General features: G+C 36.7%; 1 pseudogene; it reads right to left on the bottom strand.

Annotated features, from left to right (window-relative positions):
• Window positions 1–16,044: 16,044 nt before the first annotated feature.
• Window positions 16,045–16,446, bottom strand: LOC143671834 (nuclear nucleic acid-binding protein C1D pseudogene; annotated as a pseudogene).
• Between the last annotated feature and the right edge of the window lie 55,643 nt (window positions 16,447–72,089).

The raw sequence follows: 72,089 nt of genomic DNA on the forward strand, positions 1-72,089 counted from the left end.
ATAGAAAAAAAAAACACAACTTGTGTCCTTATCACACAAAATCCATATCCCCACACAAAATCCAAATGTGACAAAGAAACTTAAAATTTTAGAAGAAACATAAGTGAACATTTATAAATTTTTTGTGTTGAGAAAACATTTCTATAAGTTTGGTCCACAAACTGAAGGTATAAAGAAAATGTGAGCACCTAGACAATAGAAAAATGAAAAATTTTGGTAACACAAATGTGTTGGTTTGAATCTGTTATGTACTCAAAAAAAATTCATGTTCTTCTAATCCAACCTTGTGGATGAAGAACTATCGTGGGTGGAACTATCTGATTAGGTTGTTTTCATGCAGATGTGAACCATCCAGTTGTGGGTGGGATCTTTGGATTAGGTGGTTTTCATGAAGATATGGACTACCAATTCAAGATGGGTCCTAGTCATTTTACTGGAGCACTCTATGAAGAGAATGAAAGGTAGAAAACAGAGAGAGAACTCAGAGCTGACACACAGAGCAGAGAGATGAAACCAACTGACAGATGTTTGGAGAAAGAACATGTCTTGGGAGATGCTAATCTAGAGATGAAATTCAAAACTTACCCAGAGAAGCCAAGAGAGGTAAGATGCTTAGAGAAATAAAACCTCACAGAAGAGTCCAGGAGGACCCATAGGAGGTGAGAGAGCCATTTTGAAAGCAATCCGAGAGAAATGGGCCAGCAGATGTTACCATGTGCCTTCCCATATGACGAAGAAACCCTGGACAACATTGGCCATTCTTGAGTGAAGGTATCTTCTTTTTGATGCCTTAATTTGGACATTTTCATGGCCTTAGAACTGTAAATTTGTAACCTAATACATCCTCTTTGCAAAAGCTTATCCATTTCTTGCATAATGCATTCTGGAAGCATTAGTAAACAAACAGCAGAAGTCACTTGAATTTTCTTTTAATGGCAGTCTGGAATATATGATTTGGAAATCGGTAAGAAAGAAATATTCTTATATAAATAATATAAGCTCATTTTAGTAAAGTTGCAGTCAAAGAAATAAAAGTGTTTAATGAAAATGAGGAATATCTTAAGCCACACTTGAGAACATAGAAAGGGGTATTAGAACAATGATGTTCAATTTCTCACCTATCTATTGTTGTCAAGAGTACAAGATAGCAGGCAAGCTCATAAGTTATATGTGGGTGGCTTAACTCGCAAAAGGAACTGCAGTACTGATGTATACCATGAAAACCCTCAAAATAAGAAAAACTTTTGAGCAAAAATGTAATTTAGCATTATATCCTAAAGAAATAAAGATGAAAGCTAAGATTTATGCATAAGGATATTATGCAATGTTGTTCAAAATAATGAAAATTTTGGAATAACAACATAAGTGGTGAATTAAATATAAAATATCCATAGAATAGAATATTATGCATTTATTAAAATGTACATTGTAGAAATAAATTAAATGACATGCTATACATTCATTTATAACATAGTAATGAGGAAAAGAATACAAAATAAGATGCACAATGTGTTCCTAATTATAGCAGAATGTGCATAAATCTATAAAATAATTGAGGGATCATATTATTAAAGTCTCAGCTGTTTCTTCTGGGTACAAATACACTGGGGTATTTAATTTTTTTTCCTTATTAAGGTCGATTTTCCAAGTTTTTACAATGTGTTTATGTCACTTTACAAACCTGTAAAAAGAATATAAAGTAATTAAATACATTTTATGAAATGCTTATCTTTAATATCCTCCAAAATGTTTTGAAGAGACCTATTTACAAAATAATCTTTGCAGCATCATTGTTCATTCTAGCCATTCCTAAATTATATCATATCAGTCTTAATCCTGTCTTTCCATCTGGTGTCATAGGTACTCCAGCCCTTCTCCCTCAACCATGCTCACATTCAGCTTCATTCAATGCACTTATATTAATGTGTTACCATCAGATAGTATTATACTATCTATTTCTGAATTTTTGCAATCAGTCCTTCTCCCCAGTCTATATTAATTCAGCACTGAATGTCCAATATCTACCCTCTTTCTATCTCCTGATAACCTGTGTTCTTAACTTTGACTCTCAAAGTTCACTCATTAATGATAGTTAATATTAGTGAGACATGAGACCATACAGCATTTTTCCTATTGCTTCTGGATAATGTCACTCAGCATAATGTCCTAAAGTTCATCCACATTTTTACATGCCTCATGACTTTATTCTGTCTTACAGTTGCATAATATTCCATCATATGTATATACCACAGCTTTTTTAACCACTCATACATTGATGGACATTTGGGTTGTTTCCATCTCTTGGCAACTGTAAACAATGTTGCTATAAATATTTGTGTGAAAATGTCTGTTTGTGCTTTTGTCTTCAGTTCCTCTGAACATATACCCAATAATGGGATAGCAAGATGATATGGCAATTCTATTCTTAGCTTCCTGAGGAACTTCTAAGCTGCTTTCCAGAGAGATTGTACCATTTTATATTCCCATCAACATTAGATAAGGTGCCTTTTTCCTCCACATCCTTTCCAGCACTTGTCACTTTCTTTTTTTTTGATAATGGCTATTGTAGTGGGTGGGACATGATATCTTATTGTGGTTCTGCTTTGCACTTCCCCAATAGCTAGTGAGGTTGAACATCATTCCATATGCCTTTTAGCCATTTGTAGTTCCTACTCTGAAAAGTGTCTGTTCATGTCTTTTGCCCAAGTTTAAATTAGGTTTGCCCAAGTTTAAATTAGGTTGTTTATCTTTTTGTTGTTGAGCTGTAGAATCTCTTTATAGTTCATGGATATTAAACTCTTTCTGTAGGCTGCCTTTTTACTTTCCTGACAAAGTTTTTTGATGCATAAAAGTGCTTAATTTTTTCATTGTTCTTGTTTTGGGTGTAAGATCTATGTCCTTGGGTCTTAAGTGAATCTCTTGTAAACAGCATATAGATGAATCCTGTTTCTTTTCTAATCCATTCTTCCAATCTATGTCTTTTGATTGGGGAGTTTAATCTATTAACTTTTTTTTTTTTTTTTTTTTTTTTTTTTTTTTTTAAAGGAAAGACAGAAGGAAGGAAGGAAGGAAGAAAGGGAAACATAGACAGATAGAAGGAAGGAAGGAAGGAAGAAAGGGAAACATCTTTAAAATTTCTTGTTTTATGTATTTGTTTTTCCGTTTTTTGTTACATGGGCTGGGCCGGGAATCGAACCGAGGTCCTCCGGCATAGCAGGCAAGCACTTTGCCCGCTGAGCCACACGGCCCGCCTAATCTATTAACTTTTAATATTAATTAGGATAAAGATGTACAACCTTCAACCATTTTTCCTATTAGATCTTATCTGTCATATCTTATTTTTCCTTTTAACCCTATTAGTTACCTTTCTTGCTGATTTTCATTTTTACACATCCAACCTCTCTCTACTATCTTTTCATGTCCACTAGTAATGCTTGATTTATCATTTCTTGTAGAGCTGTTCTCTTCTTCATGAACCATCTTAGTGTCTGTAAATATTTTTAAATCTCCTTCATTTTTCAAGGACAGTTTTGTGGAATATAGAATTATTGGCTGCCAGTTTTTCTACTTTCAGTGTCAAATATATCATTTCACTGCCTTCTTGCCTCCCTGGTTTCTTCTGAGAGATCCACACTTAGTCTTTTTGAGCATCCATTGTATGTAATAGATTGTTTTTTCTTGCTGCCTTAAGAATTCTCTCTTGTCTTTGGATTTGATAATCTGATTAGTAAGTGTTTTGATGTAGGTCTAATGAGACTTATTCTGTTTGGGTGTGCACCACTTCTTAGACCTTGGTTTTATGTTTTCATCAGAGTTGGGAAATTTTCCATGTTTATTTCCTCATTATTCTTTCTGTCTCTTTTACCTTCTCTTCTCCTTCTTGGACACCCATAACAGATACATCCATGTGTTTCAGATTGATCCCTGAGATCCTTCTCCAATGTTTTCATTTTTTTCTCAATTTTTAATCTTTGTATAGAATTCTAGATGTCCTGTCTTCTAATTCATTGATCCTTTCTTCTGTCTCTTCAAATCTGTTGTTGTATATCTCTATTTTGTTGTTCACCACTTCTATTGTACCTTTCATTCCATAAGTTCTCCTATTTTTTAAGCCTTTGAGTTCTTCCATATGAACACATTATGTCTTGTTTATATCCTTCATGTCTTTTTCCATATGTTCATTCAACTCTTAATTATTTAAAAGACCTGTGATAACATCACTAGTTAGTTGTTTCAATTCCTGTATTTCAGTTTTAGGTGTTAGTTTGTTCCTTTGTTTAGCCACAACTCTACTTTTGTGATATTAATCAAGATTTTGGTGTTAAAGTGTCTGATTTTCTTTATTCTAGAGGTCATTTTATGTCTTTTGCTTAAGGTTTAATTGGTTTTAGCTCTCTATCTGTTCAGCTATCTCACCAACTGGTTGTCTGAATATTTTCTGCAGTCTCCCCAACAAAACCAGGTGCCCACAGCAGTTTCCTCAAGAATGGTTATAGACAATGGTCACCAGAGTAAAGTCTCTGTGAGTAAAACAAGTCTGCTGTTTCACAGTGGTACTGTTTTTCACTGTCCTGCCAGACATGGGTTTATTTTAGGGCCCTGCTTCAACAGTTGTATCATATATGGTTCTCAGCCAAAACAGGGTGGTTTCCCATGCAGGGGGGTTAGCCATGCTCCAATCAGCCTGAAACAATTTTTGGGTAGGTTTCTTCAATTCTCTTGTACTTTCTGCTCTGCTCAGCTGATTGCACTGTGCAATAATTAAATATCCCTCAGAGCACTGGTTGTATCTCTCCAGTTCTGGCTGGAAAAGTTGGTTTCCTGTTCCCTCTCTTTGCCAGCCAAGATCTGGCACAATATGGATCTGTGTCCCCTGCTTTACTTGTGTCCAAGTTCAGCTCCATCTGTTTCAGTCCTTAGCCTTCCCTTCTGACTAAAAGTGCCATTTCTCATAAGGGTGGGGTGAGGGCTTTAAGTCTCAGAGCTTGAAACTCAGCTTCTCTCCATGTTTTATCAAGCTCTCTGTCTCACTGACATGGAGCTTGAAATGCCCTTTTTTGTCTCCCAGGTCTCCAAATGGTGATAATGTCCCACTGCTATGAGAGAATATATATTCTACGTCTCCATTGGAAGGGGTCCCTTCTGCTATTATCTGCTTGTTCCACACAATAAAACCAAGTGAGGAGTGGGGAGAGGACTGGCCAGTAAAAGGTGGAAATTTCCTGCCTGATATTCCTCTACAGCTTCAATTTGGGATTTGTAGTGGGACCATCAAGTCCATATCCTCCTCCAGAATTCTGAATATTTCAGAATTGTTCTTTCTTTTAATGCTGAATCTCCTAGGAGAGATTTTGAGTAGCTGTTTACATTACCATGTTGATGACATCACCTCTCACCCTCTATTTTGAAGGATGGTTTTGCTGGATATAGAATTCTTGGTTAACATATCTTTTCTACCTTTAGCACATTACATTTGTCATACCTATGCTTTCTGGCATCCATGATTATGGAGGAGAAATCAGATATTAAAGTTATTGAAAATTCCTAGTACATGATGAGTTATTTCTTGCCTGTTTCAATAACCTCTATTTGATTTTGAACTTGGGTAATTTGACTATAATGTTTTGTGCTGTGTATCTGTGAGTTTATGTTATTTGGAATTTGTTGCACTTCTTTGTGAGAAGACATGCATTCTTTTCATAAGATTTGGGATATTTTTGACCAATATATCTTGAAATATTATTTCTGGCCATTTATCTCCTTTCCCTGTGGATCTTTCTTTATATATTTATTGGTTTCCTTGATGGTGTAATACAGTTCTCTTATCTTCTGTTCATTTTACTTCATTGTTTTCTCTTCCAACTTAATAATCTCAATTGACCCTTCTTTATGTGTGATAAGCTTTTTATCTGCCTAATAAAATCTGATTTTGAACTCCTCTAGTAAATTTTTCTTTTCAGTTATTTTACTTTATAGCTCCAGAATTTCTATTTGATTCAATTTTATAATTTCTATCTCTTCATTGATTTTCTCTACTCTATGATCATTCTCCCGGTTTTCTTTAGTTCTTTGTCCAGGGTTCCAAATGATTTTAAAGAATATTTAAAAACAGTTGATATAAGGTCTTGCCTAGTAATTCTGATGCTTATACCTCCTCAGGGATGGTTATCATTTATCTTTTCCTGTGAATTGGCTGTTCTGTTTATTCTTTGCATGCCTCAGAATATTTTGTTGAAAATTAGATGTTTTGAATATTATAATGTGGTGGTTCTGGAGATAAGACTCTCTTTCTTTTTCAGTATTTCCTTTTGTGGATTGTTGTTCATAAGTGGTGTTTGCTTATTTAGTGATTTTTTCCTAAACTATTTTGTAAAGTCTGTATTATTTGTCAATGTGACCCCTCACATCAGTGTTTCATTGGCTTAATAAATAGTCAACTAGGTTTAGATAGAATTTCCTTAAACTCTTGGAACCAAAAGAAAAAGGAAACATAAATAAAAGAAGAAAAGAAATAAAATATTCTTCAAATTTGCATACTGGTTCTGTTCTGGGGCATAAAAACAATGCTTAAGCTAGGCCTTTGACACTCTGTGCTAGCTTTCACTTCTTGCGTGTGTGTAGAGTATGGTGGCTAGACATAGGTGGAAACTTAAGGTATTTACATGTCTTTTTTTACTTATGTCTAGGCTTACATATGCTCATGGGCTTCTCATGTCTCCAGTATACTTGGAAGCATGTATGTTTTTGTATGCTATATGATGAGGGTCACATTTCATTCTTTCCCATGTGGCTATCCCATTATTGCAGTATGATTGTGGTATTTTTCTTTTTTGGGGAAGTGCATGCACCTGGAATTGAACCCGGGTCTCCTGCTTGGCAGGTGTACATGAAAGTTTGAAGGGCTGTTATTCCTCCATGAAACTAATTTCCAATACTCTTTTCTTCCCAGGATTTTCCTGTCTATTGTTTGCCTCAACTGTCTTGCTGGCCTCAGGCTACTTTACCCAATATTTCTGCTTTTAGAAGTTTTCAGCAAAGCCCTCTGGGTAGATTGCCTCAGACTTAGGGATGCTCCGAATTGGGTAAAACAAAGGAAAGACCTCCCATTTTGTCCTTCAGAGATCTGCCTGAGGGGTCAAAGCCCACATCCACAGTTCTTTAAGATGAGTTCTATATTGTTCCCTCTGGCAGCAGTTTCCTGTATCTGGAATGTGAGCCATCATTCTTGTGGCTGCTGCTGTTTTTGGAGTGTTGAGGATTGTAAATAGACAGTTCATAACACTGCTTACTGTTAAGGAGCAGCTTTTCTTTCACTCAGACTTCCTCTGGTTGTTGCATGTTGTTGACTAAATTCCAAAATTCTGTAAAAGTTGATTCTGACAGCTTTTCTGTCAGATCATTGGTTGCTTCTGTGGAGATATGGAGCCCTGGATTACTTACTCTGCCATTTTTGGTGATACAGCATGAAGTGCAACATTTTTTAATGGATATGTCTCAGCCTTGGCCATACTGAGTCAATTACAGATATTACTTTCAGGGAATAATTAAATATATTTGTAACATATTGTATTGGCTTGCAAGCTGATAGAATGTGATATACCAGAACTGGTATGGCTTTTAAAAGGAGGAATTTAATAAGTTCCAAGTTTACAGTTTAAAGGCAATGAAAACACCCAAATTAAGACACAAACAAGAAGTTACCTTAATTCAAGTAAAGTTCATGGGTTAGGAACACCTTTGTCAGCTGGGTAGTCACATGGTTGGCATCTGCCTCTCCAGGTTCTGGCTTGCTTAACATCTCATGGTGACTTCTGCTGGGCTCCAAGCATTTCCAAATATCTCTGTCTCTGTTCTCTACATGTACACATCTGTGTCAGCTCTGTTATGAAGTTTCTGTTGGTGCTAAGGCTTCTGTAATTTCTGTAGGATGTGTCAGCTTTGAACTGTCTCCAAAATATTTTCCTCTTTTAAAGGATTCTAGTAAGCCAATCAATACCCACCTCGAATAGGTGGAATTACATCTCCAGGTAACCAAAATTAATACCCACAATGGGTGTGTCACATCACCCTGGAGAAAATCTAATTAAAAGATTCCAATTTACAGTACTGAATAGAGATTAATAGAAAAGGTTGCTCCCACAAGATTGGATCAGAATTAAAACATGGCAATTCTGGGATACATAATAGATTCAAACCAGCACACATGTTAAAGTAAAATACAATTAGTAGTAATATAAAATAATATGATATATCTTACAAAACATATGTATATATTTGTGTGTTTTTAAATCTTTTCTATTGAAGTACAATGTCTACACATAAAACGCATATACCATTAATGTATGGCTTCAACAATTTTTAGATACTGATCACTCTGTTATCACCATAACCGTAAATAAGATATAAAACTTTCTCAGAAACTTACCTTGTCATTCCCAAGCATTACCCCTACCAGAGGCAAACACTCTTATTTATTACCACCCATTAAAGATAACTACTATAACAATTTCTATCCTTGAGCACTTGTTCTTTCATACAGCATTGTGTCTGTGAGAATCTAAAAGAATATGAAGCAGCAATTTGTTCTTTTCCATTGTGCATTTCACTGTACAAAATATTCCACAAATTATCCATTCCACTCTGGAAAGACATTTTTGTTTTTGAACTTACATTATTTTTTGAATTGCATTATTACATTATTACAAGTAATGCTGCCATGAATAGTCTTATTATTTTTCAGTGCATAAATGCTTTCATTTACATATGGAGTGTACCTAGAAGAAGAAATGTTGGGTTACTGAATATGCATATGTTTGATTTTATAGGTAAGTTAAATGTTTTTTAAACTGGTGCACTAGGAAAGAGTTATCATGACCAAAATCTGGTATTTTGAGTTTTTCATTACCTTATATGTTCGCTTCATTATTTGTTGGTATGTAATATTATTTCAACATGTTTTTTTAAATTTTTTAATTGAAATAGTTTCAAATTTATAGGACAGTTACAAAATTAATACAAATCATATACAGAGAATTTGAATATACATCTATACCCCTAGTTTCCCCAAAATATGAAGCGAACATATAAGGTAATGAAAAACTCAAAATGCCAGATTTTGGTCATGATAACTCTTTCCTAGTGCAGCAGTTTAAAAAACATTTAACTTACCCATAAAACCAAACATATGCATTTACAAATGTAAATTGTTGACACTTGTGTCATGTCATTCTATCAATCTGTCTGTGTATGGCTGTCTATCTATTTGTCAATCCATTTTCTGGATATGTGAATACATACTATATATATCCTGCTTGCTGAACATATAATACTGCTATATGTATTTCATAATAGCAAGGAAAATTTATATAGCCACCTTAAGAGTAGCTATCAAGTTAAAATTATGTAATATTGATATAATCTTACATTTATTTATAAATAAATTTTCCCACTTATTCATATCTCCCAATACTTAAAGCCTTTATCTCTTCTTTTGCTAATCTCATCCAGAATCATGTATTTCATTTAATTAGTATTGTCTCTTTAGTTGATCTTTCTTTAAATCTAGTTGTGGGAACATACATGCAACTTAAAATTTCCTACCTCAGTGACTCCCAAATATACCATTCAATGAGATTAATCACATTCAAAATGTTGTGTTACTCTCACATCCTTCCATTATTAAAGCTTTCTAATCCTTCCAAACAGAAATCCTACATTCATTTTTCATTACATCTGTATTAAACCTGTCCCTGTGCATGGCAACACACACTGTACTTTCTTTCTCTATGAGATTACATATTCTTTTTTTCCTTTGGGCTAACGGCTTAAGTTAAACATTCTACATCTATAACAATCTCCTTTGTTTTATTACCAACTTAACTTCAGCAGTATAGACAAACTATGTTCTTATACCCTTCATCCTCCCCATGTTTATGTAGTTTTCATCACAAATTGCATGTTTGTACATTATGAACTCAAAACACTGATTTATCATTATATCTTGTGCATTTTTCTTTTAGATACTGTAGAAAGCAAAAAGAGGAAGTTTAAATCCAAAATACAAAAATATTAGCATTGTTATGTACCCTATGCCATTACTTTCATTGGAGATCTGCATTTCCTCATGTAGCCTTGATCTTTTGTCTATTTTCCTTCCTTTTCAATCTGGAGAACTTTCTTTAGCATCTCTTGTAGGGTAGTGTACTGATGATGAAATCCATAAGCTTTGTTTATCTGGGAATATTTTAACCTCTCCCTCATTTAAAAAAATATGGTGAAATATAACATATGAACAAAAAGGCAATAAATTTCCAGGTACTTTTTTTTAACTCTTTAATTGTATAATATAGCATATGTAAAAAGCAAAGACAGAAAAAACAAATAGTTCTCAAAGCACTCTTCAACAAGTAGTTAGAGTTCAGAAGCTAGAGTTTGTCATGAACTGATCCCATGGTACCATCATCTCAGATTTCTCCTTCTAGCTGCTCTAGAGCATAGGAGGACAGAAGGAATAAATATGTTTTTATCATCTAAATCAACTTTTATTTTCTTTTCTTGTAAAAATAACATATATATATGTTATTATATAAAAAAATAATACATATATACACACACACACACACACACACATTTGAAAAGCAATACATTTCAAAGCACAGTACAGCATTAGTTATAGAACAGATGTCAGAGTTTGGTATGGGTTACAATTCCACAGTTCTAGGGTTTTACTTCTAGCCATGCTAAGATTCTAGAGACTAAAAGAAATATCAATTTAATGATTCAGAAATCATATTTGTTTGTTAAACCCTACCTCCTCCATACAACTCCATCATCACCTTGGTCTTTCCACCCCACTCTTTAGGGATACTTGGGCTATGGTCACTACAACTTTTTCATATTTGAAGGGGCAGTCAATAGTATGGGGTAGGGAGATGGAATTAGTTGATGTTCTAGGGAGGCTGAACCCTCTAGGTTTAGGATTTATCTGGTCCCAGGACCCATCTGGAGGTTGTAGATTTCTGGAACATTACCCTAGTGCATGGAACCTTTGTAGAATCTTATATATTCCCCTAGGTGTTCCTTAGGATTGGGTAAAATGGTTTTGGTTGGAATTTGGCAATTTATGATAGGTAGTAATGTCTAACTGAAGCTTTCATAAGAGTGACCTCCAGAGTAGCATCTTGACTTATTTGAACTCCCTTAGCCACTGATACTGTATTAGTTATACTTCTTTCCCCACTTTTGGTCAAGATGGCATTATTGATCCCATGGTGCCAGGCCTGGAGTCATCCCTGGGAGTCATCTCCCACACCACCAGGGAGATTTCTACCCCTGGATTTCATGTTACACATAAGGGGGAGGTCAATGATTTCACTTACAAAGTTGGGCTTAGAAAGAATAAGGCCACATCTAAGCACCAAAAGAGGTCCTCCAGAAGTAATTTTTAGGCATACCTATAAGTAGGATAAGCTTCTTCCCTACATACTTTATAAGAGTAAGCCTCAAGATCAAGGGCTTGGTTTATTGATTTGGAGTCCCTAATATTTGACACAGTATCAGGGGACTCCCTGATGTTAATGTTTAATAATTTCATATTCTCTGATTCCTCAAGGGACTTTGCCAATACTTTTTGATTATCTGCTTAATATATTCTAGGATGTATCCAGGCATTACATTAAGCTATACAGGATTAAAGGCTCTCATTCTTATTCTGGGCCCCCTGTGTTTCAGTTGTTCAAATGAGCTATATAGACAGGTTGACTTAGATTATGCACTACAGAAAATTTTTGTTATGGAAAAAATAAACCTTTCTTCCTTTGGTCTCAAAGAGCAAGTGTGGTTCTAAAATACAGACAATGTCTCCTTTACCCTTGTGTTCTGAATTACCTTAATCCCAACCTGATTGGCTTCATTCTTATCTCCAAATACCAGATTATAGACATGTCCAAGTACTTTTTAACAAATAGATATAGATCAGACTTTAAAGTTTTTTATGGGTTTCAGTTCCATGATTTTTCATTTTTTCCTTCTAGCTGTGCCAAGATGCTGGAGACCAACAGAAATGTCAATATAATGATTCAGCAGGCATACTCATTTGTTAAATCCTATCTTCTCTGTTATAATTCCTCCTTTTCTTTAAATAAAACAGTTAAATAAAAGCAATACATTTCAAAGTACATCACATCAATTAGTTGTAGAACAGATTTTGGAATTTGATATGGGTTACAATTCCACAGTTTTAGGGTTTTATTTTTTGCTGCTTTAAAGTACTAGAGGGTAAAATAAATACCAGTGTAGTGATTCAGCACTCATACTCCTTTGTTAAACCTGAACTTCTCTGTATAACTCCATCATCACCTTTGATCTTTCTCCCAGTCTTTAGGAGTATCTGGGCTATGCTCATTCTAATGTTTTCATGTTGGATGGGGCTGTCAGTAATATGGGAGGAGGGATGGAACTAGCTGATGTTCTGGAAAGGCTAGCCCCTCTACATTTCAGGACTTATCTGGTCCAGGGATCCATTGGGATGTTGTAGGTTTTGGAAAGTTACCCTAATGCATGGAAACTTTGTAGACTTGTATAATGCCATAGGTATTCTTTACAATTGGCAGGAATAGTTTGGGTTGGGGTTTGACAAGTTATGATAGATAACAATGTCTAACTGAAACAAGTGTAAGAGGGACCTCTAGAGTAGCCTCTTGACTCTATTTGAACTTTCTCAGCCACTGATACCTTATTTGTTACACCTCCTTTCCCTCTTTTGGTCAGGATGGCATTGTTGACCTCACAGTGCCAGAACCAGGTCCATCCCTGGGGGTCATCTCCCATGCTACCAGGGAGACTTTCATCCCTGAATGTTATGTGCCACACAGTGGGTTGGGCAATGGTTTTATTTGCAGAGTTGGGCTTAGAGAGAGGGAGGCCACATCTGAGCAACAAAAGAGGTCCTCTGGAGGTGACTCTTAGGCATCCCTACAGGTAGGCTAAGGTGCTCTGCTATATACATAAGCTTCACAAGAGCAATCCTCAAGATCAATTGTTTGGCCTCTTGGTTAAGGTGCCCCTAATGTTTGACACAGTATCCAGGGTTTCCCCACTAGTAAAGTATAATAGTTCTATCATTTCTCTCCCATCCCTCAAGGGACTTTGCCAATACCTTTTATCTGTTTAATATACTCTGCTCTTCCTTATTTTGAAAGAGAATTTTTCTGTATATAGTATTCTTAGTTGGCAAATTTTCACTTTTAGCACTCACTTTAAATATGCCATCCAACTGCCTTCATACCATCATGGATTCTGATGAGAAATTGATGATTAATCTTATTGAGGCTCCCTTCTATATGAAATGTTGTTTCTCTCTTGGGACATTTAGAATTTTTTTCTTTATCTTTGACATTTGACAGTTTGATTATAATATGTTGCAGCATGGGTTTCTTAATGTTTTTCTTGTTTGGAGTTTTTTTGAGAATCTTTAATGTGGTCATGTCTTCTGTTATATTTAGGAAGTTTACAGCCATTATATATTTGAATATTCTCTCTGACTCTTTTTTGTCTTCATTCTCCTTCTAGAACTCCCACAATGCATATGTCAGTATGCTCCATGGTGTCCTTCTGGTTCCTCAGGCTCTTTCCACTTTTCTTCATTCTTTCTTGTTTCTACTCAAACTGAATGATTTCAATTTTCTTACCTTCAAGTTCTCTGATTCATTCTTCTTCCAGCTCCAAGCTGTTTTTGAATATCTCTAGGAAAACTTTAATTTCTGTTACTGTGATTTTCATCTCTGTTCATTTCCTTTTTGTAATTAACATCTTTCTATTGATATTTTCTTTTTTATTTTTCTCTAATAAAGGGATCTATTCAGTTAAAAATTTAGCAGTTTGGGAAGGGACAGAGCTATGCCCACTGGGCTTCTGGGTTTTCCCTGAGGCATGTCCTTTCTTCATCTCTAAACATTGGGTCTGAGCTGGCTCGGAACTCCTCTCTTCTGACTCTTCATTTTAAACCCCATTCATTGCCAAAGGCACTCCCCTTAGCTGACCACAGATGTAATCAGCTGTAGTTGAAATTCACATGCTGATGATTTAAGTACACAGCAACAGAAAATGTGGGCACTTTTACCTGGCCAAGTTGACACATGAAACTAAATACTACACAATACATATCACATATCTTCCTCTGTGTGTGTGTATGTATGGATAAAGAAATATATCTATGTATTTAAAAAAAGAAATAGAATAGCAAAATGGCTTTAGTTTAAAGAGTCAGGAAACATGTTATTTGAGAGCTCAAAGGGCACCAAATGAAACAATATCAGCCAAATGCAGAACAAAATGGTCTACATGATGTCTACAATAATAGCACAAAATCAGAAGTGATTCCTTGTTATGATTTCTTTTTTTTTAATTTTAATTAAAAAAACTCTTTGGGTAAAGTCCAAGATGAGTGGTACAGTAGCAAACTGTATAACAAACTTTTATTCTTTTTGCAATAATATTTTTCAACATAGACTCTTGAAAGATAACATTCACATAGCCAGAAAATGACGGTCTTCTTTTCTAGTTCCCCTAATCATCTTATTCAAATCATATCACTAAGAATTTCCTGGATACTTGTCTTTGAATTACTGTATCAGTATAAACTTTAAGTTCAAACCCTGCCTAGGTCTACGTTCATTTTAGCAGAAGCATCTTGAAATGTTGAATTATTATCTTCAATTTATTTTAGTCATTTATTGTAGCTGCCAAACTGAAATGATATACTTTACAGGCAACACTAAACTGAAAGGCAAATGATAAAAAAAATCTCTTAAATGTTTCATTTATAAAGCTTATTTTTTCCATCGTCAAATTTTGTATACTGTTTGAAATATATCATTTTTCAAAATTAATATCTTGCATGCAGCTATTCTGCCATGATACATTTGCTAAACTTGAAGGTTTATAAAGGGGAAAAAGTAAAAATTAGTATCTTCTTTCAAGCTTTTATGAATGGATGATTAACACAGGGCAAAATTGTTTTTGGTTTCTGGCCTTTTGGAAGCAAGAAGAGGGTTGAAGTTAAACCTCAGTTGCCAACAGGTTGTCACTATAGATATTCTTTTTCTGGATAGAGTTATTTATCCTCCTGGCTATATTAAAAATTATGCGATAAAATAAACACTTTAAAAAGGCCCATCAAGTGAGAAGCAGCTGCTATAAGAAGCAGTCTATTATAGTTAGCTCACTCTGATAGGAAAACTAATCAGCAAACCAAAACATCCAAAGCATTTTCTTGAAATACTGATAGCAAGCTATAAAATAGAAAATTAATCAATAGAACAAATCTACAACCTTCTATCATAAAATTTTATACACTTTCCCACAACATAATTGTTAATGACAACTATAAAATGCTAATATGTAAAATAAAATATTGTTTATATTTCCAAGACTGAAAGATTTAGACAAGAAAATAGTGAAAAAGAAAATATTTCTATTAGTAATATACATTCAGGTCACATTTATATAAAACAGGTTCTACTAAGGTAGTTGCATAAAAAAGCCACTGAATATAACAAGTTTACTGATTATGCAGTCTTAGTAATGAAGGATGTAAAGAAGATGCCAGTCCTTCTTTTTCTTCCCTTTATATACCAAACTTAGCCAGGCTGCATGGCACTCAGAAACTGCAAATCTGTCTTAATGACATTTTTGTAAACCCAGAATTTCTGATAATGTAGTACAAAAATTATAATTCAACTGTATCATAAACTGAATGACTCCTAAAGCATCCTTTTCTCCAATGACATCTTTAAGAAAACAATATCTACATTCAACAGACTGTCCGTTTTCAAAACATTTCCTACATTTCTAGTCCATTTTAAAAGCCTTATTTCAAAATAATAACAATCCATTTCTAATAGCTAAGTGGGACACGTTTTTAATCTGTTGGGTCTAAAAGTCAATCAGCTTGACATGACCTTTCAATTCTGGAAATGCAGTAAACCATAATTTAAGCTTCAATTTTTCTCTGAACACAATCTACTTTATCAAAATGAGTTCCCATCATGCACCTCTGTCCAACTTCCCAGCTTTTTCCTTGTCCGTTATTTCTTTGACTCTATTCATATATACTCTGATTCTTTCCAATTTCTGCTTTACTGGATGTTCCTTAGGATTAACTCCTTGAGTTGCCAAATAAACCCAAGACATTGAATTTAATGTGTATGCAGAAAGTAAATCCACTTTTGCTTGTTGTAGTGGGTCCAACTTCTGTAACAACTCATTTCTAGAAACAGACATCATGGTCTTGAGCATCTCATCCGTAGAACCAAAGGAATTTTCAAATGTTGATGAAAACTCATGAATTTCTACTGGATAGTCTTCCTTAATTTCTTCACTGCCATTATGGCCATCTTGGACTCCAGTCTCCCTGAAAGCAATAAGCAATATTTTTTTTTTGTTCATCTATCATTTTCCTGACTTCATTTAGTTCATTGTCTATGATATCTTTTACCTCCTTGAATAAATTTAGGACCTTCTTTTTTTTTGCATGGGCAGGCACTGGGAATTGAACCAGGGTCTCTGGCATGGCAGGTGAGAATTCTGCCACTGAGCACAGTAAGACCTTCTTTTAAAAGTCATTGCCTGGTATGCCCTAGGTCTGTTCATCCTCTTTGATAGTTTCTAGTATTTTAATCTTAAGCTTTGCCTGTGACATTGCTGCCATTGCTCCCTGTTACCTTTTGTGGTAACCGGATATTTTGATATTTTAACATGTAATTACTGGAATTTATACTGTGTGGTATCTGTTCCTTAAGTTTGTATCCAGATAGTGGTATGACAAAGCTTTCTTTGAATACCAGGGGCTAACAAAAAAAAACATGGAAAAAGAAAACACCTTTTCCAGTCTTTGCAGATTGATCTGCATGACTCTCCTTCAGAGCTGATCCATAAAATTTGTTTAGAAAATAGCTTGAGGCCAAATGTAGGGGACTTCTTGATCCTTTCTGGGCATGAATCTTGCCTTGAGTGTGTATGTATGGCCCTAGGGATTTGTCAATATATGCAGATATAAATGTCCCTTTTCCCCCAGGGGAAAGTTTCTTCATGCTCCAGGACACTACAATGTATGTTCTGCAACTAACAATCCCCTACACAAGGCAACATCGTTTGACTGCTCATCCACAGTATTCTGTGGGAAAGCTCTATGGACTCCCTTCTATGTGCAGGGCAAGTTCTGGGATGGAGAGTCCTTTAAGTCCCTACCAGACAGATTGAGGCTGAAATACATTCTCCCAGTATATGTACATGGATCACTCTGCTCCTTCCAGAACCAGGACCATGGATCTACACTGGAACTTGTAGACTGGCCTAATGCCAAGCTGGTGAGGGGGTGATGGGGAGCTGTCAATGCACAATGAGATCCTACTGCTTTTATTCTTTAAATATTTATGTATTTTTTTGAGATATCTTCACACACCAAATAATCCTTTCAAAGTATACAATTAATGGCTCACAGTGTCATCACATAGTTGAATATTCATTCTATTTTTAGAACACTTGCATTACTCCAGAAAATAAAATTAAAAGAAAACCCCAAACATCCCATATCCTTTACCGCTCCCTCTTATGACCAATAGTATTGCAATCTACCCAATTTTAAGACTTACAATAGAGGTAGGTTAACTAAGATAGTGTAGAGTTCAAAAACACACTTGACAATACAATTTCGTGTAACCATCACTTAGTATTGTGCTATCCTTTTCTGGGAGATCCAAGTGTTTTTAAGTAGACTTTATCTTATTACTGCAGTACTTTAATTTTTTCTGGAGCTTTGAGAAAGATGCTTCTGCCACCTCTCGCTGATTTTTCAAAGCTTCTGGGAAAGAGCTATGAAGCATCTCACTCTGTCATCTTGATAAGGGTCATGTCTAATGTAAAAGCACTTTTAATTTTCTTTCATTGACAGCTCTCATTAAGGGGCATGTTTGCTGTCATCTTTTTGTAAATACACTTTCAACAGATTGTGGAATTTTTTTCTATTCCTAGATTGCAAGGATTTTTCCATGTGAAAATATTGATTTTAACTAACATCTTTCTATATTTGCATTAAAATCCTTTTCCTCATTAATTCTGTTAATGTGATTAGTTAATTACTTATTCTAATCTTCTCCTTGAAACCCTCCAATGATTTCCTATTGGCTGCAGAAATTTTAACAGGCTACATCTACCAGATTTTCTGAATTTGCTCTTATTGCATTTTTTCTCTAGAATAGCAAATTCATTTCTTCCCACACACAATTGAAAAATAAAAATAATTATCCATTATACTGGGTGTATGATACTACTCTATTGTGATTTTAATTTTCCCTTCCTTTGGAATTTATTATATGAACTGCTTTTTCTTATGCTTATTGGCTATTAGTATGTCTCCTTTTATGAATTGTCTGATCAAGTATTTTTCTCTTTTGTATTAGGTTATTCCCTATTCTCTGGTAAAGTGTATCTCATATTGGCATTACTTCTTTAATAGTATGGAAGAAGTCACCAATGAGACCACTTGGACTTTCAGTTGTATACCTGGGTAGATATTTTAACCATGGATTCAATTACTTTGATTGATATAATACTATACATATTTTGTGGATCTTATTGTTACTTGATAATTTTTATTTTCAGGATATAGTCAACTTTAAGTTCTCACATTTATTTACCAAATATTGTTCATTATTAATATTTTAACAGGTTTATTCAGATATTATTCACATGCTGTATGTTACAATTTTTTAATATCTTAGACTCAATAAAGATGCTTCATTTATATTATCAATTGTCATGGTTAGGGACAGGTGTCAACTTGGCCAAGTTATGGTACCTGTTCACCTGATTGGGCAAGCGCTGGCCTGTCTGTGCAATGAGGACATTTCATAGGATTAGGTCATGATCACGTCAGCTACATCCACAGCTGATTCCATTTGTAATCAGCCAAAGGGGAGTGTCTTCTGCAATTAGTGATGCTAAATCCAATCATGGGAAGCCTTTTAAGGAGGACTCAGAGGAGACAGGGTTCCATTCCTGCTTTGGCTGGTGAGCCTCTCCTGTGGAGTTCATCCAGGCCATCCATTGGAGTCATCGGCTTCGCAGCCTGCCCTGTGGATTTTGGACTCTGCGTTCCTATGGTCACGTGAGACACTTTCATAAATTTTATATTTGCAAGTGTTCCCTGTTGATTCTGTTTCTCTAGAGAACCCTAACTAATACATCTTGGTACCGGGAGTGGTTCTTAAGGAACAGAATCTTAAAAATGGGTTTTTATGAATGGTTTTCTACTCTGACTGGGCTCAGAGACACTAAGGACTCTGATTCCCGTAATCAGAATGACACTCCCAATCCATGGACTGAGTTGGCAAAGGAGATAGTCAAAATATCATCATTCGATTCTCCTAATGCTTCGCTTGTACGAAGCCAGACTCTGGGGGATAATGTTTTTGACACCTTTACAGAGTTTTGTAGAAATAAGAGTTATAGAGATGTTGGTTGGTTGTTGTTAGATACACTGTCTACATTAAAGGGTGAAAGGGATGGGCTTAAGGCTTCAAACAAGAAGCTTAAGTGCCGTCTGAAAGATGTAGAGGTTTCTATGAGTATCCTGAAGGAAAATTTTATTTCCTGTAGCCGTAGACTTGAGATCTCTGAAAATCAGACTCAGAATCTTATTGTTAGAGTAGCAACTTTACAACGTAAACTGAAATCTCAGTCTTGCATGGTGTCTGCCGTTAAAGTGAGGGCATTGATTGGAAAGGAGTGGGACCCTGAAAAATGGGATGGTGACATATGGATTGATAATGATGTTGGGGGTGAGGTTGAAACCCTAGACCATGCTGAGCCTTCTTTAGATAACCCTGTAATAGTCTGCCCTGAGGACATAGCCGCCCCACCTCCAGCCTGCCTTGAGGAATTGGCCACCCAACCTCCTCCTGAAGGGATTAGCCCTAGAGTTATTAATCCTGTTTCACCAGATGAAACTGCAAATGAAAGCCCTGAAGCAAATGGCTTGGAAGATATTTCTAATTCTTTTCATGACCCACCCCCACCACCCCTCATTTCTTCTAGACCTATAACTAGACTAAAGTCCCAACAGGCCCCTAAAGGTGAGGTACAAAGTATCACACATGAGGAGGTACGTTATACTCCAAAAGAACTGTGTGAGTTTTCCAATTTATATAGACAGAAATCAGGGGAATATGTGTGGCAATGGATTTTAAGAGTGTGGGATAATGGTGGGAGGAATATAAGGCTGGATCAGGCTGAATTTATTGATATGGGCCCACTAAGCAGAGATTCTGCATTCAATGTTATAGCTAGAGCAGTTAGAAAAGGTGTTAACAGCTTGTTTGGGTGGTTGGTTGAAACATGGATCAAAAGGTGGCCAACATTACCTGAGGTTGAAATGCCAGAACTGCCCTGGTATAATGTAGATGAGGGGATCCAGAGGCTTAGAGAGATTGGGATGTTAGAGTGGATTTATCATGCAAAGCCTGCTCTTACACCCCAGGAATGTCCAGAGGATGCACCTTTTACCAGAACAGTGAGAAATAATTTGTGAGACTAGCACCATCATCCCTCAAGAGCTCTGTGGTTGCACTTCTCTGTAGGTCAGATATTACTGTAGGAACTGCTGTCACTGAGCTGGAATCCTTAAACACAATGGGGATGACAGGATCCCGAGTTGGCAGAAGCCAGGTGGCAGCACTTAATCACCAAAGACAGGGTAGACGTGGGTATTATAATAGACAACAAACTCAAAGGAGGCATCAAAATTATATGACACGCAGAGATTTGTGGCATTGGCTAGTAAATCATGGGGTGCCTAGAAATACAATAGAAGGGAAGTCTACTAAATTATTGTTGGAGCTGTATAAACAAAAGAGTTCTAGGTCAAGGGAACAGAAGTCTAACCTGAATTACAAAAACACAGAGTCACGGCCCCTTAATCAATTTCCAGACTTGAAACAGTTTCCAGACCCTGAGCCCCTTGAATGAAGGGGAGGCCAGGTCCCTATGGGGGAGAAACCTGTTACACTGCCACAAATTTATACTGTTAACCTTCCTCTAAGTCTTCCCCAAGGAGACCGACGGCCTTTTACCAGGGTAACTGTGCATTGGGGAAAAGGAAATGATCAGATATTTCGGGGATTATTAGACACTGGTTCAGAAGTGACATTAATTCCAGGGGACCCAAAACGTCACTCTGGACCACCAGTCAGAGTGGGGGCTTATGGAGGCCAGGTGATCAATGGAGTTTTAGCTCAGGTCCGTCTCACAGTGGGTCCAGTGGGCCCCCGGACCCATCCTGTAGTTATTTCCCCAGTTCCGGAATGTATAATTGGCATAGACATACTGAGCAACTGGCAGAATCCCCACGTTGGTTCTCTAACTCGTGCAGTGAGGGCTATTATGGTGGGAAAGGCCAAGTGGAAGCCACTAGAACTGCCCCTACCAAGCAAAATAGTAAATCAAAAGCAATACCGTATTCCTGGAGGGATTGCAGAGATTACTGCCACTCTTAAGGACTTGAAAGATGCAGGGGTGGTGATTCCCACCACATCCCCATTCAACTCTCCTATTTGGCCTGTGCAGAAAACAGATGGGTCTTGGAGAATGACAGTGGATTATCGTAAACTCAACCAGGTGGTAACTCCAATTGCAGCTGCTGTTCCAGATGTAGTATCATTGCTTGAGCAAATCAATACATCCCCTGGTACCTGGTATGCAGCTATTGATCTGGCAAATGCTTTTTTCTCAATAGCTATTAGTAAGGACCACCAGAAACAGTTTGCTTTCAGCTGGCAAGGTCAGCAATATACTTTCACTGTCCTACCTCAGGGGTATATCAACTCTCCAGCCCTATGTCATAATCTTGTTCGCAGAGACCTTGATCGTTTCTCCCTCCCACAAGACATCACACTGGTCCATTATATTGATGATATCATGTTGATTGGACCTAGTGAGCAAGAAGTAGCAACTACTCTAGATTTACTGGTAAGGCATTTGCGTGTCAGAGGATGGGAGATAAATCCAACAAAAATACAGGGGCCTTCCACCTCAGTAAAATTTCTAGGTGTCCAGTGGTGTGGGGCATGTCGAGATATCCCTTCTAAGGTGAAGGATAAATTGCTGCATCTGGCCCCTCCCACAACCAAAAAAGAGGCACAACGCCTAGTTGGTCTTTTTGGATTTTGGCGACAACATATTCCTCATTTGGGTGTGCTACTCCGGCCCATTTATCGAGTGACCAGAAAAGCTGCTAATTTTGAGTGGGGACCTGAACAAGAGGAGGCTCTGCGACAGGTCCAGGCTGCTGTGCAAGCTGCTCTGCCACTTGGGCCATATGATCCAGCAGATCCAATGGTGCTGGAAGTGTCAGTGGCAAATAGAGATGCTGTCTGGAGCCTTTGGCAGGCCCCTATAGGAGAATCACAACAGACCCTTAGGATTTTGGAGCAAAGCCTTACCATCTGCTGCAGATAACTACTCTCCTTTTGAGAAACAGCTTTTGGCCTGCTACTGGGCCTTAGTAGAGACTGAACGCTTAACCATGGGCCACCAAGTTACCATGAGACCTGAGTTGCCTATCATGAGTTGGGTGTTGTCTGACCCACCAAGCCATAAAGTTGGGCGTGCACAGCAGCACTCTAGTGTAAAGTGGAAATGGTATATACGAGATAGAGCCAGAGCAGGTCCTGAAGGCACAAGTAAGTTACATGAAGAAGTGGCACAACTGCCCATGGTTTCCACTCCTGCTGCCACATTACCTTCTCTTTCCCAGACCAGAGCTATGGCCTCTTGGGGAGTTCCTTACAGTGAATTGACTGAGGAAGAGAAAACTCGGGCCTGGTTTACAGATGGTTCAGCACGATATGCAGGTACCACCCGAAAGTGGACAGCTGCAGCATTACAACCCCTTTCTGGGGTGTCCTTGAAGGACAGTGGTGAGGGGAAATCCTCCCAGTGGGCAGAACTTCGAGCAGTGCACCTGGTTGTTCATTTTGCTTGGAAGGAAAACTGGCCAGAGGTGCGTTTGTATACTGACTCATGGGCTGTTGCTAATGGTTTGGCTGGATGGTCAGGGACTTGGAAAGACCATAATTGGAAAATTGGTGACAAAGAGGTCTGGGGAAGAAGTATGTGGATAGACCTTTCTGAGTGGGCTAAAAACATGAAGATATTTGTGTCCCATGTGAATGCACACCAGAGGGTGACTTCAGCAGAGGAAGATTTTAATAATCAAGTGGATAAGATGACCCGTTCTATGGATACCAGTCAGCCTCTTTCCCCAGCAACTCCTGTTATTGCCCAATGGGCTCATGAACAAAGTGGTCATGGTGGTAGGGATGGAGGTTATGCATGGGCTCAGCAACATGGACTTCCACTCACCAAGGCTGACCTGGCTACAGCCACTGCTGAGTGCCCAATCTGCCAGCAGCAGAGACCCACACTCAGCCCCCGATATGGCACCATTCCCCGAGGTGACCAGCCAGCTACATGGTGGCAGGTTGATTACATTGGACCACTCCCTTCATGGAAGGGGCAGCGATTTGTTCTAACTGGAATAGACACATACTCTGGATATGGGTTTGCTTTCCCTGCACGCAATGCTTCTGCCAAAACTACTATCCGTGGGCTTACAGAATGCCTTATCCATCGTCATGGTATTCCACATAGCATTGCTTCGGATCAAGGAACACACTTCACAGCAAATGAAGTGCGGGAATGGGCACATGCTCATGGAATTCTCTGGTCTTACCATGTTCCCCATCATCCAGAAGCAGCTGGATTGATAGAACGGTGGAATGGCCTTTTGAAAACTCAATTACGGTGCCAACTAGGTGGCAAAAACTTGAAAGGCTGGGGTAATGTTCTCCAGGAAGCTGTGTATGCTCTGAATCAGCGTCCGCTGTATGGTGCTGTTTCTCCCATAGCCAGGATCCATGGGTCCAGGAACCAAGGGGTGGAAATGGGTGTGGTGCCACTCACTATTACTCCTAGTGATCCACTAGGAAACTTTTTGCTTCCTGTCCCTGCTACCCTGAGTTCTGCTGGTCTACAGGTTTTAGTTCCAAAACAGGGTGTGCTTTCTCCAGGAGAAAAAACAGTGATACCACTGAACTGGAAGTTAAGATTGCCACCTGGCCACTTTGGGCTACTTATGCCTCTGGATCAACACACCAAGAAGGGGATTACATTATTGTCTGGGGTAATTGACCCTGACTATCAGAAGGAAGTAGGACTGCAACTACATAATGGAGGTAAAGAAGAGTTTTCTTGGAATATAGGAGATCCCCTGGGGCGTCTATTAGTACTACCATGCCCTGTGATTAAAATCAATGGAAAACTGCAACAACACAATCCAGGCAGGACCACTAATGGCTCTGAGACTTCAGGAATGAAGGTTTGGGTCACCCCACCAGGCAAAGAACCACGGCCAGCTGAAGTGCTTGCTGAGGGGAAAGGGAACATGGAATGGGTAGTGGAAGAAGGTAGTGATAAATATGAACTTCGACCACGTGATCAGTTACAGAAACGAGGACTGTAATGCTGTTTTGTTTGTGTTATACTATTTAAGTTGTAAGATATCAAGTTTAAGAATGAATGTTGCCCAAGGATTTGCACGCTATTCTGGAGAGATTTAATGTGTTTCCAGTTATATGCAGGACAGTTGAGTATTGTCAGGTAAAAGAAAAAATGTGTGCTTATTTGTTTTCATTTGGAAATTAAGTATGGTCTAAGGTGATATATATATATATATATATATATATATGTGCCAAGTTGACAAGGGGTGGACTGTCATGGTTAGGGACAGGTGTCAACTTGGCCAAGTTGTGGTACCTGTTCATCTGATTGGGCAAGCACTGGCCTGTCTGTTGCAATGAGGACATTTCATAGGATTAGGTCATGATCACGTCAGCTACATCCACAGCTGATTCCATTTGTAATCAGCCAAAGGGGAGTGTCTTCTGCAATTAGTGATGCTAAATCCAATCATGGGAAGCCTTTTAAGGAGGACTCAGAGGAGACAGGTTGCATTCCTGCATTCCTGCTTTGGCTGGTGAGCCTCTCCTGTGGAGTTCATCCAGGCCATCCATTGGAGTCATCGGCTTCGCAGCCTGCCCTGTGGATTTTGGACTCTGCGTTCCTATGGTCACGTGAGACACTTTCATAAATTTTATATTTGCAAGTGTTCCCTGTTGATTCTGTTTCTCTAGAGAACCCTAACTAATACATCAATATTTCATCATTTTTATTTCATATCCATTATTGTTACAGTGATATCAATTTGTTGTTATAAACTGATTTTGCCTTTGTTAGAATTCTTCACTGTAATTTTTAAAATATTTCATTTACTATTGCTCTTATATTTACTATATTCTTTCTTGCGAGTACATTGGATTTAGTTTACTGCTCTTTTTCAAGCTTCCTCAAGTGTATACTGGTATTATTGATATTAATCTTTCCTTAATTTTTAGATATGCATTTAAGACCTTAGTTTCCTTTAATTTGCATATATTTACATCATAAAAATTTTGATGTTCAATTTCATAGCTATTAATTTTAAGAAATTTCAATTCCATTCAATTTGTTCTTAGTGCCATAAGTTACCTTGAAATTTATTATTTAATTTCTGAAAATTTTATGATTTTCTAATTACTTTTTCTTGTTTTAAATCTTGTCATAATTCCACTGTTTTCAAAGAACATACTCTTTCATTATTTCAGATTTGCTGAGGTTTTCTTTATGGTCCAGCATATGATTTATTTTGGTAAATATTGCTATGCAATGTAAAACAACATGTATTTTGCAGTTGTTGGGTGAAATATTCTAAACATGTCAATTAGGCCAATATGGTTAATTGTATTGTGCAAATTTTACATATTTTTAATGATTTTATATACTTAAAAGAATGATTAATTTAGTTGTTGCTTTATCCTGAATCCTCTTAAGTTAAAAAAAAGATATAATTAACTATTTAATGAATTAAAACCTTCTGAAAGCATGAATCCAAAAGGAAGCCCAACAGGTGGTATGAGCCAGATATTTTATGCCCTTTCCTGTTTCAATCTCAAACATTCTAAATATCAATTGAAAAAATATTCTCTAGAGTTTTTCAGTTTTATTCTGCCAGATCATATTTTTTCTGGCCTATTAGGGAGTATGGTCTCCTAAGAAGTACACAAGTAACTCATAGGTAGAAAACACAATGGCAGTATTTTGAATTTACTTGATGAGCTTGGTGAAGAGTACTCTATAAAAGTACTCTATAAAAGGCAAGATAACATTCTTCCCAAAATACCAAATGAGCAGTTGGGGTGAAAGACTTGGTGCCTTCCTCTTGGAGGAAGAGGGATTCCATATGGACCTTTGGATAGTGAACTGTCTTAAAGCTAATTGTGATGACTCAAACCTAGTCTTAATGACTTCCAGTGTACAAGTGAAAGTAGCACCACTGTGGTCCCACACTTTCCTGATCTCACCACATTCTTCCAGCATCCCTTAACCCCCTCTAACATGCCCCTGGCCAGCATCACCATCCAAGTGCAACACCTACATCCCTTATGATAGTCTGAAATAGCTCTTGTGCTACCCTGAGGAACTTCTGGGCAGATCTGAGCACCAGCAAGACTATCTATATCTCTGAAAACAATGGTCATGGAAAGACCATGGAGAAGAATCTAGGTGGAGGTGCAGTAAATTCAAGGTGGCCAGTGCTGCAGCTGGGAGAAAGCAGAGTAGAAGGGTCACTGTGGCCCTCCAGAGACACACACTCACATCAGCCAGTGATTGTTTAAAAAGAGAAAAAGCTAGTGATATGGATGGGAGGGGTGTCAGGAGCACAAAAACCCTGGGGTAATCACCCATATGGGATGTGGCCTGGTGGGGTGTGGGGAGAAGATCAGGCCCCACAGTGGCCCACGGGAATCTCCTCACCTGCCACCTGATGTTGAGACCTCTTCCTTCAGGATACGGTGTGTCACCCAGGGAGGGTCAGTTAGCAGCAGGGAAGGTAATGAGGACAAGGGCAAGGAGGAAGTCAAGGTAGAAATTGGGAAGGACCGGAGGTTGTGGGAATCTGGAAGTGGGGAGGCTCACCTGCCAGTGAAGAGGTCAAGCAACATGTTCTCCTACTGAGTGCCCATCATGATGGCTGCTGCTGGGTGCCACTGGCATGTGGCAGCTCAAGGTCCACTGGTCTGCTTGCCTAGCTGGCCCTCAGGTTCTACCTCCATGTGTACACAGGCCCTGATGATGGGCTCCCCTTGGTCTGTGTCCTGATGGCATCATCCCTGGCATCTCACTGTCCTCTTAATAAATTATTGTTCATTGCACTAAAATTATTGTGTGGCATGTTAAAAACCCCAAGAATATTTTTGTTATATATATATTCTCATATTATCCTTTTAGTGGCTTAACCTAGGGATTCCAATACACATATATGACTTCACATTTTACCTTAAAGCAGTTACTTTATAACTTTATAATTTACCAAGTAATGAAAGAGGATTGCAAGAGTTTCACTCAATTTATCCACTCCCATCTTTTGTCTCACTATTGTCATATTTCTTCTACATATGTTATAAAACACACATGTATTTACCCTTTCTGGTATTACATATTTCTTCCTTTTTTCTGTTCTTCCATCTGGGATAGTTTGTTACAGCCTGAAGAACTTTCCTTAATTTTTCATATAGAACACATTGGGTAGCAATGATTCCTTTCATATTTCATTTGTATACATATGTATTTAATTTTCATTTTTGAAGATTATTTTCAACAAATTTAGAGTTCTATTTTCATTGTTTGTAATTGTTCCAATGCAGCTTTTGATAGCTCAGATTGGCACAATGCTAAGTCTAAAGAGAACACTAGGCAAGGAGCTACACCTGAATTTTATTGGGACTTACCAATAGGAGAAGATTCTTCCTGATAGCAGCCAATTGGAAAATGGAAATTAATGCTCTGGAAAGGGGGCAGAGCAGTGCAAGGGCTTATAGGGGTTTAGGAAAAGGGTGTTGTGGTAGTTAGATTCAGTTGTCAACTTGGCCAGGTGAAGGCATCTAGTTTTGTTGCTGCTGACATGAGCCAATGGTATGTGAACCTCATCTGTTGCTAATTACATCTGCAGTTGGCTAGGATGCATGCCTGCTGCAATGAATTATGTTTGACTTAATTGGCTGGTGCTTAAATGAGAGAGTACAATGTAGCATAGCCCAAAGCAGCTGGGCATACCTCATCTCAGCACTCACAGCTCAGCCCAGGCCTTTGGATGCAGAAAGCAATCACCCTGGGGAAAGTTGTTGGAACCCAGAGGCCTGGAGAGAAGGCCAGCAGAGATTACCCTGAGCCTTCCCACATAAGAAAGAACCTCAGCTGAAAGTTAGCTGCCTTTACTCTGAAGAACTAACAAAATAAATCCCCTTTTATTAAAAGCCAATCCATCTCTGGTGTGTTGCATTCTGGCAACCAGCAAACTAGAACACGTGTGAAGACAACATTTTAGCAGGGTCTCATGACATAGGGATTTGGGTTTTATTATCAACAGTGATCAAGGGAAGGAAGTTTTAATTCTTTGTTTATAATACCATCTGCACATTATTCACCCTCCTCCCTGAAGAGATATGTGACTGTTCTGGTCTTGTAGGTGGTTATATGCAGTAACTTTTTCTCAATATGGGAGGGGTCCTTGGCCCTGGATCTCCATCATTGACCCCTACACAGCAGAATATATTGACCATAGGACAGATATTGTATTCCTATTCCACAACAACAGTACAAGAGAAAATAGAACACTAGGATTTCCCCACACAGACTTAGTAACCCCCAAAAGCGATGCTGCCTTGGCCAAGAAAGGCAATTAAACCATTTAGAGAAGGTTTTAAAGATTCTTTTCCAGATTTTCCAATGCACTGAATTCTGCGAGGATAGCTGGGCATTCCACACAGTCCGATTTGCAGGGGCACAGTCCAAGGAAGGCTTGTAATGTCTGACGATAAGTCTGTGGGTTTTATTGTTGGCATAAGTTATGCTGAAGCCCACTGTAGGAAGGTGTTTGCTAAGGTGCAATAGGAGAAAAAATATGTTTATGAGGAACAATAAGGGGTAATTCCTGCTGATCTAACAATGTACATGCTAGAGTTCCATCGATTGACAATAAGGTACCACGCACAGAAACATCATGGAGAGGTTGTAAATACAAGATGTTCTCCATCTATACATATTGAGAGTCCTCCATTACATCAGTTGTTAGTTTGGTCATGCGAACGGTCCAGATAGTCATGCACAAGTTTCCCATGAGTATAAGAGGTTCCGTAGTGGTGACAAAATGTTAACAGGCATTTTTTTTGCATTGGGTTACAATATTTTGGGTGACTCTTATTCCTCATGGGCTTAACATTCCCAACTAACATGACTTCCTAGGCCAAACTAAAGCCAAACTACCTCATTTTCCCTTGTTCTAAGGTTTGAAGCATAGGCAACAACAAATTATTATTATTAACCCTTTTAGGCTCTAAAATAGCTGACCCTTTAATTTGTATTCTCAGAGGCTTCATCTGTCCTACCATTAACATTTTAATAGGAGCTGGGGCTGCAGCCCCCGGTATTGCATTCAAATAAGTTATGGTCTGATAGAGTTTTTTTTTAACTCTACTATTGCAAGAATCTTTTACTTTCTTTTAGCTATTTCTTTAATAAACCATTCATTCTTTCAATAATGCCTGCACCTGTGGAATTATAGAGTAGATGGAATGTCCTGATCCATGGCTCAGGATTGGGCTATCTTCCCAGTGAAAGGAGTCCCCCAATCACTGTTTATCTATGTAGGCTCTCCAAGCAGAGCATTTATTTTCTCCAAACATTGGATGGTGACCCGTCAGCTATTCTTCCTACCGGTAAAGTTAACAATAATCTTGTAACTGTGTCCATAGCAGTAAAAGCATACCAAGAGCAGAAGGGGACTGATGTAATCCACCTGCTACCCAGTCATGGGGATGTATAATCAGTTGATGTGTCTCAAATGGTGTGGTAATCAATGTGGTCATTGCAGAGAACATGAAGGGCACTCTCTGGTGATATCCACTGGCTTCTGGCACATGATTGGCACCTGGAACTTTTGTCATTGGCAAGTGGCTGAGGCATCTTTCTGCACTTCTTGTCCCTAGAGAGAGATTTATGACTGTCCTTTGTTTCTCCTTCCAGGTTGCCATCCAGGTCATGAGGCCTTTGTAAACAACCCAGCTATAGGTACAGATAGAAGGTCTTCTGGCCCATGCAATATTGCTATCTATACTGCTCTTAACTCAGCCCACTGACTGCTTTGCATAGTGCCAGTCTCCCACCATAGTGTCAGTACTGGGTTTTACTGCCACACCTGTCCATGTGAGAGGCTGCCAACTAGCACTACATCAGTGTAACACTGTACCAAGTGGACTCAGGAGTGATACCCATGCCTTCTATAGTGGGATTTCAACAGCTATTTCAAGTGTAACAACTTTAGCTGTTGAATCTTCTATACAGGACACAAGTCCATTAATCTCATACATTTCTGCACTCAGACAGCTAGTGAAAATGTTATGTTGCAGCAGATAGGGTTTCCATTTGGTCAATGTGCTCAGTTGGCACTGTTACAGCATGGCTTAGAAGCCATGTCAGTTATCCTCTGAATAGGGATCACCATTTTCAAGGTGACTGGGCACCTTTGCATCAGTGCATTAATTATAGCACATAATCACTTTTTCAAGGGCTCTAGAGGTCTTCTCCTTTCCATAATTGTTACCAAAAGCCAAAGGCCATTCATTTAGAATGTTGCCTCTGGCACAGACCCAACTGAAAGCCAATACCAGTGCTGGCTGCATCCAATTCAGAGGGAGGGTCTGGATCTAATCCACCCCAAATTTGTGCCTTTTCTTTTACCCTTTCTTCTTTTTGAAAGCAGCCTACTGGAGGTCCTCCAATTTCCATGCATGACCTTTTCTAATTAGCATACTGTCATGGTCAGGTTTCTGTGTCAACTTGGCCAGGTGGTGGTGCTGGTATTCTGGTCAGGTAAGCACTGGCCTGTCTGTTATGAAGACATTTCATGGACTTAAATCATGACCATGTTGGCTGCACCCACAGCTGATTGCATTTGCAGTCATCTAAGGGGAGTGTGCCCTGCAATGAGCTGCACTTAATCTAATCACTGGAAGGCTAGTAGGGAGGATTCAGAAGAGACAATCACTCTTCCCACTAAAGCCAGGCAGCCTTTTCTGAACGTTCATTGAGGACCTTCATTGGAGTTGCCAGCTTGTGGCCTGCCTTACAGATCTTGGACTCTTACATCCTCACAGTTGTGTGAGACACTTTTATCAATTTTAAATTTACAGATATCTCTTGCTGATTCTTTTTCTCTAGAGAACCCTAGCTAATAACATATAAAATGTTTTATCATTTGGGGTAAGTGAGAAACCAAAGGTTTCCAATACTCCAACAGCCCCAAGAGAGCCATTAGTTGTTTTGCTGTATGTAGTATAGGACAATATTGTACATTTTCAGTTATTGTAGAAGGAAAACTTTCTGTCCTACCCAACCATACTACACGTAAGAACTTGACACAGCAGTCAAGGTGTTGCAGTTTGTTGTGATTAATTGTCCATCCCCAATTCTCAATGGGAGATAACAATGAGAACAATGAGGGTAAAACTTCTCTAAGTTCTGAAAAATAGTTACTTGTGAACATTACATCATCAACATAGTGAGATAATGTTACACTTTTCCGTTCAGCCAAATCTTTTGAAATGAGACTGTAACAGATGGTCAGGCTATATGAACAACCTTATGGGAGTATGGTGAAAGTCCTTTGTTCTCCTTCCCACGTGAAAGTAAAACAGATTGACTGATCTTATTTAAGGGAATGCTAAAGAAAGCATTAGTTAGATCTAAAACAAAATGATGATGACATAATTGAGTGCTAATTCCTTGTAGTAAAAAGGCAACCTTTTGAACAACTGCATATAAGAATGACATTAATTTAGCCTCCTCTAAACAGCACAATAATGTTCACTGCTTGTTCTGTCTTGGTAGCTATCCACGAGTCTCCTAGCCAGGGCCATGCTATGGCTGTTGCTATTTGGTGGTCTCCTGTCTTCTTATTCAAATTTAGTTGTCCTGCTGCCTGTTGCAAAACATTTAGCAACCCAACAGAGTTTTCCAGACATTCCCATACCCCTATAGTGGTCCCCATTAAGCTAGTAAGGTAATCATGCCTCCCCACATGGACTATAGAGGCCAATTTGGGATTTTCCCTATGTATCCTCCCTTCCCAAGACTCATGTACAGTACAGCTGGTGGCTCTTTCATTTTCTGAATGGCTCACCTAGGTTTTGAAAAGCTCAGGTTGGCACAGACTTAAGACCAAAGAACACAGTAAGCAGAGAGTTAGACATGCATTTTATTGGGACTTATGAACAGGAGAAGATTCTTCCCCATGATGACTGGTCAGGAAATGGAAGTTAATGCTCCACAAAGAGGGTGGGGAAATGCAAGAGATTATAAGGGTTTAGGGTAAGGCTGTGAAAACAGAATTCAAGCAGGGTCTCATGATGTAGGCATTTGGAGTGATCAATGGAGGGAGATTTAATGCTTTGCTTATGATACCATCTGTATATTCTTCCTCCATGCACTGAGGAGATATGATGAATTTTTAACTTCTGTCCAAGTCATTGTAAGTGGTTACATAAAGTAACTTATTCTCAATATGGAAAGGCATCCCAGGACCTGGGTCTTCATAGTAGTCATATCACATATATCATTGAGTTGATTCATGTCTTCCATAGACTCTAATGAAATGTTAGTCATCAGTGTATAGGTTATATATCTTTTTTTCTATGGACACTTTTAAGAATCTCTCTCTCACTCTGTTTTTCTAAATTTATCTATGATGTCCTTAAGTATGGCTTTCTCAATTTTCATCCTTGTATTTTCTAACTTCTGAATTTGTGATTGGTACATATCATCAATTTGAAAAATTCTTGATTAATGTCCCTTCAGTTATTACTTCTTCCTACTCTCTCCTTCTTTCCTTATGGAATCTAATTACATGAATGCTAAATCTATTGGATACACGTGTCTCTTATTCTGTCTGCTCTCTTTATTATTTCTGTATATCTGTAATTCAGTTCGGATATTTTCTTTTAGCCTGTTTCTATTTCACTAATCATACCTTGCGCTGTGTCAGTTTTGTTGTTTAATCCATTCAATTATTTTTCAGTTATGGAGAAGCCAGTTGATGCTTACACTTTGATTCAAAGCCTTATTTTTCTCAGGTTGTCCTCTGTTTTCTCTAACACTTATCATAGTTATTTTAATGTTCTGTTTATTATTTGCATTAGCTGTACATTTGCTACTATTTCTTGATATTTTCTCCTGATTACTGGTCTCATTTTCATGCTTTTTCTCTTGCCTAGAAGTTTTGTTTAATTGTTTTTTTGCATGGGCTGACTCCAGGAATCTAACCCAAGTCTCCAGCTCAGCAGGTGAGAATTCTTATCACTGAGCCACCATTGCACCACTGTTGCCTAGAAGTTTTGAATGTTTAAAAAAAACCAAAATCTCCAGATGATGTTTTCTCCCGTTAGAGAAGATCTTTCTTTCCTCAGTTAGGCAGATGAAAAAAGAAATTGATCTCATCTAGTAGATCAGGGATTAAGCTGAATTAGAGATGTGTTGCAGTTTGGTATGATTTGTTCCACCTCTTTTCAGTCCTGTTTCTGGGCATGGCCTTCTTAGATTTTATTGGCAACCTATTGGGTCTCTGTCTCTTCAGTCCTGAAAATCTGTGGAAAATTTAATTCTGCCTTTGGAATTTTTTGGATGTAATACTTTAGCTTTTGTCTTCCATCCTCCAGATTCAAATACAAGAAAATATCTTGATAAGAAATTAGTCTTTATTTGAAGCAGGTACCCTTTTTTTCTGACTAGGGTTTGTTTCATATGCACAAAATTATAGGCAGTCCCAGAACTCAGCAAAATGCCATTATAAAAACATGATATCAATGTTTTCTCTAGTTTCCAAAATTCTGCTCCATTTGACTCCTGAAAGGCTTGTTTCCTTTTTCCTCCTCACATCAAGTCCAGAACCAATAAATTACCTGAGAAGATAAAATAACTAGCAATCATCAGCTCCCTCATGAAATCTTCTTCTCTGAAATTCTAATATATCTGTTTCTAGTTATTTCCCTTCAATGGTTACCAATAACTTTAATATAAGGTTTGTGAAAATTATGAAAGATTTATTACTTGTTTCAATAACATCAGTAAACTGCCATACAATATCCTACTAAGAATCATAATTGAACAATATTTCCTCAGAAGAGATGAATTTTTGCTTAATTGTCATTTTGTTCATTACATAGATGATATGACACCACTGTATTCTGACCTCCATTATTGCTGTTACAAAGAACTCCCAGTGTAAAGTTTATTCCTTTGAAAGGACTATCATTCTGGCCGATTTTAAATAATATTCTTGGTATTAGGATTTCTATATTTTAATTATAGTATATTTAAATGTAGATTGCTATTTACTTATGCCATTTGTGATTTGTTTGGATTTATGAATGTGTGGATTTATGATTTCATTAGTTCTAAAAATTATAAACTGTCATTTTTTCAATTATTTCTCCCTCCTCATTCCCCCAGTTTTCCTGTGACTCCAAATTAAACATAAAGAATTTTGCACCATGCCCTTTATGTTTCTTATATTTAATTCTTTATTTTCTACATTTTTCTCTTTATGTAGATAGAATATATTATCTATCTTCCATTTCTCTAACTACCTCTTCAATATGGGTGTAATCTGTTCCTTTTTCTCATTTTTAAAAATTTCTTCACTTTTTTAAATTTGTGGGTTTGTAGGTTTATAGAAAAATCATGCAGAAAACACAGATTTCCATATACCTTATCTAATATTAAAACACTGAATTATTTTGGTACATTTGCTACATTGATGAAAGAATATTATTATAATTATGATATTAACTATAGTCCATGGGTGATATTAGGGTGTACCATTTGTGTTGTACACTTTTATGGTTTTTAATTTTTTTGTTATAATAAAATATTTGCAACTTAAAATTTAAACACATTAGAATATATAATTCATTGTTGTTAGTTACATCCACTATGTTGTGCTATTATCACCACCATTCATTACAAAATTTTTCCATCACCCCAAACAAAACTATGTATAATTTAAGCATTAAATTCCTTTCCCTTTCCCTATCTCTGTTCCAGCCCCTGGTAACCTGTATTCAACTTTCTGACTCTGATTCTCTTATTCAAATTGTTTCACATCAGTGAGAGCATATGATATTTACCCTTTTGTGTCTGGCATATCTCACTCAGCCAGATGTTTTGTGTTGTTATATTTATCAAAACACCATTACTTTTTATGGCTAGATAATATTTCATTGCATGTATATATATATACATATACATACAATGACAAAATATCACATATTGCTTTTGCCATCATCATTGTTGGACAGTTGGGTTGCTTCCATCTTTTGGACACTGTGAATAATGTCACTGCCAATATTGGTATGGTAGTATCTGTTAGATTCCCTGCTTTCAATTCTTTTGATTATATGCTAAGAAGTGAAATTGCTTGGTTATATGATAGTCTAATAAGTAACTTTCTGAGGAAATACCAAATGGTCTTCCATAGTGGCTGCACCATGTACATTCCCATCAACAATTTATAAGTGCTCTGATTTTCTATATCCTCTCCAATAGATTTTGTTTTATGTTCTTTAATATTATCTCCTATTGTGTAGGCTATCTTTTTACTTTCATGACAAACACCTTTGATGCACCAAGGTTTGTAATTTTGATGATGTCCCATTTATCTATTATTTTTCTTTTGTGGCTTATGTTTTGGATGTATTGTAAGAGAAACCACTGCCTAATACAGTTTATGAAGCAGCTTCCCTATGTTTTCTTCTAGGAGCTTTATAAAGTATGTTCTTATATTTAAGTCATTGACTAACTTTGAGTTTATTATTGTGTATGGTGTGAGATATGGTGTATCTCAAAGAATACATCATGCACATCCAGTTTTCCCAGTACCACTGGATATAAAGATTGTTCTATTTTTTCTATGGGTGGACATTTGTTACAGTTGATGGTCATACATTTTTATAATTGTACTGTTAACTATGGTCCATGGTTTAACTTAGGGGTTAGACTTTGTGTATCATAGTTCCATGGATTTTTTTTAATTATTCTTTTACCATATGGACAATCTAACATTTCCTCTTTTAAAATCATTCATATATATATATATGTGTGTGTGTGTGTGTGTGTGTGTGTGTGTGTGTGCTGTTAATTAAATTCACAGTGCTATGCTACCATCAACAGTATCATTACCAAAATATTTCCATAATTCTCAGTAGAAACCATGTACATTTTAAGCCTTAACTCAGAGCTGGAGTTTGCAGCTCTGAAAGTCAGCATTGCTACGTACAACAACTATTAAAGAAACCAAAAAAGAGATTAGATTTAAATTAGAGGCAAGTATTTTCCATTGCATATCCCCACTCTGTACCATAGTAACGTATATTATAGATTCTGACTGTATGAGTTTGATATTCTAATTATTTCAAATCAGTGAGCTCATACAATATTTGTCCTTTTTTCTCTTATTTTGCACAACATGATGACTCGATTGATGAAGAAACACATTTGACAAAATCCACCATAGCTCTTTGATAAATACCCTTAAGACATTAGGAATAGAAGGAAACTTCCTCAACATAATAAAAGGCATATATGAAAATCCACAGATAACATCCTATTTAATGATGAAAGACTGAAAACTTGCAGTGCCAGTTTGAAAGGATTATGTACCTTAGAAAAGCCATTTTAATCCTGATACATCTTGTGGAGGCAACCATTTCTTTTAATCCCAGGAAGGCAGAATTTAAAAGCCATGAACTTGGATATTTAGCAGAAGAGATTTCTAAATTAAATGTGAGAAGTGCAGTCTGGTTTCTCCTTGCAGCTTATAGTGAAATGTGACAGGGAAGAGATAAGCTGAGAACTGAATTCTTGGATACAAAGAAACCAGAAATTGATGTTCTGGAAAATTCTAAGCTTCCAAGAAGGGAGGCCCCAGAGAATTGTGCCCCACATGAGGATATGGCTAAACATGGAACTAGTTAGTTATTTCAGAGAAAGCCAGGACTGGAGATAGAGTTATTCAGGAAGGATCTGTGGAAACTCCTTCTCTCTGTTGGGCATGATCCTTGCTTACTACATAGAAACTCAACAAGAGTGCTGTGGGATCTGTACAAATGGAACTGCTGCCAGTCTGGAATAAAAATCTCAGAAGAGGAACAAAGGGAAGGTAAAATGACTTCAGACACAGAACCATGGAAGCTGGAGTCTGAAGTCAAGAAGACTTGGACCAGGAGAGTGGACCTACCTAAGTACTTGGAGAAGGTGAGATTGCCCCACAGGCAGAGGGTGAGCATTCCGCCTCATTGCAGTGGAAGATTTTTGCTGCCTCAGGCTTCAGAAAGTGTGGAGGACATTCCTTGGGGATTGGGGAGAGCTTGACTACCATCACTTGGAGGGGTTGAGCATGTGCCCCAGAGACAACAGAGAGCCTGAGTGCAGCCCTGATGTTTGGAGAGGGTGGTGCTGAGAAAAAGATGGTCTCCACCATGTCTCCCCAGGTTGCATTTGGAGAGAGGCAAGCCTCTGCATAGGCCCATGGAAAGGGTGGGACTGCCACTTTCTAAAGCCCCAAAGGTACATGACTCCCAGATTCTGGAATATAATGGAGTTTTCCCTGCAGGTTTTCAAAACTGCTTGGGTCTGGTGACCGCTATGTTCCTTCCAACTCTTCCCTATGAAAATGGTGCATGCATCATATGGCTGTTCCTCCTATGTATGTTGGCAGTAGATAACTTGTTCTGAGTTTTACAGAGCCAGAGGAAAATTTGCCTCAGGACAGACCTTGCCTGTAACTAATTTGATGAAATTTTACACTGTTTCTGACTTCGTGTTGCATTTGTATTGCTACTGAAATGGTTTAAGCCTTTCTGAAATTGTGATGGAATGAATGTATTGTATATGGGAAAAGCATGCCTTTTTTTAGGGTGCAGAGAGTGGAATGTGCCGATTTGAAAGGATTATGTACCCTAGAAAAGCCATAATCCTGGTCCATCTTGTGGAGGCAGCCATTTCTTTTAATCCTTGGTCAGTACTGTAGGGTTGGAAATATGATTAGATTATCTCCTCAGAGATACAGCACACTCAATTGTGGGTATTAAACTTTGGTTAGAGGAGCTTTGACTCCACCCATTCCAGGTGGGTCTTGATAAATTTACTGGAATCCCTTAAAAGAGGAAATATTTTGGAAAAATGCTGTAGAGCCATGAGACCCATGAGAACCCACACAGCCAGAGACCTTTGGAAATGAAGAAGAAATATACTCTTGGGGGAACTTCCTGAGAAAATAAGCCTGGAGAGAAAGTTGGCATTTGGTGCTGTGTTTGCCATGTGCCTTTCCACCTGAGAGATAAACCCTGAACTTCATTGGCCTTTCTTTAGTAAAGGTAACATCTTGTTGGTGCCTTAATTTGGGCATTTTTATAGGCTTGCTTTAATTGGGACATTTCATGACCTTAGAACTGTAAACTTGAAATGTAATAAATTCCCCCTTTTAAAAGTCATTCTGTTTCTGGTATATAACATTTTGGCAGCTAGCAAACTAGATCATTTGCTCTCTAATATAAGGAAGAAAACAAGGATGTCCACTGTCACTACTTTTAGTCAATATTGTACTGAAAATTCTACCCAGAATAATTAGCCAAGCATGGAACCAAAGCCATAACTTGGTCTTTCTCCAGTGAAGCCCTGAATACACAGCTGATCTGCAAGAGATAGGGCCCAATGGTTTAAGGTTACCTCCTCAAGAGGAAAGAATATACAAATGATTCTTTAAACAAACACTAGATTTCTTAATAGTTTAATGCTATTCTTTACCCTGTATGCCTTTCTGGAAAAATAAGATGTTATCACACATTCCCTTGAATTTTCTCAGTTAATTTGTAACCCATTCCATGCATAGAATGAATAGTAAACAATCACCCTATATGTCATGGGATTCTTTCTAAGTCTATGTTGTTATAAACAATGAAATTACTTTGTTTTGGGCACCTATTTCTGTCCCTTATAATTTTCACCTAGTTGTGTGCTGCTTCTGGTGATTTTATGACTGACTGCCATTGGAGTTGCTGTCCCCATCTTGCGTAAGTTCTCAATAACTTAATAACTCAATTAGTGCTTGGTGTTTTCTTTGATCTTATAGCTAAAACCTCTGTACCTGAAAGCCTGGGTCAGAGCAGCAAGAAAAAGAATAAAGGTACATGATTTGAAAAGTAAGAAGTAAAACTTTCTCTATTTTCAGATAATATGATTCCATATTCAGAAAATCCTGAAAAATCGACCACAAAGCTCTAGAGCAAATAAACGGATTCTGCAAATTAGCAAGGTACGATATCAATACCAACAAACAATAATGTTTCATAAACAATGAATAATCTGAAGAAGTAATCAAGAAAAAATTCTAGAAACAGTGGTAACTGAAAGAATCAGCTACCTAGGAAAAAATCTAAACAAATATGTAAAGGACATACACAGAAAACTACAAAACCTTCCTAAAAGAAATCAAAGAGATCAAAATATATAGAACATTCTCTTCTCATGAATTGGAAGACTAAGTTTCAATGAGGTGTCAATCCTACCAGAAGTAATTTATAGATTCAATGCAATCACATTAAAAATTCCAACAACCTTCTTTGAAGAAATGGAAGAGAATCACTAAATTTATAAAGAGGCATAAAGGACCCAGAATAGCTATAACCATCATGAAAAAGAAGATGAAGTTGGAGGACTCACACTTCCCAAACTTAAATCTTCTGCAATGCCACAGTAACTCAAACAGCATTGTACTGGCACAAGTCAGAAATATAGACAAATGAGTTGATTTGAGAGCTCAGAAATCAACACTCACATTTGTTGCCAGAATGCTTTTCTTTTCTTAGTGAAATCCATTGAGATATATTCGCACACCATATATTCCATCCAAAGAATGCAATCAATGGCTCACCATATCAGCTGTCACTTATTTTTATAACTTGCACATTGTGTTTTGCCACGTAAATTGTTTTAAAAATTTTATGTAATTTAATTAATCAGACTTTTTTCTTGAAGTGGATCTGAATTTTGTGTCAGAGTTAGAAAGGCTTTCCACACACTCTGGTTTTAAAGGAATTCACTCATGTTTACTTTGCATGATTTTGTTTTTTACATTTCTATCTCAGATCCTTTGGCGTTTACTCTGGTATAGTGCATAAGATATAGATAAAATCTTATTTTTTCCAGACAGCTATCAAGTATTCCAATGCTATATATTAAAAACAATTTTATGATTTCAAATGCCAACTTTCTCATACACTAAATTGTCTTAAATACTTGGGCTTATTTCTGGAGTTACTATTCTATTGCTTGCATCAGTCTGTTTATTCCAGTCACGCACTAGCTTTATGTTATGTTTCAATATTTGGCATTGTAGTCTCCCATGTTGATCTTATTTTGGAGGACTTTTACAACTATTCTCTCATGTTTAGTCTTCCATATAAATTTTTAAATGCAGTTTTACTGAGATAAATTGACATACCATATAATTATCTGAAGTATAAAATCAATGATTCACAATATCATCACGCAGTTGTGCATTTATCATGATAACAGATTTTGAAAACGTTTCCATTACTCCAAATATAATAAGAATAAAAAAGTAAAATATTCATTACTTCAAATAAGAATAAATTAAAGTTAAAAGTAAAAAGCAACACCAAAAACATCCCATACCCCATCTCCCCCATCCCTTAGTTTTAATTTTTCTCTTTACTTTCTTACTCTTCTATCCATACTCTGGATAAAGGGAGTGCCCGTCACAAAGTTTTCACAATCATATGATCACACTGTGTCTGAATAAACTGAATAAGCTGACCTTACAAATTAAATTAGTGAGGCACAGAAAATATATATTTTGTACCAAATAAACGTTTCTTCCTTTGGTCTCACACAGAATTTGAAGTTGCAATATATGGTCAATATTATTGTTTACCCCTACTCTGACTTATGTTAGTCCTAACCTGATCAGTTTCATTCATTTCTAACTGAAGTTTGATCTATTTTTCAGCTATTTAAGCAGTTGCTTTCTGGGGTATTGCTAACTTTCATAGATGCAGAACTAGCTCTATGTCTCAAGTGTCACACAGATACCACAATTTCCAGGGAATGACCAGGTTATACACAAATAACTCAACATCTCAGAATTTAGAAATAATGGTGTACTGGTTTGAAATTGTTACATATCTCAGAAAAGCCATGCTCTTTTCATCATAATCCAATCTTGTGGGAGCAGACCTTTTGCCTTGGTGGGACCTTTTGATTGCTTCAATGGAGAGGTGACCCATCCAATTGTGGGTGGAATCTTTTGATTAGATGGAGATGTGACCTTGCCCATTCAAGGTGGGTCTTAATCCTTTTATTGAAGCTCTGTATGAAGAGAATTAAAGGTAGAAAACATACAGGGAGCTAAGAGACAACATAGTGAGCAGAGAGATGAAACCAGGCACTGACATTTGAAGATGCATAAGGAAAGCCCTGTAGCAGAAGCCAGAAGGACCACAAAGGTGGATACAGATATTTTGAAATGAACTCAGGAGGGCCAACAGATGTTGCCATGTTGCTTCTCATATAGCAGAGGAACCTGGATGCTGCCTTTCCTCCTAGAAGTTATCCTCTTACTGGTGCCTTAATTTGGACATTTTCATGGCCATAGAATTGTTACTTGTACCTTAATAAATCACCTTCATAAAAGTCAATCCATTTCTGGTTTATTGCAACCTGAAAGTTTTAGCAAACAAATAGATTTTGGTACCAGAGAAGTGGGTGCTGAGGTTTTCAAATACAAAACATATTGGTATGGCTTTTTACATGGATTTAGGGAGGATTTTGGAAGAACTGTGATGAGGTGAATAAGAAAGAGCTGAATTACTTTGAACAGACTGTTGGTAGAAATGTGGAATTTAAAGATACCTCCTTTGAAGATTTAGAAATGATGAATAAGTAATTACCAACTGAAAGAGAGGTGAAAATTGTTTTAAAGTGGTGGAGAATTTAACAAAATTAAGTAGTGGTTTTGGAAAGAAAACAGAATTTGAAAATAACAAGCTTTGATATCTTGCTGAGAAAATTTCCAAACTATAGATGAAAAAATGCAGCCTGATTTCTCCCAGCAGCTTGTAGTAAACTGTGAGAAGAAATAGATTACCTGAGGATAAAGGATTCTCATACCTTAAAGTCTAATGGAATTTTCTCTGATGGTTTTTGGAACTGTTTGGCAGTGATGCCTGTTTTCCTTTCAATTTCTCCTTATGGAAATACAAACATTTATCCTACGACTGTTCCTTCTTTGTAGACTGGTAGCAGAGAACTTGGTCTACATTTCACAGGTCCACAGCCAGAGGAGTATTTGCCTTAGGACAGATCATGCCTGTAACTAACATTGATAAGAATTTGTATTGTTTTTGAGTATTGTTTTTGAGTTTGTTGTTACTGAAATGATTTAAGCATTTTGTGATATTGTGATGGAATGAGTGTATTTTATCTATAGAAAGAACATGTCTTTTTGGACTCCAGTGTGTGGAATGTTTTGAACAGTTTTGAAACTGTTATGTACCCCAGAAAAACCATGTCCTTTCAAACATAATGCAATCTTGTTGGGGCATACCTATTGTTTGAGTGGGACCTTTTGTTTAGAAGGAGATGTGATCCTGCCCATTCAAGGTGGGTCTTAATTCCTTTAATGGTGCCTTGTATGAAGAACATAAAAAGCAGAAAACATAAAACCCAGGGCTGATGCAAAAAGCAGAAAAAGAAAACCAGACACACATGCTTGGAGATGTAGAAGGAAAACCCCCAGACATAAGCCAGAAGGACCCACAGGACCTTAGACAACCATTTTGAAACCAACCAGTGAGGGTCAGCAGATGTCACCGTGTGCCCTCCCACATGTTTGAGGAACCTGGATCTTTTCCTCTGAGAAGATATCCTCCTGTTGGTGCCTTAATTTAGACATTTTCCCAGCCTTAGAATTATAACTTCTACCTTAAGAAATCCTTCCCATGTGATCAAGGAACTTGGATCCTTTCCTCTGAGAAGATATATTCTTAATTTGGACATTTTCACAGCCTTACAACTGTAACATGTAACTTAATAAATCCTTTTTGTAAAATGCAATCCATTTCTGATATGTGGCCTTTTCACAGCTTTAGCAAACCAAAAGAAAAGTAGTTAAAGCAGGAATAAATATGACTGCTATACAAAACTTACAATCTAAGAACCTTTACAACAAATCTTCCCCTGATAACCTGTGTTATTTAATTCAATTCTCAGAGTTAGCACATTATACTTAGTCCATATTAATGAGTCATTATAATATCTGCCTTTTCATTTCTGGCTTGCTTCACTCAATATACTGTCTTCAAGGTCCATTCACCTAGTTGTATGACTCACAACTCCATTCTTTCTTGCAGCTGCTCAATATTCCATTGTGTGTATACACCACAGTTTTCCCTTTTATTCATCATTCAATATACCCCTAGACCACGTCCATCTATTGCAAATTGTAAATATTGCCACCATAAACACCAGCGTGCAAATGCCCATTCAAGTCCCTGCTTTCAGTTAAGTGTTTAACTAATAATAATATAACTAATAATGGATTGCAGGATCATATGGCAATCCTATACTTAACCTCTTGTGGTATCATCACACTGCCCTTCAGAGGGGCTGCACCATTCTACTACCCTATCAACAGTGAATAGTTGTATTTCTCTCTTCACATTATCTCTAGCACTTGAAATTTTCTGCCTATTTTTATACAGGTTAATTCACACACCATGCCATATTCTCAGTAAAATCACATAGTTCAAAATTCACCACCACAATCTATATGAGGATATTTCCATTTTTTTCAAGAAAAATGAAAAGGAACAACAATGAAGAATAAAAGATAAAATTAAAGTATAAGAAGAACCAACAGCAACACTAATATCCTCATATCCCTCTTTATATTTCACTCTTATTGACATTTAGTTGTGGTGTATTCTTTTGTTACATTTAGTGGAAGCATGTTACAATGTTACTGATAACCATATACCCTAGTTTGCATTGATTGTATTTTTACATATCCCATCTCATTTTCAACACCTTTCACTGTTGTCATTCATTCATTCTTCCTCATACGAAAACATTTGAACATTTAATCACCAACATTGTCCTCTCTAGGTTTCACTAAGTTATAAAGTACCAGTATTTATTGTCTATCTTTCCTTCTGGTGTCACACATGCCCCTAACTTTTCTCTTTCATCCATACTCACATTCAGCTTTGTTCAGTATCCTTACAATATTGTGCTACCATCAGATTGTGATATCCATTTCTGGATCCATACTGTGTTCTCAAATTTAACTCTCAAAGTTCACTCGTTGTTCTTATTCATATTAGTGAGACAGTATTTGTCCTTTTGTTTCTTGCTAATTTCACTCAACATAATGTCCTCAAGGTTCAGCCACATTGTTGCATGAGTCATGAATTTATTCTGATCCAACATATCTTTTTGTTTCTCTCTTTTTATCCTTACTGATAATCTTCATTTCTACCCTCTTCTCCAGAACTCTCTCTCCTGTTTTTAACTGCCTGTAGTGCTTCCTTCAGTATTTCTTGTAGAGCTGATCTCTTCTTCACAGCTTCTCCCAGTGTATGTTTGAAATTATTTTAAACTCTCTCTCTCATTTTTGAAGAATAGTTTTGTTAGATATAGTATTCTTTGATAGCAATTTTTCTCTTTCAGTATTTTGAATATATCATACTGCTTCCTTCTCACCTCCATGGTTTTTGCTGAGAAATACACACACAGTCTTATTGAACTTCCCTTGTATGTAAGGGATTGCTTTTCTCTTGCTGCTTTCAGAATTCCTTTTCTTTGACAATTGACTATCTGACTAGTAAGTGTTTTGAATACATCTATTTGGATCTATTTTATTTGAGGTATATTGTGCTTCCTGCATCTGTAAACTTATGTCTTTCATAAAAGCTGGGAAATTTTCAGTAAATATTTCCTCCATTACTCTTTCTGCCTCTTTTACCTTCTCTTTTCCTTCTGGGACATGCATAACACATATATTCATGTGCTTCATGTTGTCATTCAGTTATCTGAGACCCTGCTCATATTTTTCCTTTCTTTTCCCAATTTTGTGTAAGATTTAAGGTGTTTTGCCCTCTAGTTCACTAATTCTTTCTTTTTCTCATTAAAATTTGCTGTTGTATTTCTCCATGTGCTTTTCATATCTTCTATTGTGCTTTTCATTCACATAAGTTCTGCCATTTGTTTTTTCAAGCCTTTGAGTTCTTCTTTATGGCGACCCAATGTCTTCCTTAAATTCTTCCTCCCCTTTGCCATATGTTCCCTCAATTCATTTATTTGATTTTTGATGTGATTTAGCCTGCTTGTTTGAAAATCTTTAGTTACTTCAATGTCTATATCTCATTTAATGTGCAAATTTGTTCCTTTAACTGGGTCATATCTTCAGTTTTCCTAGTATGACTCATATTTTTGCTGGGGCCTAGGCATCTGATACCTTCATTAGTTTATTCTAGAGATAATTTTCACTCTTTTACCTAGGGTTTTCTTATTGGTTATATTTGTTCTCTATCTGTTCTTTGGCATTCATTTCAATGTATTCTAGACCTCTAGCATAGTTTCTGTTTAACTGATCAGAATTTGTCAGCTCTTACTTTTCTGGTTCTTGTCCTGACTATGTGAAATCATTTTTAGAGGAGGGTATCCCCACATATGGTCAATCCCAATCAGACTTTCCTAGACAAGGCAGGCTCAGGTCTCATGAGGTGTGTGTAATCAGTATCAAGTTTCTTTGAGGATGAGATACAGCAGGTTGTCTGACTTTCCTGTGGAACCTCTAAACTTTGCACTTTCCCTCTCCAGCCACTTCTCCTCTCCAGCCAAGCAGGTGGCACTTGTCAGACCACAACTCCCCATGTACCTAAAATGTTGTGGTGCCTTTAATTCTCAGTAGCCCATGTTCCTACAAGTTGCATAATTGAAGCAGAACCTAAGTGGAATGCAAGCTTAGGCTGTTTATAATTCCCAATCCCTGGTGTCTGAATTATCTGAAGGAAGGCCATCACTTGTGCTGCCCACCCCTACCCCATTTTATTGGGGATGTTGCATACTTTAGGGAATTATCTCCTTCACTTAACTTGTTACTTTGTCTCTCAGACTATCTTAATTCCACCCTTGCTTGGGTCAGCACTGACTATTGAGAATGGCTATGGCTTTCTCTAAAGAACTGCTTAGAATATGAGAGAGAGAATAGAATAGAATAGAATGGAATGGAATGGAATGGAATGGAATGGAATGGAATGGAATGGAATAGAATAGAATAGAATAGAATAGAATAGAATAGAATAGAATAGAATAGAATAGAATAGGAGAATAGAAAAGAGAAGAGAATAGGAGAGAAGAGAGAAAGAAAGAGAGAAGTCAAATCAAGTAACTTTTCAGAGCCAGTCCCCAGCCTCAAAAGTTTGCCAGTCAAGAGCTGGAGTTGGTACCTGGATCTATGTGCCCTTATCTTTGGAAAAAGCCCTTTTCCAAGATTCTGAGCTCAGCTGACTTCAAGTCTTCTGTTTTTTTCATCATCCCTTTATCCTCTCTGTGGATAGAGATATCAGGCTTACTTTCTTGCTTTCTCTGTGTTTATCTATGTTCAGAACTTGTATTCAGCAGTCCAAATCTGTTCATTAATACAATTGAAGCTTAGTTGAGCTACCTTCCATGTTTCTAGTAAAGACTGCTTCTTTTTCCCATGGAGAAGTGAACCCAACAGCCTGCTATGTCAGTGGTGAGGGGCACCAGTCTCTGAGTTTTGGAGCTTTACATAGAGTTTTGTGCTGTGATTCCAACCCTTCCACACATTCCAGGGTTGTGCATGATGTGTGTCTGTTCACAAATGCCCCCCAAATAGTGTTCCTGACAGTTCTTGGTTATTTACTAGCTACTCTAAAGAACTAACTAAATCTTCACCTTCCTATGCCTCCATTTTGCCCTATATTCCCTCAACTCTCACTTGACAAGTGGACAAAAACCAGTCAACTGGGAAAGAATAGTCTCTTGAACAAATGGTGCTTGGAAAAATGGGATCTCCATTTGCCAAGATAGAAAAACCCTTCCCCCATATCTCGTACAAAAATCAGCTAAAAATGGATTCAACAACCTTCAAGACTTTGTGTTAGGCAATGATTTCTTAGACTTTACATCCAAAGTATATGTAACAAAAGAAAAAATAGATAAATGGGACCTATCAAAATTAAAAAATATTTGTGCCTCAAAGGACTTGACAAAGTAAATTGACAATGTACACAATGGAAGAAAATCTTTAGAAACTATGTCTCTGACAAAGGTTTACTATTCAGAAAATATAAATAAATCCTTCAATTCCACAACAAAAGGACAAACAACCCAATTTTAAAAATGGGCAAAAGTCTTGAAGATATTTCTCCACAGAAGATATACAAATTGCCAGAAAACGAGTGGCTAAGAAACACATGAAAAGATGTTCAATATCATTATCCATCAGGGAAATGCAAATCAAAACCACAATTATATACTTTTTCACACCCATTAGAATTGCTGCTATTAAAAAAAATGTGAACATTCCAGCCAATCCTAAGGAACACCTAGGGCAATATATAAGATTCCACAAGGGTTCCATGCACTAGAGTAATTTTCCAGAAACCTACAACCTCCATATGGGTCCTTGGTCCAGATGAATACTGAAACTTAGCCCAACCTCTCAAGAATATCAGATAGTTTCATCACCGTACCCCATATTAGTGACAGACCCTCCCAATATCAAAAATTTAGAATTATCATAGCCCAAACACCCCTAAAGAGAGTGATGGAAAGATCAAAGGTGATGGTGGAGTTATACAGAGAAGATGGGATTTAGCAAATGAATATGAATGCTGAATCATTAAATTGATATCACTTTTAGTCTCCAGTATTTTAGAGCATCTAGAAGTAAAAAAAAAACCTAAAATTGTAAAATTGTAACCCATGCCAAAGTCTGAAATATGTTCTACAACTAATTGTGGTGCTGTGCTTTAAAATGTATAGCTTTTTTGTATATATACTATTTTTCACAAAAAAAGAAGGAAAAAAGTCAACTGTAATTATAAAAAAAAATTTAAGCCCTCTAGCCTCCTATATTCTGGAGCAGCTAGGAGGAGAAATATAAGAGGATCATATGGTAGCTCATGACAGACTCTGGGATCTGTCCTGTAACTGCTTGTTGAAGAGTGCTTTGAAAACTATAGCTTTTTTATTTCTTTGCTTTGTATATATGTTATACTATACAATAAAAAGTTAAAAAAAACAGTAATTTGGGGTGATGAAAAAGTTTTGGTAATAGATGGTGATGATAGTAGCAGAAAAATGTGAATGTAATTAATACAACTTAATTCTACACTTAAAAATTTTCAAAATGGGAAATTTTGTGTTATATATGTTGCCACAGTAAATTTTTTGTTAAAAAAAGTGGGAAATAAGTCTTGGAGAGGATGTGGAGAAATAGGAAGACTTGTTCATTGCTGGTGACAATGTAAAATAGTGTAACCATTGTGGATGACAGTTTGGTGGTTCCTCAGAAAGCTATAGAACTATCACATGAATCTGCAATCCTACTACTTGGTATATACACAAAAGAATAGAATGGAGGGACTTAGGTATTTTCACAGGGATGTTCATAGCAGTATTATTCACAATTGCCAAGAGATGGAAACAACCCAACTGTCCATCAACTAATGAATGGAGAATAAAATGTGATATATGCATACTATGGAATACTATCTAATCGTTAAAAGGAATGAAGTCCTCATACATGCATCAACATGGATGAATTTTGGAGAGTCTATCCTTTCCTAATTGAGTAATGTTAAATTTCCTTCATTCTACAAACAAATACCATGCAAAAGAGTTTGCTTTAACACTGGGATTTTATTACTGTACAGTTTTGAGGCTAGGAAAAACTCCAAATCCAGGAGACCTGATACCCAGTTATATATATTTTCCATAAAAATGATTTTTTCAAAAAATACTTGGAGTTAATTTCATCACATGTTCCTTTTGCTCTTCTAATATTAAAGTTCTGACTAAAACACTCCTTTTAATAAAGGGTTGTAATTAATTTAGTTTGCTCAACCAGAATTTATTGTGCCCTGCTTTACAGTTTTCTGTAATCACCTTGTAATACTCGTTGCCTGACTATATGCATTTATAGATATGCACTAACGTATCCCATCTTACACAAGCCATCCCCTCAGTCCATATCCTCCATTAGACACTCTCCTTTATTTAATAACCAAAAGAAAGTTTTGTCATCATTTCTCTCTTCCTACTCATACATCCACTACAGTCTAGATTCTGCCTCTACTATTCCAGCCTCAAAACCAATACATTTCTGTTGTTTAAGCCAACCAATTCCATGTTATTTGCTTAAGTAGCCAGGCAACTAAAAGTGTCTTCTTAGGATTTGGCAATGTTTACTTATTTTCTTAAAATTCTCTTTTCTTTTGACCACTCTGACACCCTATTCTAATGGTTTTCTTCCTAGATATTCTGGTGTACCACTTTCTAGCAGCCATTATAGGTTCATTTTCTGCTCTTTCATTAAACGCCTACTAGTACCATGCTTTATCCTAGGTTTTCATCTCTGCATTCAAGAAATATCTATTAAGGACCTTCTTTGCGCTAAGCACTATTATGGGTATTAAGTGAAATGTGATTCAAACAGACAAAATCTTTGCCTTCAAGGACCTTACATTCTCATATTCTTCTCTCTATAATATATGCTGTGTAAAATCATTCAACCTCATGTTTCTAATAATCACATATACATATCATTTCCAAATACATCTTTTCAACAGGGATTTCTCTCACTGAGAACGTAGTCCCATGTAGATTGTAGGGAGAATTGTATTCCAGATGCAAAGCAGACTATATGAAGGCCTTAGCCAACAAATAACCATGAACCTGTAGAGCAGCCCATGATGAGGCAGGAAAGGACAGTAAGGACTAAATTTTGCAAACACTTTAAGGCACAATATATAGTTAACTTTATTTTAATGCAATGGACTTCATTGATTTATTTTGCTATTTTGTTATTCTAGTGATAATACCTTATTTTCATAATTTTTATTATGTGTATGTTCATTTTGATTTGGGCAATCCTTTTTTACATTATCCGTACACCTTTCAGACGTGTCTGTTATTTCATAGCACTTTGTAATAATTTTGTTGATAAAAATCCATTGAATTTTTTTTTGGAATTATAATAAGTATAGATATATTAAGAGAGAATAGAAAAAAATCTTTTTACTATAGCATCATTCTTTCTAAAAACATATGGTACTCTTCATTATTGAATTTTCCATAAAGTTATATAACTGCATATAGATAGATAATGGTATATACCTACTATTTATTTATTTTCATTGCTAGATATTTCATAGTTCATAGTTTGAATTTTAGTTTAATATTATATGTTCTAACTGATTATTGAATTTTATGTGAAAACTGATTTTTGTATGTGTATGTATTAAATTTGTAGCCAAGTAACCTACTGTTCCTATTCATTTTTCATATAGCTTGCCTTGAATTTTTCACTTGAACAAATCTTTTTCCAAATAATTGTATTTTTGTTTCCTCCACAATAATTATGATTCCATTTTTAAGTCATGTTCTAATATATTGAACAATACTTAGAGGCCTATAATAATATTTCAAGTGTAGTATGATTAGGATGTCAACAGTGTATGTGATGCGCAGGTTATCTGTTGAAGAAATATTTTCATTAACATATTTAGAAATAATTTTATTCCTAGTTTGATAAGATTGTTTCCCTAACAGGAAAATATCTTTTTTATCAACTACCTTTTCTGCATTATATACATGAGCATAAGACTGCCATTTCACCTATTTCTGTTATAAATTTTATTAATAGAATTTCTAACACAGAATCATTCTTTAATTACTGAAATAATTGATATTGGTTATGGTGCATTAAGTTTTAAACATATAATGCTGGACTCCATTATCTAATATTTTATTTAGGATTTTTGCCTTTAAATTTATAACTCATCTTGATCAGTAATATTACTAATTTTTTTTTGCATTAGAATGAATGTTGAATTTTATCACACTCTTCAGCATCCATTAATATGACCATATGTTATCTCTCAAAATTAAATGACTGCTAGCTTTTTTAAGCCTTTAGTAATATAGAAAACTATGAGGTTTCTCAAATGTTTGTAGGATATTTTATTTACCTTAGTGATTTTTTTTTGTATGCTGTGTGACGGGGTCACATTTCATTATTTTTCCATGTGCATATCCCCAGCACCATTTGTTGAATTTTTATTTGTTTGTTTTGCTTGTTTGCTTTCTTATTTTTGGGAGGGGAAGTGTATGGACCTGGAATCAAACCCAGGTCTCCCGCATGGCAGGTAAGAATTTTACTACTGATCTATCCTTGCAGCCTCTACCTTAGTGATTTTTAAAAGTTCCAGAATGTGTATAGATACAGTTTGTTTTTTCAATTTATTTTGCCAGAAAAACTGTAAGACTCAATCTCTTATTATAACTTTGATTATTTCATCTAACTCTACTATTCCTATTACTTCCTCAGGAGCACCTATACTTCTTAGATTACATTTCTACTCTCTTCTGTAATTACCTTCTATCTTAAAGGATGTTTTGTTTTTTTGTCTTTGTCATTTTCCCATATTTTCTGAGATGGTCTATTACTCCTGTCATTCAGTGGGCTAAAATTATTTTTGACAGTCTTATTTTATTTACTCAGTACAATGTGAATGTTCATTCTATTATTATGGTATAGTTTCCTTGAAATCTTTCCTGATTTTATCCATTTTCATTTACATCTGAGCTTGTTTTTTCTCATCATTTCCTGCTCCTGTTGAAGAGACCATTCTTTGTTACAGTCTAGTGAGGGTGTCAAATTTCTTCAGTATTATTCAGTAGGCCATTTATTTTTCAATCAATGTTCTTCTTTGAAATTTTGAGTTTGTTTCCCCATTCTCTCTCCCTGTATATTTTCCATAAACCTGAGGTGCTGGTGCTGGTGGTGCTGTTAGTTTATATTGATATGTTTTTTCTATTTACTCTTCCTCAAAAGAAATAAGCCTCATCTGGACTCATTTGTCAGCCCCTAGGGCTGCCTTTTATTCACTTGAATTATATATATAAATCAATTTCTAAAATCAACATCTGGGAGGCATGTTGATATACACAGCTTTCATTCAACCCTCATTTCAACAGTTATTACATAGCATAATTCTGAGATTCTGAAGTGGAATAATGGAATAACTGTCTTCCACTTTTGTCTAGTTTTCTGACACTCAGAACCAATTATATACACTGCTTCCAGGATAGTTTCACTCTGTCATTTTATCCCTCCCTGATCTCTCTTCACAACAGAACTTTATTTGTAAGAACCACATCCTCCTTGTTATTCTTTGTTATCACTGTATCTGAATGTTTTAATGTATAAGAATGATTTCTTCCAACTTCTCAGCTGGTAAGAGAGTCTAGTCTCTGAGTTATGTGTCAGAGAGTGGGTATGATGTTGAAATAACTTCCTGCCTTCATAGAGTAAAGCTATTTCATCAAATGAATTTTAGACAGTACATCGAGCAAGACTGGCAGGGTTTTGCTCAGTCTACTTCCATATACTCAGAGTTAATGGAAATTCCTTCCAGAATCTACATTAAGTTCAGTGTCAGTTTTCAGTGGTGGTATGAGATTTAATATTTACTTACTCCTATATTTGGCATTTTCATAGGAAGTAGGCAACATCAGAATCAGGGGCTTCTAATCAGTTATTATTTTAAACCAGAAATCCTTTGGGGCACTTCTAATGATGTTTTATTCTATTGTGTCTGGTTTAATCCACAGTTTTCTACTAGATGGAAAACAGGCACAATCTCTTAGGCTTAAGCCTTTCCATGAGGGAAAGCAGGGTGCCAGCACTGCCTCCCTTCTTCTGCACCCCCATCCTCACCACCCAGATAATTTGAACAAATCAGAAAACTTGCCCCCACCGCAAGCAAGCAGGTTCAGCAACCCAAAGGAAGATGGCAGTTGCAGGGGCCAGGTGCTCAAGGCATTGTAATCTGTTTCCCGCTACTGCTCTCTCCTGTGGAGGCACTTAGCCATGGCCCTGGCACCACCAGCCCTACTCAGGTGTGGATTTTGGCTGGAGGGCATTGGGAATACATTATCATATTAATCATTACAATAACAGCACAAGATAGCAGAGGGGAGGTGTGTGGCACCCTGAACTGTTGGCAGCCTGCATAATGATGGCAGGAACCTGACCTCTCAGAACTGCAGCTCTTCATCCAACACCTGGTGAAGAATTAAAGCCAGAGGATGACCATGTGAGTGGCCTTAGGAGTAGATCCTTCTGCCCCAATCTTGCAATGATGGTAGCCTGGCAGTCAACTTAACTGCAACCTCATGAGAGACCTTGAAACTGAGCTGTTCCAGATTCCTGACCCACAGATACTACTAAATATTATGCTTGGATGTAAGCTGATGAAGTTTGGTTTGATATGTAGCAACAGATAATTAATACAAACAGGAAACTGTCATAGAACTGGTGAGTGTAATCACATCATTTTCACTTTTAACTTTTGAAAATTCCACCATACTTGCTCTGCAAAAGAGGGAGAAAGAATAATTAAGAACTGTGCCTGCTGCTTCATTGAAATGAGATATGAAATGAACGAGGTGGGTCTGGTTTCATCAGTTTATCTGTGTTCCAGCCCTGGGCACCTGTCATGGAAGAGAAAGCAAGAGGATGCTTTCAATGATTTTCATATTTGAAGTATCCATGTTTTGTACAAAGTGGGAAAAATAAAGGTAATATTGATTTATTCAGTGACTTGTGTTCTGTAATTAATGAAGTCAAAATGGCTCTTGAAATCCCTTACATCAACCTTCAATCACCAAGACCTGGGGCCAAGATTCACCCAAGACAAGAATAGTACTGATTTTACTTCCTGGTTTATTCAGGTTGATGTGATTCCTTAACATATCCTGGAGTAAATTGAGCAGAAGATTAAAAACTATTTTCAAAGTTCCCTTCATGGTATGGGAAAAAAGGTGGAATTAAACTTCCCCACCTGGGGAAGTCTTAATATTCTTGCAATCTTTGAGGACTGACCATTTGATGGGCCAGGCCCTCTATCTTGAAGCTTGCCTTTATGAAATTTATTCCTGCAAAGAAGAATCTAAGCCTACTTATGATTATGCCTGAGATTCACCCCCAGAGAACCTCTTTTGTGGCTCAGATGTGGCCTTTCTCTCTAAGCCAACTCCACAAGTGAGTTCACTGCCCTCCTCTGTATATAGAATATGATTTTCAGGGATGTAAATCTCCATGGCAACGTGGGACATGACTCTACGGGATGAACTTGGCCCTGGCATCGTGGTAGTGAGAAAGCCTTCATGATCAAAAGGAAGAAGATAGTTTAAACAAAATAAAGTTTTAATGGCTGAGAGATTTGAAATACAGTCAAGAGGTCTTTCTGGAAGTTATCCTTATGAAGTATAGAGATACCTCTTAGTTTTTGGTGCATCAGATTAACTAGGGGGAAGTAGCTGAAACTGGTGAACTATAATCCAATGACCTTGTGTTAGGGTATGAATATTTCCTCCCTGTATTGTTATGAGTATGTTTGTATTTGTACATAAGAAAATATCTTGTCATATGACATAAGTTGCATTGTTCATGTTATAGTATTTAAGTTACAGAATATAAAGTTTAAGAGTGAATGTTACCTAAGGACTTACTCCTATTTTGGAGAGATATAGTGCATTTCCAGTTGTACGCAAGAATTGAGTATTGTTAGACATAACATAAGTCTGTTATTGTGCTCTATTTGGAAACTAAACATGTTTCAAGGTGATGTGTATAGCTGTCAAGTTGACAAGGGGTGGACAGTGATTGTTGGTTTCTGGTGTCAGCTTGGCCTGGATCATGTGCTCAGTTGTCTGGACAGGCAAAGATTGGTTTGACCAATGCTGCAAGGATATTTTGTGGCTGGTAGATAAATTGGAAGGCTGGTTTATTAAATCCTTGGTCAGTTGATTGCAACTGTTGCTGATTACATCTGCAATCAACTAAGGGTACATTAAGGAAAAAGATAATCCAATCAGTTGAAGGATATTAAAGAAGAGCAGAGACTTTTTCACTGTTTCTTTAACCAGCAAGACTCTCCTGTGGAATTCATAGAGATACTTCATTGAAGCTGCCAGCTTCACAGCCTGCCATACAGATTTTGTACTATCCCATTCTCAGCATTGAATTAGACACCTTTATAAATTCCGTATTTACAGATGTCTCCTGTTGATTCTTTTTTTCTAGAGAACCCTGACTAATAAAGCTTGATGCCAGAAATGGGGTAGTTCTTGATAAATAGAATCTTAAAATGGATTTTTACAATTGGTTTTCTATTCTGGTTAGACTCAAAACCACTAATGACTTTGTTTCCAATAATCAAGGAGACTCTGACAGTCCATGGGGTGAGTTGACAAGAGAGATACACAAAACATCACCATTAGATTCTGCTAATTTTATGCTTATATGAGGCAGAGTACTCCGTGAGGGTGTTTCTGACACCTTTACAGAGTTTTGGGGAATTAAGAGGTACAATGATGTTGGATGGTTATTCTTAGATATGATGGATACAGTGATGAGGGAAAGGAAAGAACCAAAGGCTTCAAATTTGCAACTTAAGCACTGTATGAAAGATGTGAAAGTTTCCATGCATGCCCTGAAAGAAACTCTTATTTCCTGTGGTCACAGACTTGAGATCTCTGAGAATCAGACACAGAACCTCATTGTTTGAGCAGCAGATTTAAAAGTAAACTAAAGTCTCAACCTTGCAGGTGTCTGCTGTTAAAGTTTTATTGAAAAAGAATGGGATCCTGAAACTTGGGATGGTGACACATGGTTTGATAATGAGGGCAAGGAGGAGATAGAATCCTTGGAATCTGCTGAACCTTTGCTAGATAAACTTATAATGGACTGCCCTAAGGAAAGAGCTTCCCAACCTCCAACTGCCTTGGGGAAACAGCTTCCTGGTCTCCAGTCTACCCAGAGAAGTCTGTCATACAGCCTCCACCTAAAGAGATTAACCCTTCAGTGTCCTTCAGTGTCTGCTGAACCAGTAACCACCACCATCCCCCCCGCCTTGGGAAACAGCTCTTACTCCTCTATCTAGAGTGACTAATCTTATTTCACCAGATGAAGCTGCAATGGAATGCCCTGAGATAATTGGCTTAAAAGATACTTTTATCATAACCTACCCCCACCACCACTCTTTTCTTCAAGACCTATAACTAGACTAAAGTTCCAACAGATCCTGAAAGGGGAGGTACAAAGTATGACCCCTGAGGACATACGCTATCTCCAAAAGAACTAACTGCATGAATTTTCCAATCCGTATAGACAGAAATCAGGGAAATATGTGGGGGAATGGGTATTAAGGGTGTGCGATAATGGTGGAAGGAATATAAAGTTGGATTAAGCTGAATTTATTAATATGGACCCAATAAGCAGAGATTCTGCATTCGATGTTGTAACTCAAGCTATTAGAAAGGACACTCATGGTTTGTTTGGATAGTTGCTTGAGAAATGGATCAAAATGTGGTCAACATTACCTGAGGTTGAAATGCCAGAACTGCCCTAGTATAACATAGATGAGGGATCCAGAGGCTTAGAGAAATTTATCATGAGTTAGATTGGATTTATTGTGAAAGACCTCTTCATACACCCCAGAATATCCAGAGGACATATCTGTCACCAGAACCTAACCATCAAACCTTGATTATTGAGGATGATTGAATAACTATAGAGCTTTTAAGGTGTGACTGTGTGAATGTAAAAACCCTGTGATTGAAATTCCCTTTATCCAATATATGGGCAGATAGATAAAAAAAAAGAGAGAGAAAAAACAATAGGATGTTTTCAGTGTTCATTTTTACTTTTATGTTTGTCTTTATTATAATATTTATGATTTTTTGTGTAATGCAAATGTTCAAAAATTAATTGTAATGAATGCACAGCTTTATGATGATACTGTGAACACACACTGGTTGCACACTTCAGATGATTATATCTCAATAAAAAATATATCAAAGAAAAAAAATGGACCAACTTGGCCATGGAGTTTTAGATATGACACCAAAAGCATGAACAACAAAAGAAAAATTAGATAAAATGGACTTCCTGTCCCACATGGGGGGAAGGCAGTGAGTTCACCTGATGAGTTACCTTACAGAGAGGTCACATCTGAGCAACAAAAGTGGCTCTTTGGAGGGTGACTCTTATGCCTCATTTTAAGTATGTTTAGCCTATTCTTTGAAGGAAAAGTTTTCATGGGGTGAACCCCAAGATTAAGGGCTCAGCCTATTGATGTGGTTGTCTCCAGTGCTTGCAGGAATAACAGAAATTCTCCAAATGTGGAAGTTGAATATTTCCCCCTTTCTCCTCAGCCCCACAATGGGGCCTTTGCAAATACTTCTTTATTCACTGCCAAAATTACTCTGAGATATAAATAAACATCTTTTCCTTTGGTCTCATATACAAGTTGAAGTTTTAAAATATGGACCATATCATCCTACACTCTGTATTATGATTTGCCTTAGTTCTATCCAGATCAGCTTCATTTATATCTCTACTGAAGTCTGATCTCTTTTTCAACTTTTAAAACAGTTCCTGTATGGCATAGTGCAGACTTTCATAGCTTCAGAGCTCTAATTCTGAGTCTCAGGTGTCACATAAATACCTGAAGTTTCTGGAAGCACCCACATTATAAGCAAACAGCTTAGTGTCTCAGAAGTTAGAAACAACACTTACAACTCCTGAATATATGTGACTGATGTAAGAGCTAACAATCTAGGACCTTTGCAATAGGCCCCAACTTGATAACCTATGGTCTTGACTTCAGTTCACTGAGTTTTCATATTACAGTTAGTCTACATGGTTGAGGCATGATAATATTTGTCTTTTTGTTCCTGATATTTCATTCAACATACAGACCTTAAGGTTCATGCACGTAGCTGCATGCCGCACATCTTCATTCCCTTTTGGGGCCACTCAGTAGTCTGTTGTATGTATATACCATAGTTCCCCTTCCATCCCTCAGTGATTGTACCCTCAGGTCACCTCCATCCATGGTGGACCATGAACACTGCCTCATATACCAGGTGCAAATGTCCATTCCTGTCTCCACACTCAGTTCTTCTAGGTATATACTGAGCAACAAGGTTTTAGGATCTTATGGCGACTCTCCCCCTAGCCTCCAGTAGAACTACCACACGGCCCTCCAAGTGGTGCTCCTCTCAGTTTCCCTACCAGCAGTGAATAGGTACATCTCTTTCTCTGAATTTTCTCTAGCACTTGTTTCTCTCTGTTCATTTTAAACAGTTTTATTCACACATCACACAATCCAACCTAGGTATATAGATATGCCTTCACTACCATAATCTATATGAAGACATTTCCTTTTCTGCCACAAAAATCCATATCCCTCTTCCATGCTCCCTGCATGTTGACATTTTGTTTTGGCATAATGCTTTGTTACATTCAGTGGAAGCTTATTATAATGCTACTGTTGACTATCGACCCTAGTTTACATTGATTGTACATTTTCCAGTATAACATCTGTTGTCAGTACCCTGCAATGTTGACATACATTTGTTCTCTCTCATGCAAAAATGCTTTTTTATTTGTATATTTAATGACCATCATTGTCCACTCTAGGCATTCTTAAATTACACCACCTCAGTCTTTGTCCTCTACCTTTCCTTCTGATTTCATACATGCCCCCAGCACATCTCCTTCAATCATACTCATATTCAGATTCATTCAGGGTACTTATATCATTATGCTACAATCAGGCAGCACTGTGCTACCCATTCTTGATTGTTTTTTTTTGGGGGGGGGCATGGGCAGGCACCAGGAATTGAACCTGGGTCTCCAAAATGGCAGGCAAGAACACTGCCTGCTCAGCCACCATGGCCTGCTCCCCATTCCTGAATTTTTACAATCAGTCCCGTTGTACAGTATGTATTCCTTCAGTATCAATTGCCCAATCTCTACTCTATTCCTATCTCCTAATAACCTGTGTTCTTAACTTCAATTCTCAAAGCTCACTCATTAATGTTAATTCATATTAGAGACCATACAGTATTTGTCATTTTGTTTCTTGTTAATTTCACTCAGCATTATGTCCTCAAGGTTCACCTAAATTGTTATGTGCTTCATGACTTTATTCTTTCTTACAGCTGTGTAACAGTCCCTCGTATGCATAAGCTACAGTTTGTTTAGCCACTCATCCATTGATGGACATTTGGGTTGGTACCATCTCTTGGAAATCATAAATAATGTTGCTATATATATTGGTGTGCAAATGTCTGTTTCTATCTTTGTCCTCAGGTACTCTGAGTATATACCTGGTAATGGCATTGCTGGATTCTATATTTAGCTTCTTGAGGAACTACAAAACTGACATTCAGAGTGGTTGTATCATTTTACATTCCCACCAACAGTAGATAAGTATGTCTCTTTCTCCACATCCTCTCCAGCACTTATCATTTTTTATAAGGATCATTCCAGTGGGTGTTAGATGATATCTGATTGTGGTTTTGATTTGCATTTCCTTAATAACCAGTGACATTGAACATCTTTTAATGTGCCTTTTAGCCAATTCTATTTCTTCTTCTGAGAAATGTCTGTTCATGTCTTTTGCCCATTTTTAATTGGACTGTTTGTCCTTTTGCTGTTGAGTTGAAGAATCTCTTTATATGTTCTGGATATCAATTCTTGCTTGATATGTGGTTTGCAAATATTGTCTTCCATTGCGTAGGCTGCCTTTTTACCTTCTTGACAAAGTTCTTTGATACACAAAAATATTTATTTTTGAAGAGTTCCCTTTTATCTGTTTCTTTTTTCAATGCTCATTCTTTGGGTGTAAGGTCTTAGAAACCACCTCTATTATAAGATTTATAAGGCATTTCCTTACATCTTCTTCTAAAAGATTTATAGTTTTAGCTCTAATGTTTATGTCTGTGAATCATTTTGAGTTAATTTTTGTATATTGTGTGAGATAGGGAGTCTCTTTCATTCTTTTGCATATGTATATCCAGTTCTCCAGGCACCATTCATTGAAGATGCTGCTATGTCTGATGTGGGTTGGCTTGACCACCTTATCAAAGATCAATTGTCCAGAGATGAGCAGGTTTATTTCTGAGCACTTGATTCAATTCCATTGGTCAGTATTTCTATCTTTATGCCAGTACAAAGATGTTTTGAACACTGTAGTTTTGCAATATGCTTTAAAGTCAGTTAATGTGAGACCTGTCATTTCATTTTTCTTTTTAAAGATATTTTTAGTTATTTGGGGCACTCTTTCCTTCCAAATAAATTTGGGTATTGGTTTTTCTATTTCTTCAAAATTAGTTTTAGGTATTTTAATTGGCAGTGCATTGAATCTATAAATCAACTTAGGTAGAATTGACATGTAAACTGTATTTAGTCTTCCAATCCATGAACATGGTATGATCTTTCATTTATTTAGGTCGTTCTATTTCTGGAGATGTGTCTCCACCCATTCCAGGTGAGTTCTGATTACTTTACTGGAATTCTTTAAAAGAGGAAGCATTTTTGAAAAAGGCTTGACATGATTTATTTTAGAAATTTCTTTTAGATTTATGTGAATAGATATTTTGAATCCTTAGTTATATTTATTCCTAAATATTTGATTCTTTTAGTTGCTATCATGAATGGAATTTTTTTCTTGATTTGCTCTTCAGATTGCTCATTGCTAGTGTATAGAAATGCTACTGATTCTGAGTGTTGAACTTGTGCATGGCCACTTTGCTGTATTCATTTATTGTCTATGGTACCTTTGCTGTAGATTTTTCAGGATTTTCTACATATAATATCATATCATTTGCAAACAGTGAGAGTTTTGCATTCTTCCTTTCCAATTTGGATGCCTTTTATTTATTTTTCTTGTCTAATTGCCCTGATTAGAACTTCCAGCACAATATTCAATGACAATGGTGACATGAGCATTCTTGTCTTGTTCCTGATCTTAAAGGGAAAGTATTCAGTCTTTCCCCATTGAAGATGATGCTATCTGTGGCATTTTCATATATTCCCTTTATCATGTTGAGGTAGTTCCCTTCTATTCCTATCTTTTGAAGTGGTTACATCAAGAAAAGCTATTTAATTTTCTCATACCTTTTCTGCATCAAATGAGGTGGTCATGTGGTTTTTCTGCTTTGATTTGTTTTTATGGTGTATTACATTAATTGATTTTCTTAAGTTGAACCATCCTTGCATACTTAAGTCCCACTTGGTCATGGTGTATGATTTTTTTAGTGGGCTGCTGGATGTGATTTGCAAATATTTTGTTGAGGATTTTTGCACCTATTTTCATTATAAGAGATTCATCTGAATTTTCTTTTCTTATAATATCTTTGTCTGACTTTGGTAAGAGGCTTCATAGAAAGAGTTAGGTAGCTTTCCCCGATCTTCAATTTTTTTTGAAGAGTTTAAACAGGATTAGTAATAATTATTTCTTGAATGTTTGGTAAAATTCACGTGAAGCCACCTGATCCTGGACTTTTCTTTTCTGGGAGCTTGCTGATGTCTGATTCAATCTGTTTATTTGTGTGCTGGTTTGAAAGGATTTATTCAATCTTGTGAGAGCAATGGTTTCTTCTAATCCCTATTCAATACTATAGGTTGGAAAATCTAATTAGATTATCTCCATAGAGATGTGAATTAACCAAAAGTGGGTATTAAACCTGATTAGGTGGGTATGTGTTGTAAAAGGCTTTACTTTCTGAGAGAGCATAGAATGATGACAGAATGCCACAGAACCGCAAAACAGAGCATCCACCAGTCAGTGACTTTTGGAGATGAAGAAGAAAAATGCCTCCCAGGGAGCTTCATGAAAGTAGGAAGCCTGGAGAGGAAGTTAACAGATGCCATGTTTGCCATCTGCCTTTCCAGATGAGAGAGAATCCCTAACCATTATTCCCATGTGACTTTCCACTTGAGAGAGAAACCCTGAACTTCACTGGCTTTCTTGAATCAAGATATCTTTCCCTGGATGCCTTGGATTGGGCATTCCTATAGACTTGCTTTAGTTGGGACATTTTCATGGCCTTAGAACTGGAAACTTGTTACTTATTAAATTCCCCTTTTTAAACACCATTCCATTTCTGGCATATTGCATTCCAGCAGCTAGCAAACTACAACAACTTATGATTAGTTTGTTGAGGTCTTCTATTTCTTCTCGAGTCAATGTTGGTTGTTGATGCCTTTCTAGGAAATTGTCCATTTCATCTATTTTGTTTAGTTTATTAGCTTACATTTATTCATAGTATCCTCTCATTACCTCCTTTATTGCTGCAGGATTAATGATATGTCTTAGCTTCCTTCTATAATTTTATTTATTTGCACTCTCTCTCTTTTATTGTAAACCTAACTAAGGGTCCATTGATTGTATTGATTTTCTCAAAGAACCAACTTCTGGTTTTGTTGATTTTCTTGATTGTTTTAATGTTCTTGATTTCATTTATTTCTGCTCTAATCTACACTATTTATTTCCTTCTGTTTGATTGGGGTTAGTTTGCTGTTCTTTCTCTGGTTCTTCCAAGTGAAACAGTTACATTCCTCAATGTTTGGTTTTTCTTCTTTTTTATATAGGCATTTAAGACAATAAATTTCTCTCTTAACACTTCCTTTGCTGCATCCTATAAATTTTGATATGCTGTCTTTTCATTTTCACTTGCCTTGAGATATTTGTTGATTTCTCTTGTAATTTCTTCCTTGGTGCACTGGTTGTTTGAGTATATTTTTTGGCCACTATGTATGTGAATTTTCTGGCCCTCTGTCTGTAATCAATTTCCAATTTCATTCCATTATTATCCAAAAAATTGTTTGTTAAGATTTCAATCTTTTCAAATTTATTGAGACTCATTTTGTGACCCAGCATATGGTTTAACCTTGAGAATGATCCATGAGCACCTGTGAAAAATTTGTATCCTGCTGTTGTGGGGTGTAATGATCTGTGCATGTGTGTTAAGTATAGTTCCTTTACCCTATTATTGAAATTCTTTGTTTCTTTATTGATCTTCTGTCAATATGTTCTATCCATTGATGAGAGAGGGGTATTGAAGTCTCTATTGTTAGAGTTCTCTATTTCTCCCTTCAGTGTTATCAGTGTTTGCCTCATTTACTTTGGAGCACTCTAGTTTGGTGCATAAATATTTATGACTGTTATGTCTTCTTGTTGAATTGTTGCCTTTATTAGTTAATTATAGTGTCCTTCTTTGACTTTTTTAGTTGTTTTATATTTGAAGTCTAATTTGTTGGATGTTAGTATAGCTACTCCTGTCTTTTCTGGGTGTTATTTGCATGAAATATATTTTCCCAACCTTTCAACTTCAACCAATTTTTGTCCTTTGGCCTAAAATGAGTCTTCTATAGATAGCATATAGATGGGTCCTGTTTCTTAATCTCTTCTGCCAGTCTATGGCCTTTGATTGGGGAGTTTAATCCATTAACATTTAGAGCTATTATTTTAAAGGTTGTACTGTCTTCTACGAACTGTTTTTTGAATATTATATGTCATGTCTAATTTTTTCCACTTTTTACCTTTACTGATAGTCTTCATTTCTACACTCGTCTCCAGACCTCTATCTCCTGCCTTTTCCTATCTGCACGTAGTGCTCCATTTTAATATTTTTTTGCAGAACCAGTCTCTTAGTCACAGATTCTCTCAGTGATAGTTTGTCTGAAAATATTTTAATCACCCTCTCATTTTTGCTAGATATAGAATTACTGATTGGCAGTTTTTCTCTTTTAGAATCTTAAATATATCATGCCACTGCCTTCTTGCCTTCATGGTTTTTACTGGGAAATCTACACAGTCTTATTAGGCTTCCCTTGTATTTGATGGATTACATTTCTCTTGCTGCTTTCAAAATTCTCTTGCTCCTTGACATGTGACAATCTGATTAGTAAGTGTCTTGGAGTATGTCTATTTGGATCTATTCTGTTTGGAGTGCACTGCATTTCTTGTATCTGTAATTGTATATCTTTCATAAGAGATCAGAAATCTTCAGTGATTATTTCCTCCATTAGTCTTTCTCCTCCTTTTCTCCTCCTCTCCTTCTGAGACACCCACATCATGTATATTTGTGTGTTTCAAGTTGTGATTCAGTTCCATGAGACTCTGCTCATATTTTTCCATTCTTTTCCCTATATTTTCTCTTGTGTATTGAATTTCAGATGTCCAGTTCTCTAGTTCTCTAATCCTTTCTTCTGCTCCATCAAATCTATCATTGTTGGTGTCATGGTTAGGGACACGTGTCAACTTGGCCAAGTTGTGGTACCTATTTATCTGATTGGGCAAGTGCTGGCCTGTCTGTTGTAATGAGGACATTTCATAGGATTAGGTCATGATCACGTCAGCTGCATCCACAGCTGATTCCATTTGCAATCAGCCAAAGGGGAGTGTCTTCTGCAATTAGTGATGCTAAATCTAATCATGGGAAGCCTTTTAAGGAGGACTCAGAGGAGACAGGTTCCATTCCTGCTTTGGCTGGTGAGCCTCTCCTGTGGAGTTCATCCAGGCCATCCATCAGAGTCATTGGCTTCGCAGACTGCCCTGTGGATTTTGGACTCTGCGTTCCTACGGTCACGTGAGACACTTTTATAAATTTTATATTTGCAAGTGTTCCCTGTTGATTCTGTTTCTCTAGAGAACCCTAACTAATACATCTTGGTACCGGGAGTGGTTCTTAAGGAACAGAATCTTAAAAATGGGTTTTTATGAATGGTTTTCTACTCTGACTGGGCTCAGAGACACTAAGGATTCTGATTCCCGTAATCAGAATGACACTCCCAATCCATGGAGTGAGTTGGCAAAGGAGATAGTCAAAATATCATAATTTGATTCTCCTAATGCTTCGCTTGTACGAAGCCAGACTCTGGGGGATAATGTTTTTGACACCTTTACAGAGTTTTGTAGAAATAAGAGTTCTAGAGATGTTGGTTGGTTGTTGTTAGATACACTGTCTACATTAAGGGGTGAAAGGGATGGGCTTAAGGCTTCCAACGAAAAGCTTAAGCACCATCTGAAAGATGTAGATGTTTCTATGAGTATCCTGAAGGAAAATCTTATTTCCTGTAGCCGTAGACTTGAGATCTCTGAAAATCAGACTCAGAATCTTATTGTTAGAGTAGCAAACTAGAACAGTTGGTTTTCATTGTTTTTTTCCATCTCTTCTATTGTGCCTTTCATTCCCATAAGTTCTGTGATTTGTTTTTTTGAACTTTTGAGTTCTTCTTTTTCTCACCCAATGTCTTCTTTATATCCTCCCTGAACTCATTTATTTGATTTTTGATGAGATTTTCCATGTCTGTTTGAACACCCTGAATTAGTTGTTTCCACTCCTGTATTTCATTTGAAGTGTTGGTTTGTTCCTTTGATTAAGCCATATCTTTGATTTTCCTAGAATGCCTTGTTTTTTTTTGCTGGCATCTAGGCATTTGATTTCCTTAATTTGTTTATTCTGGAGGTTGTTTTCACTCTCTTACCTAGGATTTTGTTGCTGTATGGTTATTTTCTCTATCACTTTTTGACATTCAGTTCTACTTACTGTAGATTTGTAGCATAGGTTCTGTTGAACTGATCAATTTTTTTTCAGTTCTTGTTTTTCTGTTTCTTGCCCTCCCTATATGGAGCCTTTTTTTTTCCTGAGGAGTGTCTTCTCAGATATTATTGACTGCAGTCAGATTTTCCCAGTCAAGACAAGCCCACATCTCAGGAGGAAGGGATAGCCAGCATAAGTTTTCCTTGAGGGTTGGACCCAGTAGTCTTTTAGAGTTTCCTATGAAGCCTTTAGACTCTGTATTTTTCCAATCCTGCCCAATATGTGGCACTTGTCTGCCCATGGCTTCCCAACAGTGTAAAGTGATGTGGTGTTTTTAACTTAAGCAGACATTCCCTGCCAGGGGGCATAGTTTAGTCAGAGGTGAGGTTGTAGGATGGCTTCAAATGCCTCAGTTCTCCAGTCCCTGGGGCCTGAATTTCTTGAAGGAGGGATTCTACTTGAGCTGGACCCCACCTTTCTCTTGGGGTAGATACACCCTTTAGGAAATGAACTCCTTTCACCTGACTAGTTACTTTGTCTTGCAGAGAAACTTAATTCCACCTTTGCCTGGGGCAGTGATGGAGCCTGGGAGTGTTTCCAATTACACCTAATGAGCTGTTAAGGAGTAGAAAAAAGAAAAAAAAAGACTTTTTAGATCCCTGCTCATGTTTGTCAATCAAGAGCTTAAGTTGGTACATGGCTCAATGTATCCCCAAGCTCTAAGTGTTCCCTTTTTTTGAGTCCAGCCTTTTTCTTGTATTTTGTGCTGTCAGACTCAAAAACCCTGTTCTTTTCTCTATCAGACTTGTCTCCACTCTGCCAGAACAAAAACTCCTAGTACCTTTAGTGCTTATTCCAGGTTTATCTGGGCTAGGAGCTCATTTTCCATAGTCAGAATGTGTTAATTAATTACACAGTTGGAACTTGGTTGAGCTGAGCCCTTGCTGCTAACAAAGTCTGTTTCCTTTCCCCTTGTGGAACCAGCCTGCCATGCTTGTGGGTGAGGGGTGCTGGCCTCCATGGCTAGGGAGACTTACAGTTCTGTGTGGGGTTTCAGTCATTCCACTTGGTCCACACTGGTGTATGCTGTGTTTCTGATCCCTGATGATCCCTAGCAGTTGTTCTATACCATTTCTGGCTATTAACTAGCTGCTCTACAGGATGGATTAAATCCACACCTCACTAAGCTGCCATCTTACCATGTCTCCAATAAAAATTTTAAAAAGAAAATGAAGGAATACTACTGATCTTAGACCAGTGTATGAGGGACCTCAGCCCTGGACTCTGACTTAAGAGGGCTTGAGAGTAACCCTCCTTTAGTCCTACCTCCCACAGGTTGAGAAGTCAGTGAGGCAGAAATTATTTACCCATCTGGAGTCTGTGCACCTGCTTCTAAACCAAAGTACCAGGATGTGGATATTTAAAAATATATATTTAAATATTTTTTTAAAAAGTCCTATCCACTTTCCATCATTTATTTTATCTCTTCTACTTTATTAACATATGTAAAATTATTTACTAATTATTTACATTCACTTTTATATTAATATTTTATTTACATTAAATATATGCATAATTATGAATTTCAAAGGAGTACATAGAAGTGAAGCAGACAATATTTTGAAAGTCTTGCTAATTGTTACAGCTTTATACAATCACTACCTATTTTCTTAAGACAGAGATACCATTAGGGTAAGGTCAATCTTTAATGTCAGAAGACATATATTTAATAAGTTGTCTTGATAATTTTGAATCATTTGACAGAATTTTTGTCAGTTCTGTCAAAACAGTTATTGTTTTTCTTAGCAATCTATCTGACAGAGTCTCAGCTAGGAAGATGAGAAATGTCTGCTGTACCATTTCTTGCTTTTTTCTCATGCTTATATTGCTTGTATTATCTTACAAAGGTATACATGTGTGATTGTGATTTCCTAGAAGGGATTTTTAAGGCACTTGTCCATTTTGTAATGATTACTTCAATTAAAATGAAATAACCTTAATTACAAATTCATATAACTCAACACATATAGACTGCAATAGATTACGATATCCTGAAAAGAAACTACTGCAAGCTCCCTTCTACCTTACATAGAGATGGAATGCAGGTTCAGTGTCTATTTGCATATTAAATATTAATAAGCTTTGCATTTTATGTTTTTAAGAAAATATAAATTTAATTATTTATTCCCACACCACATCAGCTTACTTCGTACACCTTCAGGATGTAAAGTGCTCCATTTTGGTGATTAACACAAAGTTAACAGTTCAAGCAAGTGAAGACTAGTATAGTCCCTTACAATATAACTATGCTTAAATACATATTACTACTACTCACATCCACACACTCCAACCTAGCTTCGCTATTTATTCATGACATCTTTTCAAATGGTTTTAAGTAAGAAAGCTTGGGAGATATTTAATCTTAATTTTGATAATGTGCTCAGCTTTTTCATTGACTTAAGTGATGAAAATTAGAATGACTTGGCAATCCTAGAATCATGTACTACACTAACTGAATTTTGGTAACAGTGCCTACTTCCCAAGACAAGTGCTAACAAATGGAAACTATCAAGAGAAGGTAGTATAACATATGCTATAAGGAACGACAAGGGCATCTTCTCTGTTTGTGTTTTCTTTTATGTATTTCACATATGCCTGTTCTTATCTCCTTAGAGTACATGGTTTTGTATAGCAGAAACTCATCCAGTGGGAGAAAACCTCTGATATCTAGTACTTGTAGACCAAAAACAGAATATGCTACTATAACAGACACATACACAACTACTGAACAGTCTTTATGAAAGCATACTCATCATAAATAATGGCATCAAAAGTAGTATTTAACATACAATATTTAATGAGAATATACTATGTGTCAGATAATTTAAGTACTTTATACATACCTTGTCACTTTTAATACTTGCTATAAACCTAAAATGAGGATACTATTATGATCACCGTTTTACAGGTTAGGAGCCTGAGGTACAGAAAATGTATATCACTTGCCCAAGAGTATACATCTATTAAACTAGCCAACTGATGTTAAAACCCAGGCTTTTCAAACTCTAAAGCAACTTTTGGAAGATCCTGAACAAAGAAAAAATTTTCTCTGTAATTAACTTTTCTATTTGCATCCTGATAATTAACTCCCCTTACCCTTTTTTCTTCTGGAAATATAGTGAATATGTCTCCATTCAATGAAGACAAGCAAGTTTTATCAAAACAGGCAATACATTTTTATTAAGCATGTTCTAAAGATAGGAAATATCTTAAATTCTGTGGGAAAATCGAACAAAATGAACATATGATCTATGCTTACTAGGCACTTTCTGTCAACTAGGAGCTCAATATCTAGAAGGGAAGCTTAAAATCTAATACCAGATTCTTTGTGGTTATAGGAAATAAGATTTCTTAGGCAGATCTGATCACTAAATTCTGACAGTAAGCATCCAACAAATTTTAAACAATGTGAAATTGAAGCTATTAGGTAGTATTTTAATATCTTCAATTTTTTATAGCTTACACAAATTAAATTTCATTATAAAAAGGCCAAAGGATGTTGAAAAATACTTTGAATTAAACATTGTTAAAACACATATAGGATGCAGTATATCATAGTGATTAATATTCAAGATTACTTAATAGTAATAGTTGAATCTACACCTTAATGTACTAATCTGAAAATGGGAATAATAATCTCACCTTATAGAGACTTTGTAAGAATTAAATATGATGTATATAAAGTTTCTAACCTTGAATAAGCATTCCATTTGCTTCTGTTTTAGGCACTGAATGAGGCAAGGCATGTGGGAAATCTACATAGACCTAAGTAAACTATTGTTTCATTTTGCTAAAGTTGCTGGAATGCAATGTACCAGAAATGGATAAGCTATTATAAAGGGAATTTTTAAATTTCAAATTTGCCATGGAAATGTTTAAATTAAAGCATCAATAAGAGGGTACCTGAATAGGAAGATACCTTTGCTCAAGAAAGGATGATGGCATCCGGGGTTTTTCTGTTATGTTTGAAGATGCATGGCAATGTCTGCTAACGCTTTTCTTCTAGGTTGGTTTCAAATGGCACTCTCACCTTCTGGCATCTCCTGGGGCATATTCTTTTGTTGGAGTTTCTTCACAATGTCTCCTTCTTAAAGGGCTTCAGTAAGTTGATTAAGACCCGCCCTTGAATGGGTGGAAGTTTACATCTCCATAGAAACTACCTTATCAAAAGAACCCCCCACAAGATTGGATTAAAAAAACATGATTTTTCTGGGATAATAACATTTTCAAGTTAGCACAACTATTAAACAAAACAAATGCTAAATTGAAGTAGAAGCATCAGGCCATTGGACAATAATTCCATATATTTATTTGCTGCTTGAACAATGCCTTCACAAATATTTTTCATACTGCATTTAGAAATATTTCCATCCAATTAAGTAACTATTCATCGAGTACCTATTAATTGCTCAACTCTATACCATACAGTCATTGGAGAAGAGAGAAAAATTAAGCTCTCAGGAACTGAGACTCTAGTTGTGGGGGCATGTCAAATAATACAAAAGAGAGCAACATAAAACTCTTTATTAAGTGCCAACTTGAGTGGTATGGGCAAATGCTATGGGAGCAAAAAGAAAGCAAATATTGGTGTAGGTTAAAGTTGTTGTTGCAAGGAGGAGAAGGATTTAGATAGATGTGAATGAAGAAGTAGGCTATCAACAATGCATTTTTCGTTTATTTCTTTTTTATTTCATTTGTTTTGTTTTAGGAATAACCATGAGACAATACAACTTTTGTTATAATGGTATTCATACTGTTCTTTCAATGAGGAATGTTATTGTGTCTTTGGAGATATTATAGCCTGAGTTTGAGTTTGATATTTGCTGATTTCACTGGGCATTGAACCTTGTGCAAATTGCTATTTCTGAACCCCAGCTTCCTCCAAAATGGAAACCTAATAACATTTACCTCGTAAGTTTTTTTTTAGTTGGTGCTAATATATATAATGCTCCAAACACACTGCTTGTCAGTGAATGCTCATAAATAAGTTTTAATATATTTGTATCCCTGCTCTTACAATAATATTTCTGCAATTTGTATTCATTCAAACCATATATGTTAATCACTTATGATGTGATTGTTACTGCTTTAGCATTGGAGCCACAAAAATGAATGAAAGAGTCAACAGTTCCTATCCTTGTGGAATTCATATTCTAGTGTGGGAAGATTATGAAATGAATGAATGAATGAATGACATAATCTGTTAAAAGATGAAAGTCTTATGGAAATATTTAGAGAAGACTCAGGTTTGGAGGATTTCCCGGGGTGGAGTATGGAGTGAGAAAGAAAGTAACAGTGTAGGTCTCATTCAAAAGATGACATTAAGCAATGACTTAAAGGAGACAAAATTGTAAGTCATGAAAATATCTGGAATAAGAATATAAAAATCTAAGGGAATAGAATTTGTAAACAAATTAGGAATTTGCCTATGATTATTAAACAGTGAGGAAGCTGGTGTGTCTGGACCACAATAAGTTAAGGGAGGAGTAGCTAGGTACAAGGTCATATAGGTAATTCTGTGCAGGAGAATGTAGGGCCCCATATGTCATTGTAAGGATTCTGGCTTTGCTATAACAGATATGGGGACCCATCAAAGAGTTCTGAGGAGAGAAATGACATAATATGACTTGTTTTAGATCACACCAGCTTCTATATTTATAATAGACTATAGGGAGGCTAAGATGAAAACAAGGAAATTCATTAGTAGTCTCTTTGAATAATCCTGACTGCGACCAGGTTGGTAGCAATAAAAGTGGTGAGAGGTAGTTAAATTCCACAAATATTTTTTATGATAGAGACAGTAAGATTTACTTATGTACTCACTTGTAGTGTGAGAGAAGGAGAGAAATCAAGAGGCCCCTAAGGTGTCCTGAGCAGCTAGAATGATGTAGTTGTCATTAATTGAGAAGGAAAAATGTAGATAGAATAGAATTTTGTGGGGAATATCAGGATTTCAGTTTTAGAATTACTAATTTTGAGGTGTCCAGATAGAGTTGTTAAGTAGGTAAGTGTAGGCTAAGCTTCTCTAC

This window comes from Tamandua tetradactyla, chromosome X (assembly GCF_023851605.1).
Source record: "Tamandua tetradactyla isolate mTamTet1 chromosome X, mTamTet1.pri, whole genome shotgun sequence".
Taxonomy (NCBI): domain Eukaryota; kingdom Metazoa; phylum Chordata; class Mammalia; order Pilosa; family Myrmecophagidae; genus Tamandua; species Tamandua tetradactyla.